Source organism: Nicotiana attenuata, unplaced genomic scaffold (assembly GCF_001879085.1).
Source record: "Nicotiana attenuata strain UT unplaced genomic scaffold, NIATTr2, whole genome shotgun sequence".
NCBI lineage: Eukaryota > Viridiplantae > Streptophyta > Magnoliopsida > Solanales > Solanaceae > Nicotiana > Nicotiana attenuata.
The window spans coordinates 508781-580869 of NW_017670359.1; the positions used below are offsets into that span (position 1 = coordinate 508781).

The following is a 72089-nucleotide window of genomic DNA, read 5'->3' on the forward strand; positions in this document are numbered from 1 at the left end:
CCCATATTTTTAAAAAAAAAAAATTGCCAGAGTTTCCTTTGTAATTTGGACATCCCTACCTGTCAAAGGGCCCCCGAAACACAATTCCAAGCACAATTACATAATTACAACCATCCCTACAACTATCATACAATTCCCTACCTCAACAATTGCACACATTAGATCACTTGTTATGGTTTGCTTATGAATCAGTCATTTCAATGAGTTTCACATAATTTAACCACTTCAACATACTACATGCATATAAGTAACTCATTACCAATCTACACTACCATTAGTTGTTTACTTATCACAAGAGTCTTTATAAAACTTTCATTTACCAAAGAGATGTTCACATGACTTAAGACGATCACAACACCTATAATTCTTGCACAACTAGAGGAACTTCACTAGCATTTATGAAGGAACCAATGCGGACACAATGATAGTTGTTTTATAGATAAAAGGTCTCACAATTTCTCCTAGACTAGATCAAACAGATGGGGATATTTCTCTTTCATTTATTTCTCCGCTTCCCATGTAGCTTCCTCAACTCGTTGACTTCGCCACAATACCTTAACTGAGGCAACCTCCTTATTTCTCAACTTAAGGACTTGCCTATAAAGAATGGCAACCGGAACTTCTTCATATGACAACTCTTCATTAACCTCGATAGTCTCGACTGGCACGATGGTGGATGGATATCCAACCACTTTCTTCAACATGGACACATGGAACACCGGGTGCAGTAATGACTTTTCGGGAGGCAATTCCAACCTATAGGCCACCTGCCCTATCCTTTGAACGATCCGATACGGCCCGACATACCTAGGACTCAACTTACCTTTCTTCCCAAAGCGGATGATTCCCTTCATAGGGGATACCCTCAAGAACACCCAATCATCAACTTGAAATTCCAATTCCCTTCGGCGAACGTCCGCATAAGACTTTTGGCGACTCTGAGCAGTTTTCATCCTTTCCTGAATGACTTTAACTTTCTCCATAGCCTGGTGCACAAGATCTGGCCCTATCATTTCTGCTTCACCCACTTCGAACCACCCAATCGGAGACCTACACCTTCTTTCGTACAATGCCGCAAATGGGGCCATCTGAATGCTGGCATGAAAGTTGTTATTGTAAGCGAACTCTATAAGTGGCAAGTGATCATCCCAATTACCTTTGAAATCCAAGACACAAGCCCGCAACATATCTTCAAGAGTTTGAATAGTCCGCTCGGACTGACCGTCAGTCTGCGGATGGAAAGCTGTGCTGAGATTCACCTGAGTACCCAAACCTTGCTGAAATTTCTTCCAAAAATTTGCCGTGAACTGGGGCCCCCGATCCGAGATAATAGAAAGTGGCGTGCCATGGAGCCTTACTATCTCCTTGATATACAACTTAGCATATTGTTCTGCAGTGTTGGTGGACTTGACTGGCAAGAAGTGAGCTGATTTGGTGAGTCGATCCACTATTACCCAAATTGAGTCGAATTTGTGCTAAGTGCGGGGTAACCCCACCACGAAATCCATGTTAATCATCTCCCATTTCCACATTGGTATTTCCATAAGCTGAGTCAACCCACCGGGCCGCTGATGCTCAACCTTCACCTGCTGACAATTTGGACACTTGGATACAAAGTCCACCATACCCCTCTTCATACCGTTCCACCAACAAACTTCCTTGAGATCATGATACATTTTCGTAGAACCTGGATGCACGGAATACCTGGAATTATGAGCCTCTGCCATTACCCTCTCCCGAAGCTTATCCACATCTGGAACACATAACCTACCTTAACACCGCAAAACACCATCTTCATTGTTGAGTGAAAATACCGAAGTCTTGTTATTCAAAATTGCTTCCTTTATCTGAGCCAATGCTGGGTCAATAAACTATTTTTCCTTGACTTCCGCTACAAGAGATGATTCTTCTCCATTATGCACCATAACATTCCCCCCGTCTGATGTCGAAATGCAAACCCCCAAACTGGCCATTTGATAAACCTCCCGAGCCAAGGGCCTTTGATCCACTCCCAAATGAGCCAAACTACCCATGGATTTCCGAATGAGAGCGTCAACCACCACGTTCGCCTTCTCTGGATGGTACAAAATGTTCATGTCATAATCCTTGAGAAATTCTAACCACCGCCCCTGCCTTAAATTCAATTCTTTCTGCTTGAACAAGTACTGGAGGCTCTTGTGATCTGAGAACACATCCACATGGACCCCAAAAAGATAATGCCGCCATATTATCAAAGCAAACACAACTGCAAGCTCCAAATCATGCGTCGGATAATTCTTCTTGTGGTTCTTGAGCTGCCTTGAAGCATATGTGATAACCTTCCCATGCTGCATCAGCACACACCCCAAACTGACCCTGGAGGCATCGCAATAAACCACAAATCCTTCCGTGCCTTTCGGCAAGGCCAATATTGGTGCCGAGGTCAACCTTGACTTCAATTCCTGAAAACTTTTCTCACAGGCGTCAGACCATTGGAACTTAACTGCTTTTTGCGTCAATTTGGTCAATGGGGAGGCGAGGGTAGAGAATCCCTCCACAAACCTCCGATAATACCCTGCTAAACCCAAGAAGCTTTGAATCTTCGTCGGGGACGTGGGTCTAGGCCAATCTTTTACTACTGCAATCTTCTGGGGGTCCACCTGAATCCCTTCACTTGAGACAACGTGGCCCAAAAAGGCAACGGACTCCAACCAAAACTCACATTTTGAAAATTTAGCATACAACTGGCGTTGATGAAGAGTCTGCAAAACTGCCCTGAGGTGATCGGCATGATCTTCCCGGCTCTGCGAATAAACAAGGATGTCGTCAATGAAAACAATCACGAAGGAGTCTGAAAATGGCTTGAAGACCCGATTCATAAGATCCATAAAAGTTGTCGGGGCGTTGGTTAGCCCAATAGACATGACCAAGAATTCAAAGTGACCATAGCGAGTTCTGAAAGCGGTCTTGGGAATATCCTGCTCCCTAATCTTCAATTGGTGATATCCTGACCGTAGATCAATTGGAGAAGAATCTTGCACCTTGCAATTGGTCGAACAAATCATCTATCCGAGGCAAAGGGTATTTATTTTTGATGGTGACTTTGTTGAGCTGGCGATAGTCAATACACATCCGGAGCGACCCATCCTTCTTCCTGACAAAAAGAACCGGAGCACCCCACGGCGATACACTCGGCCGTATGAACCCCTTTTCTAACAAGTCCTTTAGCTGCTCCTTTAACTCCCTTAACTCTGCTGGAGCCATTCTGTATGGTGGAATAGATATTGGCTGCGTATCAGGCAATACATCAATCCCAAAATCAACCTCCCTATCTGGCGGAATCCCTGGAAGCTCGTCCGGAAATACTTCAAGGAACTCATTCACGACTGGCACGGACTCGGGGGTAGGCACTTCTGAAGTGGTGTCCGCCACCCGGACCAAATGATAGATACACCCCTTTTTAATCATCTTTGAAGCTTTAAGGTAGGAAATAAACCTACCCTTCGGCACCACACCATTTCCCTTCCACTCAATAACTGGCTCATTAGGGAACTCGAGCCTCATGACTCTCGTTCGGCAGTCAAGTTTGGCAAAGCACGAATAAAGCCAGTCCATTCCCAAAATCATATCAAAATCCACCATCCCTAGCTCGATATGATCAGCCATGGTAATACGACCATACACCGTGACAACACAATTCTTATAAACTTGAGCGGCTATAATAGAATCACCAACCGGAGTCGATACAGAGAACGGCTCATGGAGCTGTTCAGGTTCTATCCCAAAGCTTGAAGCAATGAATGGGGTGACATAAGACAAAGAGAACCCCGGATCAATAAGAGCATAACAATCAATTGCCTGAACCGACAAGATACCTGTAACCACATCTGGAGAAGCCTCTACACTTTGACGACCACTCAAAGCATAGAACCGGCTGGGTCCACCTCTACCACGAGCTCCACCCCTAACTGTACCATGTCCTGCTGGGGCTGGGGGACGCACAGATGATGTGGCGACTGAAGAACCGGATGACTGAGCAGATCCCCTACCCATGCCCTGACTGGGCACACGACAGTCCCGCTGTATATGACCCCTCACCCCGCATCCGAAGCACACTGGGATATCCAAGTAGCAAGTCTCTGTATGAAATCTCCCACAATTGGGGCATGGAGCCCTCCCCTGCTGCTGTGATCTCCCTCCTGGACGACTGGACCGATGGGGTCTCCTACTGTCTGAACCTAGTCTCATGCGGCTGTTCTGCTGATAACTGTGTAGAGATGGTGGTGCGCTCGCTGAGGACTGAGCATATGACTGGGACGGCCCTCACGACCCTCTCCCCTGAGCTGATCTCCCTGAGTGACCCACTGATCGGGCCCTGTTACTGCTCTCCCTTTCCGCCCGAATCTTCAACTTCCTAGCCTCTGTGGCCTGAGCGAACCCCACAATCTTTCCATAATTCATATCCGAGTGTAAGGCTAATATAGCAGCCTCATTCACTACCAAGGGACTAAGGCCCTGAACTAATCGCCGAACTCGAGCGGCCATGGTCGACACTAACTGAGTAGCATACTTGGACAATCTCACGAACTCCATGTGATACTCCCAAACACTCATACTGCCCTACTTGAGGGCCTCAAACTCAGCGGCACGGGCTGCTATCGTCTCAGCAGGCATGAATTGGTCCATGAATCCATCTACAAACTCATCCCATCTGGCCGGAGGTCTTCCCTCTCCACGGGAGTCCTCCCACATCTCAAACCATGAATACGCTGCTCCCCTCAACCTGTATGATGCAACTCAACTCCCTCTGTCTCCGAAGCCTTCATCACTCGGAGGGTCTTATACATTTCATCAAGGAATTCCTGCGGACCGGCCTCTGGGTCCGTGCCTGAGAACTCTGGAGGGGCCAGCCGCAAAAACTGGTTGACTCTGGAACTGGCGGGATCTCCCTGTCCGCTAGAGGATGTAGGGGCATCCTGAGATCTTTGGGCCTGAGCGGCCACTAACTGGGTCAACATACGGATGGCTCCTCTAAGGTCCACATCAGAAGCCTCGGGACCAGGAGCTGGAACGGTATCAGAATAAGGAATATCGGCGGGAGGGATGGTGGCACCCTCTGCCGCTGCAGGAACTGGAACACTCTGGTCTCGGACAGACGGGCAAGGTAGGTTCAAGGCAGGGGAGTCACTCTCACCCACGGCATCAGGCACATGATTCATAGACTCACTCGGGGTGGCATTAGCCCCAAGGCCGAGTTTAGCTCTCTTCTTAGGTGTAATTACTGGAAAAAATATTCGGAACAAAGCACGAGTTAGACATAGATACTTTCACATTTCACTTCACCGCACGATACAGAATAACAAAGAAGTGGGAAATTTCCTAAATGTCCATGTAGCCCCCCACTTATAGATGTGGTCGAATTCACACCGATAAGTAGGGCTCTACTAGACACGGCTCCGAGACATCCTAGGACTCCTTTAAACCTTAGGCTCTGATACCATATTTGTCACGCCCCAAACCGAGGGACATGACCGGCACCCGACAGGGTAGCCCCAGTCAGCGGACCTGGGTGCCTTTCCTAACCCACGTGTTATCCCATGTTTTCATTACTCAATATTCCAAGAATTAGCCATATATATATATAATTAAGAACACCTTTTTACAAAAGCGTACATACGTACATAGTAACTAATGAAATTACCAATTCATTGCCCAACATGTGAAACATGGATTTATATAAGTTCATAACCCACATCTACTGTCTACAGAGCCTCTAAAGGTACAACAGGATAATACAGTATTAGCCGGTAACAAGGCTCCGGCTATACCTTACACAAAAACCAAAATAAAACTCCGGAAACAAAGCGGCCTTAGCCACGTAGGGCCTCGAGAGGGAAGGGGCTCACCAAAATAGCTGATGGAAGACTAAGGAGAGCTACGATCGGTGGACTGGAGTACCTGCTACGGATCCACCTACAATCATAACACGAATGTAGCGCCTCCGGCAAAAGGGACGTCAGTACATTTGAATTGTACTGCTGTGTATAAACAAACTTTTCCCTAAGTAACCTCAAACCATACACAAGTAACAAATAATAAAGGAATCAACAATTAAATATACACACGGAAACAATCAAGGCAAACAAGTTAACAATCTCTCCTTTTCCCCATCATCATTTCCACATCATTAATTTCACAATTTTCTCATATTTCATTTCAATAATGATATCGATCACTTTTCACCCTTATTACCTCAGCCACCCTTATTGCCTCGGCCACCCTTATCACCACAACCCACACCTCATTACTTCGTGTTGCAGCGTGCAACCTGATCCCACCGAGCAATCACAATTCACAAACAATAGCACAACAATAACAATTTACAAGGATAACAACAACAAGTCTCGAGACAACAACAACAAATCCCAATAACAACAGCAACAAATCTCAAGGAACAGCAGCACAATTCACAAAGGATTTCTATAACCATCAATGCTATTTCTTTCTTATTCAACAGGCCAATGTACAATTTAGGTCACAATGATAGTTTCCCACGACCAGCCATATATGATATTACCACATTTGTTTCAGTTGCATCGATCACGATTCCTTTCCATCATTGGTTCAACAGCTTTTACCGCATAACACATTCACAATCACAACTTGGTTTATTGCCATCTACTTGCACTATCTTATCGGAAGACTTAACCAACAACATTCAAGGCACATAAATCACATAAATTCACAAATAGTTTGCATAAGTAAACATATACTGCTCACCAGAGTTTAACTTCACAAATAATCCACGTAGATATCACATACCAAATATTGTACACCAAGCAAGGTGATTTTACAAAGGTCAAAGTTAGCCATACATACCTGGAGCCGAATTCCCTTTTTATTTCTACTTCCAACTTCACCAAAAGCCTAGCAATGCCAATCTAGTGTACAAATTACACAATCTTATTAGAATCAAAATTTACAAACACTACCCGAACACATCTAGGTTATCAATCTTTCCTTTGTACAATTCTTTACTTCTACCCAATTCCTCTCATCAGATTTTAGGTGCTAGAAGACATGCATGAGTGTCTAAACCCCTTATTATCAAGAATTAATGCATGTGACTTTCCCCCTCTTAAATAAACCTGAAAGTTAGTGAACATGGGGTAGGGATTTTACCTGCAAGAACGGGGATAAAGATAAGCTTTGAAATTTCCCGGCCCGGATAGTTTTGAAGAATCTAATTTGAAGAAGGTGACTTTCTCTCTCTTATTTTGTTCAGAAAGTCGTTAAAAATGAGGGGTTGGGGGTGTTTTACAAAAAGGGGTCGGGGGTAAATTTTTAGAAAAAAAAACTGGGGTCGAGTCAGGTCTGCGGTCGAATTCTGCGATCGCAGACACGAAATGCGGTCCACATAATGGACCGCAAAAAATGTCCCAAAACCTGATGCCACTGTTGGGGTATGCGGCTGAAATGCTGTCCGCATACAAGGTTTGCGGTCGCATAATGCACCGCATTTTTGACCTCAAATTTGACTGACCCATTGCCTTACTCTGCGGTGGAAATGCGGTCTGCATATCAGTTATGCGGTCGCATAATGGACCGCATCTTGACCTCAATTTTAACAAAACCACTGACTCACTATGCGGTAGGAATGCGGTCCGCATACTAGATCTGCGACCGCATTCTCGCCGCAAAGGATTCTACACATTCCTAACATATATTCGGAGTCGACACCACGAGTTACTAGGTTTTGAGCGGGGCCTCACAACAGTAGCTACTCAAAAGAACCCTATACTGGTAATATACCTCATGTCAAACAAAACCTCGTTCTAAAGCCTTTGTGTACTGCAGATGACGAAAGAAACACGCTAAAACTCATAACCATTCATTAGACAACAAGTCATGGAGCTCCCTCTCCTTCGACAAGAACTATAGCGAATTTCTAAGCTGATCAGCGACATTATCCTTTCAAATATACTGCAATCAAATCCGATAACACCCATTCTAGGTCCGACGACCTCATCTTATCAAATACAAGCTACTATACTGACATGCCTCACCAATACTACCCAGAGCCACAAACCGTGCAATCCGTGCACCGATACGCAACAATTCAAATGTATTCAAACATGAAAAATAACTCAGACGAGAGAACCGTCCCACAAGCTCAACAAGTACCACCACAACGCAATGCTAAAAGCCCATCACACATCGTAGAACCATAACACACGAATCTAACATAATGGATCATATCTAAACATAACTCTGCCGCAATGCGCAGCCCCATCCAAACACTGGCCCATATGAGATACCTCGAGCCACCATGCTAAAAATCAATAACCACGGGCAACTCGACATCAAGTACCCAATGTGTATGACCATAACCACGGAGAAGCAAATGATGGAATTCCACACAAACCTGAAAGAACATTATCAATGCGCAATCAATCATGCATCACCCAAATACCCATCTCACTCAATTTCTGCTATAAGGCCCCAATAGAACCACACCATGTGTGCATATAACCAATGAATCACAACCCCTCGTAGCATAGAAGGGTAAGTCATGGAACATATCAGAACACGAATATGCTCAACAGTAACCGAATGACACATCCCTTACAATGGCAGTACGAAGTCAACCAATCCGACCCGGTGTATAATACACATACTTATTGGGCCTATCAATTAACCCCAAATCAAATCTGGCCACCCACAAGAGATAAGTAGCCTCCGAAGGTCCACAATGACTAAATCATTACACTTACTATCATCTGGCTAGCTCTAGACACAACTTCATAGTCCACAACCATGAAACAATTTGTTTCTAAGAACTCCCAGCCTCCAAATCCATAAACACACGAATCACCTTATCTGATCCCAACTCCACCACTCGAATGACTAACACATCTCTCTTACACAATAATCCCACGAGGAATACTTCTATAATTCTTTTGTGCCATATAGCAAAATTTGAATATCAATAGTCAATCAACCAGGCGAGTACCGAAATACCAATGAAGCATCTGCAAGTCAAAACACAGAGCACCTTCTGAAATGCGCACCCTTCTCAAGCAATATCTACTAGTAATAGCATTTATCTAAACATCGGATGTCGTTCATGCTGCCTAAGAATTTATGTCCTTCCCTTCCAAACTGACCCGTGACCATGCACATGCAAATCTCAATCCCACACAACACACCACATCTATCATGCCATCCTGTGAAGAGTACAAGAATCTCATAATCAACTCTGAGTCACAAGCAGAATACATACCCGATCAGTCAGAAACCTTCCATTTGATCTCTTCCCGTAGGAAATCCCAATATGCAACATGTTCCTCAAGCCGGTAGGAAATATCCATCTCAAACCATGGTAGCAATCATCGAGAACTCTTTGGAATCCATTTGCACATAACCAAACTATGATAACCGAATCCCTCTAACTCAACCAAGCCACGCAGGTCACTAAAACCCAAGAGCATTACCACGAAATACCTTTAGAGACTCGCCACCTCATAATTACCCAAAGAACCAATCATACCCATTACTATGCTAATCCAACCTATTATCAAGCATTCCTATTTCTCCGAGCTCCTCTCAAATTACCCTCAAGTTGACACTTCTCCTTGCCAGAATACCATGATCCTTAACCGAAACTCACCCCATGAAATCTAGCAAAGAACCATACCGCCCTGAGGCCCATAAGCCGCTGAATTTCGTCTTAAGTACCCCAAAAGTACCACAACCGAGATACCCACTCTGAAGAGAACTTCTGCGAACCCAAAACCATTTCCTTCACCTTCCTGAATGATGAAATGTGGAATCCATAATGATATAGAAATGCCACAAGTCTCGACACCATCCAACTTAAATTTCAGATTCTAGCTATATCCAAATCCGCAAATCCACAAAATTCTCAATTGCTACATATAAATCTTTAATCCACTAGAACCATTCTTGAGAGTCATCCACTTTACTCAAATATCAATTGCACCGCCCAAACGGGCCAAACGACATGTGCCCCATTATCGCAACAACACCCAAAGAAGTAACGCCACCCCAACGCAACCAAGCAAATTCCTACTCAATGCACTACATCCTTCACGAATAATCAGTCGATCATTCCATGATTTCCATATACCCATAGAGTGTAATACAACCCGTATCAAGAAATTCCCTTACTCGAGTCATCCTCAATCTCAACATAACTGATTCATAAGTATATCTCAAAACGAAACCATTACAACACATAACCGTGCAATCAACTCATCGATGGCAGACTCCCCCACTTGGCTCAAAGCCATGGAATAAAACATCTGACAACATACAATAACCATACTCCATTATTTCCATAATACCGCAGTAAGATTCAACTAAATCGTTCATAAGCTCATGTAACACAAACCATATAATACCTAAATCATCTGCTAAACTCGCGTTCATCCTAGTGACAGTCAAGCCAACCTCCTCTAGTGATCAGAACTCAGGTTCTACACATATAACCCACCGGTAAGAGAAAACTCTCCACAGAAACAACATAGGGATCACACAACCTCAGGACACCCGGCAGGTGATAACCCACCTGCTTAGCCTCAAACTGACATCTCTCTACGCCCTTTCACAGCACAAATCCTACGCAATAACTGATTCTTCTTGAGTCTGAACTCATCAACAAGGGATGAGAACCTAATTCGTTCTAAAGTTAAACAACATGAAAGATCCTCCAATACACTCATAACTCGAGACTATACGTCATATCAAGACAGGAACCAAACACCCAATAGTCCTTTTTACATCTCAAGCAAACTCTTCTCGTCACATTCAATCCATCTAAACACATCCCCCAGTCACATCATACTCATTATATAGCCATCCAGCCACTCATCGAGTCACAAATTATACTCATAGGGATGCTACTGGACATATAAGTCCAAAAGCATGTGCTCACACAACCGAAATCCCCGTGCTCAAGCTACAGCCAAAACCCGACCTCAAGTCCTCCAGACTGGCCCATCATCGGCACACAAAAATCATATCTCGCACCTCATCCATGGAATCGCAAGTCGTCGATGCACAACTAATACCGAGCGCTCACATGCGCATACGAATGCGTGGAAGGAATTCAAAGAATTACGCTTCAAGATGAATCAATGCCACATGATAAAGAAAGAAAGATGGGAAGTATATCCCAAATGTCCTATAGCCTCTCGAAGAGAGGTATGGACATCATCATACCGATCCGCAAGACTGTACTAGACACTTGCTCTTGACTTGTAGAACCTATGAACCTAGAGCTGTGATACCAACTTGTCACGACCCAAAATCCAACTAGTCGGGATGGCACCTAACCCAACCTGCTAGGTAAGCCAATTAACAACTATCCAATTCCAATAATATTTAATAAGACAATTAAGTAAGAAATTATCTGAATCTTATACATATCCCAAGGACTTGTAGTACAAATTATGAGCTTCTAAGATTAGAATTTACAACGCTGGTGTGAAATAAAAATACATCATCAATCCGAATAATACATAAATTGATTTTTCATAAGTTTAGAGCTACCATGAACAAGTGGCAGCTATAACCGGAACGCAGGTACATCTTCAAATCTAGCTCCCGTCGATCACAACAATGTCAATAGGCAACATCTGAAGGCAAGGTGCAGAAGTGTAGTATGAGTACAACCCACCCCATGTACTCAACATGTAACAAACCTAACCTTAGGTTGAATGTACTGACGAGCTGGAACATAGGTCAGAGTCCAACACCAATAGCCAACAACAGTTTATAACAACATAATGAAAGTAATAAAAGAAGTAACTCAGAGATAAAATGCACAGGTCATTCACAGTTCCAGAAAAATAGGCATGCTTTTCAAGTATATCAGTGAAACCCAAATCCTCTACAGAAATCGCCAAAAATATAAGTTTGAAAATTGTAATTTTCCCCAAAAGCTTTGAACATGTAAATTTTTTATTTTCAAATGGCATGAGGAAAAATGCATCTCTATGCCTACATGTCAATATGCAGGTGAAATCCTGAATGTCACCAAAACCGGAGTAGTAGAAAGAAATGCCTCTATATGCATGTATCTCGAGTACGCATGTCAAATGTACTGTATCTTAGTGATGAACTCATGTACTCACAGTCACCGAGTACTCAATCTCACGGTCTCACACTTTCCACTAGTCATGCTCAATCACTCGACACACTCAGTCACTCAGTACTGGTCAGAGCAAATCCAGCCCAAACATAACAACTGCTAGCAACTGCGCTAACTAGGGGTGTACAGACTCCGAAGGGGCTCCTACAACCCAAGCGCTATAATTCGCATGGATAACGCACATGCAATAATATCAATATCTGGATCCGCACGGACAACTCACATGCTATAGTATCAATATCTTGATCCGCACGGACAATTCACGTGCTGCACGGATAACTCACGTGCCATAGTATCAATATCTGGATCCGCATGGACAACTCATGTGCCATAGTATTAATATCCTCACAGTCAGGCCCTCGGCCTCACTAAGTCATCAATCTCTCCAGTCTCTCGGGTCACAACACTCATGCTGAGCAGCCCAAATAAATGATATGAGATGTGATAATAAACTATAACAGAGACTGAGATGTGATATGTAATGATATGTAATGATGAATGCGACTGAGTACATAACTGAAATTAAGCAAATAACTCAATAGCAAAGAACGACCACTATGGGTCCCACTGGTACCAACATATAGCCTAAACATGATATCTAGCATCAATTACAGCTCAGGTGCTCTAACACATAGAGTACAGTAGAAATGTTCAGATAAGATGGCTACACAGTTTTATGAAATCGATTAAATCATAATTTACATGGTGCACTACCACACGGCCGTCACCTAGCATGTGCGTCACCTCAACATTAATCACATAACACTTAATTCAGGGTTTTATACCCTCGACACCATGTTTAGAAGTGTTACTTACCTTGAACAAGTTAAATTCAAGGCAGAATGGTCTAAATGGCACCTTTACTTGTGCCACTTTGTCATGCCGGTCCTCCTACTTCACTTTTTTTCATCCAGACACTTTAACTTGTTCAAAATCTGTATTTTAAACCCCTCTGACCATTGACCAAGCACATGTGGCAAAAAATGGTGATCGGCTGGACCAAGTCGGTGTAATTCACGCAGATAATGAGCGTAAATATGAACATTTTGAACCAAAAATAATTAAAATAAAAAGGAAAAACCATTAAAATAAGAATAAAAAATAAATAAGTAAAAAAAAAAAAGAAAAGCAAAAGAGATTCCGTTCTTCCCTTTTCGTACCCCCCCCCCCCCCCACCGCTTCTTCTTCTTCTTCCCCACCGCCCCCCCCCTCTACCCCCCTACGCTTCTTCTTCTTCTTTCCCACTGACTCCCCCCCCCCCCCCCACCAAAAACACCCCCCCTTTTCGTTCCCCCCTGTATNNATTTCATCAAGCAAGTTTTTGTGTGCTTGAGTTCTCCTACTTTTCTCCTCAGTGCTGATTGAAGATCTTGCACTTGTTCTTTCATCATCAAGACGAACTCCCTCGTCGGCCACACTTTAATTTTAGGGAAGAGAGATGAGATGGAGGCATTGATTTTCTTTTTCTCTTTTCTTTAAGAAAATAGTATATAATAAGTATTTTTAGTAGATAAAATATAAAAAATGATGTGGAATATGATGTGTCATCCACGTCAAGCAAGTGAGATACACACACGGTCAGAGGGGTTTAAAATATAGATTTTGAACAAGTTAAAGTGTCTGGATGAAAAAAGTAAAGTAGGAGGATGGACATGACAAAGTGGCACAAGTATAGGTGCCATTTAGGTCATTCTTCCTAAATTCAATAATGAGCAAGCCAAACGATGCTCCAAAAATGCCATCCCGCACGTACCAACCTCTGAACAGCTCGGAACTAGCCAAAATCAACTCAAATGCATCAAATAATGCCAAAGGAAACAAACCCAATTTGTAAAGGTTGTCAAAATCCCAAAATCGACCAAAAAGTCAAACCCAGGCCCGCACCTCGGAACCCGACAAATCTCATAAAATTTGATAACCTATTCAATTATGAGTCCAACCATACTAGTTTCACTCAGATACGACTCCGAACCGATGTTCAAAACTCAAAAATTCATTTTATGAAATTTTAGACAAAACACCCAAATTTTACTTTGAAATCATCAATCAAATGCCAAAAACGAAGATGGATTCATGAAATACAACCAATATCGAGTATAGAACACTCACCCCAATCAATATAGTGAAAATAGCCGCCTAAAATTGTCCAAATCTGTGCTCCCCAACTCAAAATATGACCAAATGAAAAAACTTTCGATATTAAGTATTTTTGCCCAGTTGTTCTGCGTCGTTTTGTGTGCCAAACAATCTCGAAACTCGCTGTTGATGCCTCCAATGGAATCCTTAAGAAACTTTAATCAAGTTCGGCTTTTGAATCACTCCATTTAACCTTATAATGAAGGAGGTATGTTGGCTTCAATATATGGAAATAGTGCAGATTTTTAAATACGAAGGCAGTGGCAATTTCGTAATTTATCTGAAAAATCTCGCAACTCAATTCTAAAATGACCATAAAATCCTCATATGATGTCCAAATTCGACGATTCTTTTTACTATGACCCTATAATTACGATACGGATCTAATGCTTCAATCAAAACAAAAATCGGAGCTCATTTGTTTAATGTTGTACTGTTTATGCTTGAAGAAACAGCGTCGAAACATAAGAAAAACGAGTGCAACACAACCCAAACCTATCCGAAACTCACCCGAGCCCCTCAGGACTCCGTACGAACTTACCAACAAGTCCCATAACACAACATGGACCTACTCGAGGCCTCAGATCACGCATAACAACACTAAAATGGCGAAACACACCTCAAATATAACTTAATGAACTTTCGAACTTTCGACTTCCAAAAACTTGCGTCGAAACATATCAAATCAACTCAGAATGAACTCAAATTTTGCACACAAATCCTAATCCATCATACGGAGCTATTCGTGCCCCCAAACTACCGAGCAAAGAGCAAATGCTCAAAACGATCGGTCGGGTCGTTACACGAACGCGTAGGTTCCAGTGCATGCTGCTTTGCAAATGTGTTCTCCACTACGCGAACGCGTAGAACAAAGCCTTGGGTCCCCGCTGCGATACTTCCTTTTTGCGAAGGCGATGTCCTTCACATGTTCGCGATGCAATACTGAACATACCTTCGCGAACACGGCCCCCTCTTTGCGAACGCGAAGAACATTCTCGTCCTGCCTCCAGCTCTTCTTAGAGAACGCGGGACTCCCCTCGCGAACGCGAAGAAGGAAACCAGTAACTGGAAATACCAGAAAATCTACAACTTCCACAAGTCCAATTTTTATTCGTTAACAACTCGGAATCCACCCGAGGGCCCCAGAACCTGAATCAAATATACCAACAAGTCCTAAAACATCATAAGGACTTAGTCGAGGCCTCAAATCACATCAAACAATGCTAAAATCACAAATCAGCCTCCAATTCAAACTTATTGAACTTTGAAATTTTAAACTTCTACAATCGATGCTGAAACCTATCAAATCATGTCCGATTGACCTTAAATTTTGTACACAAGTCATATTCGACATTACGGACTTGCTACAACTTTAGGAATCAGAATCCGACCCCGATATCAAAAAGTCCACTTCCGGTCAAACTTTCCAAAAATTCAACTTTCGCCATGTCAAGCCTAATTCAGCTAAAACATAATCCCAATACGCTCCTAAATCCAAAATCACCCAACGGAGATAACGGAATCGTCGAAACCCTATTATGGAGTCGTCTTCACACAATTCCAACTACGGTCAAAATCCTAGAACCTAAGCTTCCGTTTTAGGGACTAAGTGTCCCAAAACACTCCGAAACAAAAATTAGAACCTCGCGACAAGTCACATAAGAATAAAAAGATACGAGGAAAGCAGTAAATAGGGGATCAGGGCTATTACTCTCAAAATGACCGGCCGGGTCGTTATATCCTCCTCCTCTTAAAATAATCGTTCGTCCTCGAACGAGCGTAGAAACATACTTGAAGTGGTGAAAAGATGAGGATAACGGCCGCGCATATCATGCTCGGTCTCCTAAGTCGCCTCCTCGACTGGCTGACCCCTCCACTAAAGCAATATTCTTTTACCTACACTTTCGAACCTGTCTGTCCAAAATAGCCATCAGCTCCTCAACATAAGATAGATCCTTGTCCAACTGGACTGAGCTGAAATCCAACACATGAGACAGATCACCGTGATATTTCCGGAGCATAAAAACATGGAATACCGAATGAACTCCAGCAAGATTGAGAGGCAAGAAGCTCATAAGCAACCTCCCCAACTCGTCGCAACACCTTGAATAGATCGATATACATTGGGCTCAGCTTGCCCTTCTTCCTGAACCTCATAAAACCCTTTATGGGCGAAACCCGGAGCAAGACCCTCTCTCCAACCATGAATGCAACATCGTGAACCTTCCGATCCGCATAACTCTTATGTCTGGACAGGGCTGTGCGGAGTCGATCCTGAATCACTTTTACCTTCTCCAAAGAATCCTGAACCAAGTCTGTACCCAAAAGCCTAGCCTCGCCCGGCTCGAACCAACCCACTGGAGACCAGCACCATCTACCATACAAATCCTCATACGGTTCCATCTGAATGCTCGACTGATAACTGTTGTTGTATGCGAACTCCGCAAGTGGCAAAAACTGATCACAAGAACCTCCAAACTCCATCACGCATGCACTGAGCATATCCTCTAGTATCTGAATAGTGCGCTCGGATTGTCTGTCCGTTTGAGGGTGAAATGCTGCGCTCAACTCAACCCAAGTACCTAACTCATGTTGTACAGCCCTCCAGACCCGTGATGTAAACTGTGTATCTCGATAGAGATGTAGATACCAGCACGCCATGAACCCTGACAATTTCGCCGATATAAACAGGAGCCAGCTGCTCAGAAGAATAAGTAGTCATCACAAGAATGAAATGAGCTGACTTGGTCAGCCTGTCCACAATCACCCAAAATGCATTAAACTTCCGTTGATTCTGTGGAAGCCCAACAACAAAATCCATAGTGATCCGCTCCCATTTCCACTCCGGAATCTCTAACTTCTAAAGCAATCCACACGGCCGCTAATACTCATACTTCACCAACTGGCAATTTAGACACTGAGCTACATATTGCACTATGTCCTTCTTTGTCCTCCTCAAATACTGCCTCAAGTCCTGATACATCTTCGTGATGCCCGGATGAATGTAGTACCGCGAACTATGAGCCTCCTAAAGAATCAACTCACGAATCCATCTACATTGGGCACACATAGCCTGCCCTACATCCTCAATGCACCATCATCACAATAGTGACCTCCTTAGCATCACCGTGCTGAAGCGTGTCCTTCAGGGCAGCAGATGGGGGTCATCATACTGACACTCCCTGATACGATCACAAAGAGAAGACTGGGAGACCACACAAGCCAAAACTCGACTCGACTCAGAAATATTCAATCTAACAAACTGGTTGGCTAAGGCTTGAACATCCAATGCCAATGGCCTCTCTGCTGCTGGTAGATATGCTAAGCTCTCCAAACTCCCCGCCTTGCGACTCAATGCATCGCCCACCACATTGGCCTTCCCGGGATGGTATAGAATAGTGATATCATAATCCTTAAGCAGCTCTAACTACCTCCGCTTAAGCAAGTTAAGATCTTTCTGCTTGAACTGATGCTGCAAACTCCGGTGATCAGTGTAGATCTCACAAGGGACACCGTACAAATAGTGTCGCCAAATATTTAAGGTATGAATAATAGCTGCTAACTCCAGTTCGTGGACAGGATGGTTCTTTTCATGCACCTTCAGTTGTCTGGACGCGTAGGCAATCACCCTACGGTCCTGTATCAACACCGCGCCGAGACCGATCCGCAATGCATCACAATAAACAGTATTAGACCCCGAACTTGTAGGCAATACCAATACTGGGGCTGTAGTCTAAGCTGTTTTAAGCTTTTGAAAGCTCTCCTGACACTGCTTCGTCCACCTGATTGGAGCACCATTCTGGGTCAGCCTGGTTATAGGTGCTGCAATAGATGAGAATCCCTCAATAAATAAACGGTAATACCCCGCCAAACCAAGAAAACTCTGGATCTCCGTAGCTGAGGACGGCCTGGGCTAACTCTACACTACTTCCACCTTCTTCGAATCCACCTTGATCCCCTCACTCGACACTACGTGTCCCAAAAATGCCACTGAATCTAGCCAGAACTCACACTTTGAGAACTTTGCATATAGTTTCCTTTCTCTCAAGGTCTGAAGCACGGTCCTCAGGTGTTACTCATGATCCTCCCGACTCCGGGAGTACACCAGAATGTCATCAATAAACACAATGACGAACGAGTCAAGATAGGACCGAAATACATTGTGCATCAAATGCATAAATATTGTTGGGGCGTTGATCAGCCCAAATGACATCACAAGGAACTCATAGTGACCATACCGAGTCCTGAAAGTAGTCTTCGGTATATCTGGCTCCTGAATCTTCAACTAATGATAGCCTGAATGCAAGTCAATCTTGGAAAACACTCTGGCGCCCTAACTGATCAAATAGGTCATCAATACGAGGCAATAGATACTTGTTCTTCAATGTAACTTTGTTCAACTGGCGATAATCAATGCACATACGCATAGAACCATCATTTTTCTTCACAAACAAGACCGGAGCACCCCAAGGTGACACAATGGGCCGAATGAAGCCCTTTTCAAACAATTCCTATAACTGTTCTTTCAATTCCTTCAACTAAGGAGGAGCCATATGATATGGAGGAATAGAGATGGGCTGAGTCGATATCTTTATCGGGCGGCATGCCCGGAAGATCAGTAGGAAAAACATCGGGATAATCCCTCACTACTGGAACTGACTCAACCATAGGGGTATCAATACTGACATCTCTCACATAAGCTAGATACACGTCACACCCCTTCTTAACCATTCGTTGATCTTTATGAAATGAAATAACTCTGTTGGGAGTATAATCTAAGGTACCTCTCCACTCTAACCGCGGTAAGCCTGGCATAGTCAGCGTCACGGTCTTGGCGTGATAATCAAGAATAACATAATGGGGAGACACCTAGTCCATGCCCAAGATAATTTCAAATCCACCTTACTGAGCAATAATAAATCAGGTCTGGTCTCAAAACCACTAAGAACAACCAAACGCGATCGATATACACGGTCAACAACAATAGAATCTCCCATAGGTGTAGATACATAAATAGGAGAACTCATAGAATCACGGGATACGCCCAAATACAGAGCAAAATAAGATGACACATAGGAATAAGTGGATCCTGGATCAAATAAAATCGACGCATCTCTATGACAGACCGGAACAATACCTGTAATGACAGAGTCAGAAGCAACTACCTCTGTACGAGAAGGAAGAGCATAATATCTGGCCTGGCCTCCCCCTCTAGGGCGTCCTCTACCTTCCCGACCTCCACCTCGAGCCGGCTGAGCAGGTTGAGTGGTAGCTGGTGCTGTAATCATAGCCTGGGGACCCGGTGGAGCACGCGATGCCAAAGAAGTCTGTGGAGGTGCACCCCTTCTAAGTCTGGGGCAATCCCTCACCACATGGCGAGTGTCGCCACACTCAAAACAAGCTCTCGAAGGGCGTGGTTACTGTGGATGGCTCGGGCCAGGTTTGTTGGACTGACCACTAAAAGCACCCCGTGCATGAGGTACACTAGATACTAGTGGTGCATAATAAGGCTCCTGGGGCCTAGGAGTAGCCGGAATACCACTGGCGGCTGGAAGTGCTGAATGAACAGGGCGACTCACATAGCCCCTACCATGGTGAACTGCAGCTGGGGCACGAGTACCAGTATAAAAGCCAGGCTCTCGAGACCTCTTGGCCTCCCTCTCCTCTCTCTCCCGAGCAAGCATGCCCTCCACTCTCCTAGCAATACTCACAACCTGCTGGTACGAGATATACATCTCCAACTCCCGGCCCATGCTAATCCTAATTCGAGGACGTCCACGTGGTGCAGCCAACTCCTCTGTAGCAGCTCGTACGGGTACTTTGGCTGCACCACGTGGACGTCCTCGGCCTCTACCCCGACCAAGGCCTCTCACAGCTCTAGCAGGGGGCGCGGGGCCTGGTCATCCGATCCGGTTGTACGTGTCCTCACCATCTTTGAGCAAATAGAAGATAAAAGTTTAGAATTTTGAAGTCAACAAATTTCACACGACAAGGAAATCAAAGAAGTGAAATTTTCCTAACAATTCCATAGCCTCCCGAAGATAAGTATAGACGTCTCCGTACCGATCCGCGAGACTCTACTAAACCTGTTTGTGACTCACGACACATGTGAACCTAGAGCTCTGATACCAACTTGTCACGACCCAATTCTCCCTCCGTATGATGTGATAACGGCACCTAGTCTATACGACTAGGTAAGCCTAACATTTGCGGAATAACAAGAATGAAAGCAAAAATTTAACAACTAACTGTAACAGATAATTAAATAACTGATAAAGATGCCATTCGGCATGTACAATAACCAACACTCGAGTATACGTAGTACTCCCAAAACCCGAAAAATCATAAGTCACAAGCTACAGAAGAAAAATAGTATCTCTATACACCAGAGTCCAAGAAAAAAAAGTACGGAAAGGTAAATGACATAGGAGGGAATAGAGGGGGATTTCGAGGTCTGTGGACACGGCAGATATATCTTCAAGTCTCCAAACTTTCACTGCTCACTAATGACGTGGCTGATAAGAAGTACCTGGTTTTGCACATAAACATATGCAGAAGAGTAGCATGAGTATACCACAACAGTACCAAGTAAGTGCCAAGCCTAACCTCGGTCTAGTAGTGACGAGGTCAGGTCAGGGCCCTACTGGTAATATAAAATAAATAAGGCAGATAAATATTGCAGTGTAATAAGAGATTGCAATTAACAATGAGGAAACCACAATAATTAACAGTACGGCACACATAAAATAGCATGGGATCTCCCGAGATACCGTCTCGTAGTCCCAAAAGTACATATGCAAGGAGATCTCCCGAGGTACCGCCTCGTGTCTCAAAAGTAAATGTGCAGGGAGACCTCCCGAAGTACCGCCTTGTAGTCTCAAAAGTAAATGTACAGGGGAATCTCCCGAGGTACCGCCTCATAGTCCCAAAAGTAAACACACAGCTCAAACCAATAACTACAACAATTAACAGCAAGAATTCTACATTAAGACTGATACGGATCAAGGGAAAAATAGGAAATCAACTAGGCATGCTGCACAGAGTTCAAATAAGCAGTTAAAGCACGTAAACATGCGACATTAGACTAAACAGGATAACTACACATGCTGGTATAACTCAATTAAGATGAAAATAGGTTACTACTCAGTAAAACTCGGGTTTTACAACAAATAGCATGTGTACGCACTCGTCAACTCACGTACATGGCGCTTACATACCACAACAGTAGCAAATCCTAAGGGGATTTCCCCCACATAAGGTTAGGCAAGACACTTACCTCGAACCAAGCTCAATCAATGAGTAACAATGCCTTTTCCACGATTTTCCTACTCCGAATGGCCCAAATCCAATAGCTTCCTCTAAAAATCCCCTAAAATTTCATCCAAATCCGAGCTCTCTATCTCAAGTTTTGATAAAAATGGCTAAACATTCGTCTTTGAAATGTTATAGATTGCCAAGGTATTTTCTTCTTCGCGAATGCGGCCACACCCTCGTGTTCACGTTGAACAATTAATCACTGACCAAAAATCCCTCATTTGCGAACACGAGTGACCTCTCGCGAACGCGTAGCTTCTAGTGTTTGCTTCTTTGCAAACGCATTCTCCACTACGCGAACGCATAGAACAGAGCCTTGGGTCCCAACTACTCTACTTCCTCTACGCGAACGCGATGCCCTTCACACGTTCGCGATGCACTGCTGAGCATACCTTCCCGAACGCGGCCCCCACTTTGTGAACACGATGAACAATTCTCCTCCTGCCTCCAGCCCTTCTTCGCGAATGCTGGACTCCCCTAGCGAATGCGAAGAAGGACACCAGTAACTGGAAACACCAGAAAATCTGCAATTTTCACAAGTCCAATTTTTGTCTGTTAACTATGCGGAATCCACTCGAGGGCCCCGAGACCTCAACCAAATATACCAACAAGTCCTAAATCATCATACAAACTTAGTCGAGCCCTCAAATCACATCAAACAATGCTAAAATCACGAATCACCTTCCAATTCAAACTTAATGAACTTTGAAATTTCAAACTTCTACAACTGATGCCGAAGCCTATCAAATCACGTCCGATTGACCTGAAATTTTGTACACAAGTCATTAGACATTATAGACCTACTCCAACTTCCGAAATCAGAATCTGACCCCGATATCAAAAAGTCCACTTCCGGTCAAACTTCCCAAAAATTTAACTTTTGCCATTCAAGTCTAATTCAGCTACAAAACTCCAAAACATAATTCGGATGCGCTCCGAAATCCAAAATCACCCAACGGAGCTGACGGAACCGACAAAACCCTATTCCGGAGTCGTCTTCACATAGTTCCAACTACAGTCAAAATCCTAGAACTTAAGCTTCCATTTTAGGGACCATGTGTCCCATAACACTCCGAAACCAAAAACAGAACCTCCCGGCAAGTCACATAAGTGGTAAAGATACGGGAAAGCAGTAAATAGGGGATCAGGGCTATTACTCTCGAAACGACCGATCGGGTCGTTACAATATGAGTGACGGTACAAATTTCTTGTCCCATTTAAATATGATCAATGGATTAATCACACAGCTGGCAAACCTCGGAGAAACAATCACTGAAGTACATAAGGCTATCATGCTTCTAAACTCGTTGCCATCTTCCTATGATAAGTTGGCAACAACCATCCTGCATGGTAGAGATACCATCGATTTAAAGGAGGTCACATTAGCAATCATACTCAATGATAAGATGAGGAAGAAGCCCAAAAATCAGGGGTAGGCTCTTATCATGGAAAATAGAAGAAGAAGTTTTTATAGAGCATCGAGCCATGATAAATCAAAAGCTCGTGGAAAGTTTAGGAACCGATTAAAGGATAGAAATTGCTACAGCTGCAGTCAACCCGGCCACTTCAAAAGAGACTGCCGAAAGAAAGATCGCGGCGAGAGCAGTGACCAGAGGAATGATGATAACACAACTACTGCAGTGCACAACGATTATTCGGTAGTTCTCTTCATTCACGGGGAGGAGGAATGCATGAACTTAGCAAGCCAAGAGTCAGAATGGGTGGTTGACACAACAACATCCTACCATGCCATACTGGTAAGAGAATTTTTCTGTAGGTACAAAGCAAGAGATTTTAGAATGTCAAGCTGGTAAATACCAGTCACTCAAAGATTGTGGGAACTGGTGACATTTGTATCAAGACAAATATCGAACGCACATTAGTTTTAAAAGATGTGCGGCACGTACCAGATCTGCGAATGAATTTCATTTTAGGGATCGCTCTAGGTCGAGACGGGTACGAGAATCACTTCGCCAATAGGAAGTGAAGACTCACCAAGGGATCATTGGTGATTGCTAAAGGAGTTACTCCCTACAGATTATACAAGACAACCGCTAAGATATGTGAAGATGGATTACATGCGGTTGTAGATGATATGCCTGTAGATTTATGGCACCGGAGATTGGGCCTTATGAGTGGGAAGAGACAGCAGATCCTATCCAAAAAGTCACTCATCTCATTTGCGAAAGGTACAACTTTGAATTCTTGTGATTATTGTTTATTTTGAAAACAACACAGGGTATCGTTTCAAGCAACTCATGAAAGAAAATCGAATATACTTGATCTAGTATATTCTGATGTTTGTGGTCCAATGGATGTAGAATCAATGGGAAGTAATAAATATTTTCGCACATTTATTGATGATGCTTCACGAAAATTGTGGGTCTATTTCTTAAGAACCAAAGACTAGGTATTTCAAGTTTTTCAGAAATTTCATGCTCTGGTGGAAAGGGAGACAGGTCAAAACTTAAAGTGTCTCAGGAGAGACAATAGAGGAGAGTATACTTCAGAGGAGTTTGAATGCTACAGCTCAAGCCATGGAATCAAACATGAAAATACAGTTCTGAAACCCACAACACAATGGTGTAGCTAAAAGGATAAATCGCACCATTGTCGAAAAAGTGAGAAGTATGCTCAAAATGGCAAAACTACCTAAGTAATTTTGAGGTGAAGAAGCTCTCACTGCCTGTTACTTGATTAACAGAAGTCTATCAGTTCCATTAGAGTTTGACATTCTAGAGAAAGTCTGGACCAACAAAGAGGTGTCCTACTCCCATCTGAAAGTGTTTGGATGTAAAGCTTTTGCACATGTGCTGAAGGAGCAAAGAACGAAGCTGGATGACAAAGTTATTCTCTATATGTTCATCGGTTATGGAGATGAAGAGTTCGGCTACATATTGTGGAACCCAGAAAGAAAAAAGATCATCAGAGCAGAGATGTGATCTTCAGAGAAGATGTAGTCGGGATTGATAGTGATCAATCAACAAAGACCAAAAATGATAATGGTACAGTTACTAACTTTGTTACTACTCCTACTGTACCTATAGGTAATCCTTCCACAGGTGAAGAATAGCACAAGAAAGGCGTAGATGAAGAGGTTGCTGATTAGGGGGAGCACCCTAGTCCACAAGACAAAGAAGGAGAGCAACAACAAGAAGAAGAAAGACAACAACCTTTGAGAAGATCTAAAAGAGAGAAGGTAGAGTCCACATGGTATCCTTCTTTGGAGTATATCCTCATCACTGAAAAGGGGAGCCAGAGAATTTTAGGGAGATGCTATCTCATCCGGGACAAATCTAGTGGATAGAAGTCATGCAAGAAGAGATGAATTCTCTGTAGAAGAATGATACATACGAACTGGTTGAACTTCAAAAAGGCAAAAGACCGCTCAAGTGCAATTTGGTCTTTAAGCTCAAGAAAGATGGAAACAGCAAACTGGTCAAACACAAAGCTCGATTGGTGGTAAAAGGTTTCGAACAAAAGAAAGGTATTGATTTTACTGATATTTTCTCACCTATTGTCAAAATGACTTCTATTCAAACAATCTTGAGCTTGGCATCTAACCTAGATCTTGAAGTGGAGCAGTTGGACATGATAACTGCGTTTCTGCATGGAGATTTAGAAGAAGAGATCTATATGGAGTAGCCAGAAAGTTTTGAAGTAAAGGCGAAGAAACACATGGTGTGCAAGTTGAAAAAGAGTCTTTATGGGCTGAAACAAGCACTTTGGCAGTGGTACAAGAAGTTTGACTCATTCATGAGAAGTCAAACGTACACAAAGACCTTTTCAGATCCATATGTATACTAAAAGAAATTCTCTAACACTATCTTTATCATCTTGTTGTTATATGTGGATGGCATGCTTACTGTAGGACAAGACAAGAAGTTGATTGCCAAGTTGAAGGAAGATTTGTCCATGTCATTTGATATGAAAAACTTGGGTCCAGCACGACAAATTCTAGGAATGGAGATTGTCCGAGATAGGACAAAGAGTAAGTTGTTGCTGTCACAACATAAATATATTGAACGTATACTTAAACACTTCAACATGATGAGTGCTAAACCGGTTAGCATGCCTCTTGCTGGTCATATGAAGTTAAACAAGACAATGTGTCCTACAACAAAGGAAGATAAAGAAAGTATGGCTAAAGTTCCATATTCCTCTGTCGTCGGGAGCCTGATGTATGCAATGGTATGTACCAAACCTGATATTGCTTATGATGTCGGTATTGTTAGCAGGTTTCTTGATAATCCCAAAAAAAGAATATTAGGAAGTTGTGAAGTGGATACTTAGGTATTTAAAAGGTACCTCAGATGAATGGTTGTGTTTTGGGAGATCAGATCCAGTCTTGAAGGGTTATACCGATGCTGATATGGCTGATGATACTGATAATAGAAAATTCACTACTAATATCTATTTACTTTTTCAGGGGGAGCTATATCATGGCAGTCCAAATTGCAGAAGTGCGTTGCACTTTCAACAACTGAAGCAGAATACATTGCCGCTACAGAAGCTAGCTAGGAGATGGTATGGCTCAAGTGGTTTCTTCAAAAGCTGTTATTGCATAAAAATGAGTACGTCGTCTATTATGACAGTCAAAGTGCAATAGACTTGAGCAAGAACTCCATGTACCATGCAAGAACAAAGCATATCAATGTGAGATATTATTGGATTCGTGAGCAGGTGGAGAACGAATCTTTACAGGTCAAAAATATTCACAAGAGTGAAAATCCTGCTGATATGTTGACCAAGACGATGCCAAGATACAAGTTTGAGCGATGCAAAAAACTTGTCGAAATGAGCTCTATATGAAAAACTAGAGATACCTCCTTCAGGTGCATGGGACTGGAGGGAGAGATTTGTTGGGTCCATCCCATGTGAAAGGGAGACACCTTCCTTTGGATTTGAAATGTCAAGCCAACTAAAGGAGTAGTAAGGAAGATTTTATGGCAAATCATTCCTTGGTTTCACAATAAATATTTGACTTTTGCCATTAACATGGTATCATTGATGACATCAACGAAGCAGTCCTAAACACTATAAATAGGTGTCTTGCTCTCAATTGCTAAACACACCAAACAAAGAGAAAGAGAGTGATTTACAGAGTAAGAAACAAAATACTCAGTGAGAAAAAACATAAAGAGTTTGAGCGGTATAGTAGTGAGGTGCAAAAATCAAAAGAGGGTTATTTCTTTTGAGTGTTTAGTGGTCTTGGAGTATTTTACTCGATACCGCAAATTATAAAATCCTTGCTACAGTGAAATTAGTTGCTCCTCTCGGGACGTGGTTTTTTCCTTATTCAGAAGGGTTTTCCACATAAAAATCTAGTGTTCTTATTTCTCTTATTATTGTCGTTGGTTATTGTATTTTAGTAATCCGCATTTATTACAGTCGTATACCGTGAACATTATTTTTGTGAGAGTTAATTTCCCCAACATCAACTACAGTGAACAAATTGAACGAGTTTATTCAACATTCGTTTCTCTGTTGTGATGGAGCGGCCGTGCAAATGTAGTTTTCTGATGTAGAGTTTAAAGACCATATTATTATCAGGAACAGAAATCTATAATACTGAAACTTTCAAGATATCAATTATTTATGATTAAAATCTCAAATATCATGTTCACAAATACCAACGGTTGGTTTTTTAAAAGATGGGGCATCAAAAAGATTAAAAGTATTAGTCGAAAATATTTCTCCATAAATTTTATAAAGAAAGAGGGCTTTAAATAGCCACTTTAAAAACAGAATTTGCAGAAAATCTGGAGAATAAATATTCAAATTTAAAAACCTAAACTATCTCAACTAACTTATCCTATTAAATTTAATTTAAACAAAGACTCCTCCTTCAACTAAACTACTTATTATTATGGTAAATCAAATATCAGCAATAACAAATGCAAAATCCAACCCTCCTCCTTGCTTTTGTTGCTGCAATAAGTTGATCCTCCTCAATTTCTGCTTCGGCAATTTGTGCTTGTGCGTTCTTTCAAGTGATTTTGAACTTGCATCCATCTGCAATATGACTTGTTCTTTCTTTTTTTTTCTTTTTGGTTTTACGCATAAAAAACAATCTCAACAACTTTGTCTTGTCTGAAGGTTCTTCTAAAGGAGTTTTAATTTGGGTAATTATAAGATTTGCATGGAGTGGTTGTAAAGATCTTTCTTCTATTACAACATTCCATAAATCACAGGTGTGAAGATACGATTTTATTTTCACTGACCAAATCTAATAATTTTTGCCAGTGAAAGTTTGTGGGGTATTCAACGAGAGACTGCTGCTTTCCACGTTTGAAAATTGGTTTAAAAATTGATATTGGTTAAAAATAATTTGAAAATGGTTCTTTGGAAGAACTCACAGATCCCTTAAGAAAAATGAAACTTTGATACCACTGTTGGTCTTTTAAAAGATGGGGCAGCAAAAAGATGAAAAGTATTCATTGAAAATGTATCTCAAGGAAATTTTATAAACCAAGAAGGCTTTAAATAACCAATTTAAAAACAAAATCTGCAGAAAATCTGGAGAATAAATATTCAATTTCAAAAACCTAAACTATCTCAACTAACTTATCCTATTAAATTTAAATTTAAACAAAGATCCCTCCTTCGACTAACCAACTTATTATTCTGGTAAATTAAATATCAGCAGTAACAAATGCAAAATCCAACACCAACGATGCACAGGTGCCAAGTGAAACTCTAAATTTTTCTTAATGCAGTTCGAGCCATCAATGGAACGTGAAAAACAAATCCGTCTTATTCAAATCTCAAAAAGGGCATGGCCTCTTGTGTACATGACGGCCAAGAAAACAAAATCCAGCCGAAAGAAAGAAAAAAAGACCAAAAAAGAACAAAATAGTTCCAAGATTGCTTCCTACCTTTCATGCCAAAACTTGACTAGGCTAACTAGCTAGCTAGCATTTCAACTAAACTAATCAAAACCCATGATCATGTCATTGCCGAAGCTCTCTATCATCTTTTCAAACTTGACCATCTTCTTCCTCTCTGGCTCTGTTGCCTTGTCATGCGGAGAAGCCGGTGACGATGATGGCAAGATGACTTGTTCACTTTGAGCATTGGCAATCCTCTTAAGCCTTTTCTCACTTATACCAAATGCAGCTGCAAATTCTGGCCCCCTCAAGCTTTGCATCAATGAGTTTTTACCCACCAAGAATTGTTGATGGTTCCTCCTTGCTGATGTCGTGAAGCCAAAGAACTCAAACGGGCCATTTGTTGAAGCAATTTGGCAGAAGGGGAAGTACCTCGGCACCCAAAAAACATCCCCTTCTCGTACTCTAGCGTTCATGGCTAAAGTCCCATTTGGATACACAATTTGGATTCTGCCTGTCCCTTTCAACACTATTCCATATTCTATTGCTGTTGGATTAACATGAGGTGCCACCATGGATCCCTACATTAACCGACAAACTTAGATAAAAATAGGTAAGCTAGGGAAAAAACATACTATTACAATACATAGACCATGTCAACTAGATTTGCCTTCACAATAGGAGATTTGAGATTTTTTAATCAAAGGTCTCCACTTGCCTTATGCAAATTTACGATTTTTAAGTAAGTGAGTGAGTAGGATCACTGCATCACCATGCTTCCGTGACTATAAGTTCCAACTTGTTATAATACATAATTTTAAAATATTTGTATTTATAACTTTGTAACTCCAATTGAAGGTGAGCGGGGGTGTTCGAGGAATACAAATAACCTCTGGTATTTTTCAGATTTGGTGCACTTGCATTTGTCTTCAATATGCAACCACCGATGCATTTCGCCAGACATTTGCAAGATTTACGCTAAATAAGAACAAAATAAAGAAAAAACAAACAGATTTCATGTATGATCGATGACCTTGAATAAAGAGAGGGTAATTACCGGAGATAGATTGACAAGATAAACGTCATTTCCAGATATCTTTAGAGGAGAATAATTAGACTCATCCAACTTCTTGCTCCATCCATAGTCGTTCTTGAAATCGGCCTTCCTGTTGTAGAGATTATACGCTGATGGAGCTTTATGATTCACTCTCTCGACAACGTCTTCCCCGTTTAACAAAGTTAGTAGAAATTTCCGCAATGACCATGTTGATTCCTCTTCTTTTGGGATAGTTTCTTCTCCAAAATTTGCAATCCTCTTCAACTGAGCTAGTCACTTGTAGGGTTCTTGGGCCAAGAATTTTGACCAAGTGTGTGTGCGATGAGAACCAGATAAATGCATGATCGGTCCGGAAGATTGCCTTGTCAAGAACGTGCTTAATTCTGCTGTCGAGACCTGCAGTTATACAATATTAATCTTGATTCAGTTTTTTTTTTCCACTGACAAATGTAGCAAGAAAAGGTAAAATACTTAAATACTTACATTAAGAGCAGCTGATAATGTGGTATGGTCGAACCCAGCAAGAATGGATGTAGGATAATTTCCACCACCAATGAAGAAAGACTGCAAAATAGTTAGATGAGTTACAACAAAATTTTGGGGGGAAAAAAAGCTATAAACGTAAGACAAGAAATGGATTAAAAGATCAATTTTTGAGAAATTGGTTTAGGGTACCTGGAAAGCATGCCATCCCATGGATTCAGAGGTAACATCAATACTGCAAATAATGTGAAGTCTCTGGTTTTCAACTCTATTCTCCAAATAGAAAGCTGATCCAGCAGGAATTGTGTACACATCTCCGGGCTTCAAACCCCTTTCTGCTAATTCATCCCCGTAGATGTGTCCAACTCTTGCTTCCCCTGTATTCATTTCATAGAAAATGAACATTCTAGCTTACTAAGCAAAGGATACCTAAATTGACTGACATTATGTATATAAAAAATGATGTTATTTTAAAATATTGTAGCAGACTTATTTTTTGGGCACTTTTTTTTTTTAAAAAAAATACATGTAGTTATCTTTTATGTGATCTGATAGCGTAAAAAATCTAAAACACTGTCGAAGGTAAAATCAAAAAATTAAGTTTACCATGGTGAACAAAGAGGAGAAGATTGGAATCAAGGTACTGAGGGATGAAGAGGCTATTGGGTTCCATAGAGATGAAACCAATATGCATTGGAGTATGGAAAGATGTTCCTCTACGATATCCACCATTCACCAATTTCATCACCCCAGCATGAGTTTTCACTACATCATGTAAGTGACGCAGCAAAAACCATTTTTCTCCTTGAGTTCTTTGCTCACTTTCTTCCTCATCTCTTTCTCTCCAATGCCCGCCAACAGAGGCCACTAGTGCAGAGAAAAGTACCAGCACTAACAGCAGCAGACTCTTTCTCTTTCCCATAATTCAACTCGTCTCGTAATAAAAAGGCAAGTTTTCTTTAATCAGTTTTGCTTCACTGTTGACTGAGGTGCAGAGTCTGTAACTATTTATATAGAGGAAATGGTGAGATTTTAGGGGCGTTTCTGTCAACCATGCAGGATTTCCAGGCTTTTCTGCGATATTATACATTGAGATCCTGAAAGATATACGGTGAACCAATGAAAAGTTGTTTTACTCTAAGTTTGTAAACAGAAACCAATTGATGTAGCAGCAAAACTGCAAGTTGATGACCACTTCAAAGGACTACTCTAGCGCAATAAAAGAAAGGATTTATAAACACACTAATTTTAATAATTTAATAAACATACTAATTTTTCTTACACATTAATATTGGTAGAAACAAAGGATAAAGAGTTGACCTGAATCAACTCAGTTACTATTATTAATTTATTACTAAAAAAAGTTTAGTTGTTGATCAGACTAATAGGTGACGCCGGTGCCGTGTCCTACCTTAGATCATTCTAAACTCGGCAGCTGGTTTCTTATACTTTCTGTAAGCACAGTAAATGGATATGGCGCAAAATAGCAGCTGCAGGAAGAGACCTAATATACTTATCACCGGAGCTCCGGGCACAGGGAAGACGACTACAGCGTCTGCCTTGGCGGAGGTGACGCAACTCCATCACATCAACGTCGGCGACTTTGCAAATGAGAAAAACTTGACCAACGGCTGGGATGATACCTTCGATTGCTACTACATCAACGAAGACCTCGTAAGTCTTAAACATTCTTCTTCTCCCAAAAAGAACCAGAACTCGAAACTGATCTAGGGTGTGTTTGTTAGGAACGTGTCAATGTTCTCATATTTGGTTGATTTAAATATTTTGGAAACTATATTTTCGTGAACTCATTTTACTCCAATTGTTTTCAGAAGGGTAAACATTTTCCAAAACTTTTTTTCAACATTAATACCACCCTATTCCCCATATATCCCCACCAACCCACCTGCACCCCATCGCCACCAACCCCAACATGGAGACTTAGGGGAGGGATGAGGAGAGTATCATAAAAGTTATTTTCCTAAAATATATTTTCTACTCTTTAATCAAACACTTGAAAATATCCGGAAAAAGCTTTTCACTCACCAACCAAACAAGGGAAAATAAATGATGAAACCATTCATTTTCTACAAAAATATTTTCTAAGAAAATATTTTCCTTCGTACCAAACACACCCTAATTTTAGGTAAATTTCTTAGTTTGAAACTTTTGTCTATATTTTTCCTTAATATCAAAATTTAATACTGCACGGAGATTAATGAGCACAAACAGTTAAAGCTTGTGTTGTGGTATTAATTTGAATTTTATTTCAGTTGTGCTATTCAATTCACTAATGTTGAAGGTGTCACGTGAATGGAGTGACAACTGTAGCTTAGCTGTCATAACAGATTAGTTAGGATATATTAGTGATAATTAATTAGGATTAGTTAAGTTGGTTCTACAGTATATAAGATGATGTACAGTGTATTTTTTCAATAGAACAGTGAAATACATTTTCCTCTCCTTTCTTCTCCGTTACTTCTAAAACATGTGAAGCTTGCAGATGCTCCCATGGTGGAAAGCTAACATGGTATCAGAGCCTAACACGACAATCAAGATCTACTGATTTTCTTCTTAATTTCGTATGAACGAAGGTTCATCATCTTCTTCTCCTTCTTCTCCTACCTCACCTTCTCATAGAAACATCGAGTCAACAATTGCGACAGAAAAAATAGATCACACACATCCCTTGTTTGTGCATCCTTCAGATACTCCAAGCTCCGTATTAGTTCTGATTCAGCTCACATGCTTTGAGAACTACGGGATATGGCGGAGATCGATGAGAATCGCACTTTAAGCAAAACGCAAGTTAGGGTTCGTAACTGGTACCTACAACAAGGATCAATTTAGGCCTGAATTGCATGAAGATTGGGAAACATGTAACGCAATTGTGCTTTCATGGATCATGAACACAGTGTCGCCAGATCTACTTAGTGGAATCGTATATGCATCAAACGCTCACTTAGTTTGGGAAGATCTTAAGGAGAGATTTGACAAGGTGAATAGGATGAGGATTTTTCAGATACATCGAGAGATAGCCACGATTTCTTAAGGCACAGATTCAGTGTCCATGTATTTTACGAAATTGAAGGAACTCTGGGCTGAGTATGATGCGATGGTACCTTCGACAAATTTGAAGGAATACACAGATCACCTTCAGCGACAGAGGTTGTTGCAATTTTTAAGTGGACTAAACGACTCATATGCTCAAGCTAGGAGATAGATCCTGATGAAATCACTGATGAAATCAGTGGAACCTACCTTGAATCAAGCGTATGCTTTAGTTGTTGAAGATGAAAGCCAAAGGAACACATCACATACTGGACTTAATTCAGTAGCCGAGGGGAATGACATTACTGCTCTATGGAGTTCAACATCTAGAGGAAGCTCAATGCAAAAGAATAAAAGAAACTTCAATGCATTTTGTGATTTCTGCAAAATGAAGGGACATATGAAGGAAAACTGTTATCAGCTTGTTGGTTATCCAGCTGATTTCAAGGGAAGAAGGAAACCAGTAGTAGGGAACACAGGTGGCCATCAATATCAAAGAGCAAATGCTGCATATCATGGAGATTCCTCTAAGGCTAGAGGAAGTTATGATGCAGGAGAAACAGGACAAGCAGGTATGGCTGGTACTGGTTTTGGAACTTCTATTGCAGGAACAGCAAGTGGAAGCAACAGTCATATGCAGATGCAAGGGACTCAACCACAAGGATCTGGAGGGAGTGTTGCTATCACTTTTACTCCTGAGCAATACAAGCAGATCCTACAGTTGCTCAACAAAGAGAATGTCCCAGAGATATCAGCTAACATAGCAGGTACTATTTGCTCATTCCTGGCAAATTACAAATGGATAGTGGACATAGGGGCAACAGATCATATGGTGTCAACTCCTGATGCATCGTTTGATCTTCATGATTACCCTAAGCAAGGTACCTCAGTACACTTGCCAAATGGAAAACAATTGTCTATTAGTCATGTTGGTAAATGTAGGTTAGCAGAAGGGGAGATTAGTGATGTGATATGTGTGCCTGAGTTCAAATTTAACTTGTTATCAGTGGCAAAGTTAGAGAGCTGCAATGTTTCATGTCATTCTATCCTGACTTCTTCTTGATGCAGGACCTCCACACTGGGAAGGTGAAGGGGACTGGTAGAATGCAAAATGACCTATACTACTGGAGAAGCACATTACATAATAAAGCATCACACTCACTGACTTCCAGATTGACTCCATCAGCAGGCCTATGGCATAAAAGATTAGGGCATGTCCCTCATAGAGTATTACAACAAATGGATATATGTAAGGGTGTTGACATAGCTGCAGACAAAACTTGCTCAATTTGTCCACTAGCTAAACAAACTAGATTACATTTTCCTCAAAGTACTAGTAGAGCTAGTAGAATTTTTGAACTAATACATGGAGATGTCTGGGGTCCTTACAAGGTACCCACTCATGATGGCCATAGATTTTTTCTTACACTTGTTGATGATTGTAGTAGGATGGTTTGGATTTTCTTGTTAAGACTGAAGAGTGATGTTTCAGTGGTAATAAAGGACTTTCTGCAGTTGATAAAGAACCAATTCAATGGTTCAATCAAAGTCTTTAGGAGTGATAATGGTACAAAATTTTTTAATTCACACTGCAGGGATTTGTTTAGTAATGCAGGCATTGTGCATCAGAGTTCTTGTGACACTCCTCAACAGAATGGAGTGGTTGAGAGGAAGCATAGACAACTCCTTGAAGTAGCAAGGGCCATCAGATTCCAAGCATCTATTCCCTTGAAATTTTGGGGAATTTGTGTTCAGAATGCAGCATACTTAATAAATAGAATCCCCTCTACTGCCTTGGTAGGGCAGTCTCCATTTGAGGTCTTCTATGGCAGGGTCCCAAACTTACAGCATTTGAGAGTCTTAGGGTGCTTGTGCTATGCCACCAATGTTACTACCAAGAGTGACAAATTTGCCAGTAGAGCTATTCCAGCAGTGCACATGGGATACTCTAGCACCCAAAAGGGGTACAGGTTATATGACCTTGCTACAAGATCCTTTTTAGTGAGCAGGGATGTGTCTTTTAGGGAAGATGTTTTTCCATTCAAATCCTCTCACTACCAGTTGAAGCCCTCAGTTATTACTGATGATTTGGATATCTCTCTTGATCCTTTTGAACATGCAGCAGAAGATACCACATGTCCTTTGGAGTCTTCATCTGATCCTGCTCCTGTTCATTATTCAGTTGGAACTCCAAATAGTCCAACAGCCATTGTCAATGCTGATGATACCACTCACTCCCTAATGCCATGTCTGATGAGATCCTATTGCCAGACTCAAGACTTAGGGATGTTTCAGACCTTCACTGCCCTAATTTGCCCAATGCCACTAGAAAATCCTGCAGAACATCCAAACCTCCAGGGTGGCTCAATGATGACATACACACAGTATCTAAGTCTACTTCTCATGCAGCAACAATGGGATCACTTTACCCATTATCAGCCTATATGTCCTATGCTTCAATCTCCAGTCCCTATTATGCAGTTTTGTGCAACATGTCCACTATCAGAGAACCTGACAATTATGAAGAGGCTTTACTCAACCCTCACTAGGTTGAAGCCATGAAACTAGAGTTGCAGGCCCTACAGGATAACAATACTTGGTTGCTAGTTGACTTTCCTACTGACAAGAAGCCAATTGGGTGCAAATGGGTGTTCAAAGTCAAGTACAATGCCAAAGAAGAGGTGAAAAGGTACAAAGCTCGCCTAGTTGCCAAGGGCTATACACAGTATGAGGGATTGGATTACCAGGAGACCTTTTCCCCAGTGGTCAAGATGGTCACTGTGAGGTCTGTTTTCTCATTGGCAGCTATGTTTGGTTGGAAATTACATCAAATGGATGTATTTAATGCATTCCTCCAAGGTGATCTTGTAGAAGATTTTTACATGGTGCCCCCACCTGGTCTTTCAGGACAGGGGGAGTGCAGCAAAGTTTGCAAACTCCAGAAGTCTCTATATGGCTTAAAGCAGGCTTCTCGTCAGTGGAACCTGAAGCTTTGTGAAGCTCTTATATCGTCAGGTTTCCTCCAGAGTCATTATGACTATTCCCTTTTCATTAAAAGGTCAGGCTCTCATATGGTTATTATTCTAGTGTATGTGGACGACCTCCTTATTACAGGTTCTTCAGTTTCTCTTATTCAAGAGGCCAAGCTCATGCTTCATCATCATTTCAAGATCAAGGACCTGGGGGGAGATGAGATACTTCCTTGGTCTTGAAATTGCTCGAAGTCAGGATGGGATTCTAGTCTGTCAGAGGAAGTTTGCATTAGATCTCATTGCTGACCTTGGGCTGAGTGGCTCTAAGAAAAATGCCACTCCAATGGAAGCGAATCAAAGGTTTACCAGCATTGAGTATGACAAAGGCTGTGAGACTACAGATGTTGTTGATGAATTGTTGTCTGATCCTGCTGGATATCAGAGGCTAGTGGGAAAGCTACTCTATCTAACTATGACTCGACCAGACATTAGTTACACAGTGAAGAACTTGAGTCAATTCATGCACAGACCAAAGAAGACACATATGGAAGGGGCTCTGAGGGTGGTGAGATATCTGAAGAATGCACCTGGATTGGGGATACTATTGAAGTCCAAACCATCATCAGAGCTTACAGTCTACTGTGATGCAGACTGGGCGACTTGTCCCATGACAAGAAGATCAGTAAGTGGTTTTGTAGTCAAGATAGGGGACTCTTTGATTTCTTGGAAATCGAAGAAATAGAACATAATATCTCGAAGCTCTGCTGAGGCTGAATACAGGAGTATGGCAAATGCAATTGCAGAAGTGGTGTGGCTTGCTGGACTCTATGGAGAGCTGGGAATGAAGTTGAAGCTGCCAGTAAAGCTGTTTTGTGATAGTAAAGCAGCACTCCAAATTGCTGCGAATCCTATATACCATGAGCGAACGAAACACATAGAGATTGATTGTCATTTCATTAGGGAAAGGATTCAAGAAGGCATGGTTTGTATAGAACATGTACCCACAAACTTGCAACTGTCTGATATCCTAACTAAAGGACTGCGGAAGGCACAGCATGAATTTTTGTTATCCAAGCTGGGAATGTTCAACCTGTTTACATTACACAGCTTGAGGGGGAGTGTTAAAGGTGTCACGTGAATGGAGTGATAGCTGTAGCTTAGCTATCATAACAGATTAGTTAGGATATATTAGTGATAATTAATTAGGATTAGTTAAGTTGGTTCTACAGTATATAAGCTGATGTACAGTGTATTGTTTCAATAGAACAGTGAAATACATTTTCCTCTCCTTTCTTCTCCGTTACTTCTAAAACATGTGAAGCTTGCAGATGCTCCCATGGTGGAAAGCTAACAACTAACATATTCAGTATCAGAATAAAATGGACCTGAGTTGAGCCTAATGGATATAGTGTATTCATATAGCCAATATCAACTAATTTGGAATTGAAGTTTAGTTGATTGATTAATTGATTTGTACTCTTCAAACTGAAAAAATTCGTTATTAATCAAAATATGAGTTAAGCAAAATAACATCTGCTTTCCTGCCGATGGCTATTTTAAGTTATATTAGGACTTGTTTATGCAATCTTGTTCGGCTTTATGGACATGATTTTCTTGTCATATAATCATGCAATTCCAACAAAATTGTACCAAACATTCTTTTCCCTTGCATCTCAAATTTGTAGTCATCCATCGTTAAGATGTGTACTCAGCAATTGCTTTTCTTGATTTTATCCAGGTATGTGATAAGCTTGGAAACTTGATGGAAGAAGGTGGAATTATCGTTGATCATCATGGATGTGACTTCTTTCCTGAACGTTGTTTTGATCGCGTAGTGGTGCTTCAAACTGACAATTCTGTCTTGTATGGTCGGTTCACTAAGAGGTACTCTATCTGTAACAACCTCCAAATATGTACACTCACAATAACCGAAGAAAGATGATTGTTCAATTAATAACCAAAATACATAAGGAAAATTACAGAAGGATAGAAGAACAGTAACCCAGAAGAAGGGGATGAGAACGCAGAGGACACAGAATAGGGGATGAGAGGACTTTGACATTTTACTCAACAATAATCGGCTCCTATTTTTAGCCTAAGGTAATGCTATTTATTAATTCCTCATACCTCACATGTTCCTAACCCGGAACCCACAAATAAGTTTTTAAGTTTCCATCCATGCCCTCCCAAATATTAACTACGTTCAGAACAATACCCCCAACCTCAATAAGAACCTTGTCCTCAAGGTTCGAGATAGGAAATTCTATTGAGAGAACATAAGCATTTGTGTTGGATTGCACCATTGAAAAGGATTCCCATATGTAATCTTTCGTTGCCGTCAGTGTAGTATCATATATTGAGTCAAATGCAGTGGCACAATCATTGTCCAAAACTATCCAACCATGAGAAAGTTGAACATTCAATAGAGAAAAAGCCATCCCAACAGCCACACTACTTAGGCACGTCACTTTAGTTGTACGTGAATGCAAAGTAAGGAACTCATCACAATGCCATATTGAAGCTTGACCATCCGTAGAATATCCAGAAGGAAGAGCTTGCTGGGCACTACCAATTGCATTACATTGTAGCTGTGTTGCTTTATGTTCATCACTGTCCTGAAAGAGGGAGCATTTCGTTTCTTGGTGAACTCCACCTGGATCACAAGCTTGCTGCCAGGTCGCAATGTCCGAGTCACCGAAATAAAAGCAAACTGCCACTATGTCGTCACAGCTTTCTGCTTTATCATATAAAACAAAGCGATTACTCGATCGATGCAACTTTAAAGCTTCACCAGTATCTAATGCATACCCAAGAATGGCAAAGGAGCTTCCCCTGCCAAAGTCAATAAAACTAACTCCTTGTACCTGAGCAGAGCTAATGAATCGCTATTCTTGTGGCGAATTGAGCTTCTGCAATGCCGCATGAGACTCACACTTGAGAGAATACCACTCATGAACATGAATCTGATGATATGAGTCAAAAGCGGTTGGGTGATGCTTAAATCTAGTTGCAAATGCGGCAAGCAAGTCACACATTAGAGCACCACCCGTTGCTAGTCCATTCACAATCCCCCCATGATCATGCTACATAATTATCGCGTTCAAATTATCTTTAGTTGTTGGAAATAATTGTCCCGTAACAACATTGTTCAATTTGTCAATCTCCGAATACATAGAACAGCACATCGTGCTTGTCCGCAGTTCAACAGAGTGCAGGAAGGCGGAGAAAGGTGGTTTCTGGAGTCGTAGAGGCCAAGGCTGAATGTTGCTAGAACCTTCCTCCATATTATTTCTCTCTCTCATGTAGATAAATTCACCGGGATCAAAATGAGGGAATATATTCTTATGCAATCGGATTCCAGCCAAAATGAAGATGTCACTACTATCCCAGAATAAGTCTGTGATGACCCAAAAAGTCACCACTTATGTTAGAAACAAATTCAGTGTTTTGAGGTCTAAAAACCTCCTTTTTACCTCACCTCGATTTGCGTGTGCAGTTCGGGTGCATAGCCGAAAAGCCATTATATGAAAATCTGTGAAAAATAATGAATTTTGCCTTTAAAATGAATTTAAGTTAACTTCGGTCAACATTTTGAGTAAACGGACCCGGATCCGTGTTCCGACAATCCCGAGAGGTCCGTAAGAAAATGTGGGAGAAATGAATTTTTAAAGAAAATTGTTTTCTGAAAAATACATGAGTTTTTGAAAATGAAATGTGTTTGAAATTTGATGGTATCGAGCCCGTATCTTGGTTCCGGAACCCGGTACAGGTCTTATATGTGATTTAAGTGGAATCTGTGAAGTTTGGTAAGAAACGGACTTGAAATGGCGTGAATCGGACCTTATTTGAGAAAATTGGAAAATTTGATGTTCTTAAGTGATTTCATGATTTTAATGTTAAATTCATAGTTGTAGATGTTATTTTGGTAATTTGAATGCACGAGCGAGTTCGTATGATATTTTTGGGTTAGTGTGCATGTTTGGTTTGGAGCCCCGAGGGCTCGGGTGAGTTTTGGATAGGCCACGGAGCGAAATTGGACTTAGGAAAATTGCTGGTGTGTTGCAGGTGTGTAGCAGGCCCCTGATCTCGCATTTGTGAGATCAGGCATCGCAATTGCGATGCAAGCAGGGTTCGTAAATGCGAGATATTCGTCGCAAATGCGAAGAACCCCGGTCCAGCATTATCTCGCATTTGCGAGATACACTTCGCAAATGCGAAGTGTTCAGTTTATGCCTGAAGCCACAAATGCGACATAAGTATCGCAAATGCGGTATTCGCAAATGCGACAGCCCTATCGCAAATGCGAAGAAGGCCGGATAATTGACTTGGTCGCAAATGCGACATTTTGTTCGCAAATGCGAAAGTCCTAGTATTCTGAAGGGTTCGCAATTGCGAACCCTGGTCACAATTGCGACATCACAGACCTGTAAATCCACACTTAGACGCATTTTCAACCATTTTTCAATCATTTAGCATTTTTTTATGTAATTAAGTAACTTATGGCTAAATACGAGCGAATTGGTGGTGGAATCAAGAGGTAAAGCTATAAGTGAGGCTTGAACTGTGTTCGTAGCATCGAGGTAAGTGTTTGGTCTAACCTTAGCTTGAGGGATTAGGAGTTGTGTCCTATTTGCTATGCGTTATTTGCTGAGTACGACGTATAGGCATGGTGACGAGTATCTATACGTTGGTGTCAAGCATGCCCGTGAGTCTTATGTTATGATTAATGTGAATCCGTTTGTATTGTTCATGTTTAATGTGGTGGTTGCTATTGTTGAGCAAGGTTTGTGGAAAGAATATTGATATTTGTACATTGAAGAGCATTGGCTCAAGTTGTAAAGTGATTTGTGGAACTATAATTGGCAATTGAACCTTATAGAGCATTGGGTCAAATTGTGAATCAAGTTGGGAAGTAAATGTGAAAATGAGAAGAGGATTATGGTATTGATCCCTTTCCGGGACGTTGTTGCTTTTAATGTTGTTCCCTTGCCGGGATGTTGTTGTTTTGATATTGTTCCCTTGTCAGGATTTTATTATGATTCATTTATTCCTTGCCCTTATTATTTGTGTTTGTTGTTTGGGTGAGGAAGAGTGTAAAGCACGAAGGGTGATGCCGTGCATTATTTTGGTGAGAGAGTGTAAAGCACGAGGGTGATACCGTGTATGATTTTGTGAGGCAGAGTGTAAAGCACGAAGGGTGATGCCGTGCCGCACGATGTACCATTTCGTGCCTTTATATGAGTGATTATGTGAGGTAAAAGCACGAAGGGTGATGTCGTGCAAATTATACTGATTTTCATGGTGAGGAGGAGAGTAAAAGCACGAAGGGTGATGTCGTGCACTTGTCCTTGATTTTCCTGATTTTACTGGTAATTAAGTTATGGTGTTCTTTACGCTTACATACAGATTTCCTGTTCTTACTTGATTTTATTGTGTTGTTATTGATTCCCTTGCCCAAATTGCTTTGTGATTGTTGCTTGGGTGAGGAAGAGCGTAAAGCACGAAGGGTGATGCCGTGCATTGTTTTGGTGAGAGAGTGTTAAAGCACGAAGGGTCATGTCGTGCATTGTTTTGGTGAGAGAGTGTTAAAGCACGAAGGGTGATGCCGTGCACTTGTCTTTGATTTCCTGATTTTTATTGATAACTGAGTTATGGTTTGTCTACATTTAATTGTTGGATTTCTGTTGATACTTGTACCCCGCAGCATGATCCCCCTTCATATCTTCAATTGAACTTTGGCGATCTTTATATTTATTCATTGTTCTTCTGTTATTATTCGATGTCCCCGCAGCATATTTCCCCCTCCCATCCTTAGTTGTACATTTCTGCTTGTATTGTTCCGCTGTATATGATTTAACTGCATAGGTTTATTTTGGTAGTCTGGTCCTAGCCTCGTCACTACTTCGCCGAGGTTAGTCTAGGCACTTACCAGCACATGGGGTCAGTTGCGCTGATACTACACTTTGCACTCTTTTGTGCAGATCCAAGTGCTGTAGATTTCGGACCGCAGTGAGATTGCTGCTTATTGTTCATCAAGCGACCCAAGGTAGTCCTGCAGGCATCCGCAGGCCTAGGCGTCTCCTTCTATTTACTATTCCTGTTTCTTTCATGTATTTCTAGAGACAGTGTTGTATTTATTTCTTTCAGGCCTTTATTTGTAGTACTCCTAGACAGTCTGTGATGTTGTGACACCAGTCTTGGGTAGTTTTGTTATGGAATGGTGTTAGCAGTATTATTAAACTTGAAATTGAATCTTCCGCTTGATTAAATTTTGTTGTATATAGATTGTTATTTCTAAATAGTTAACGAATTTGAAAAAGGAAACAAGGCAAATAATTCAGTAGATTGGCTTGCCTAGCTTTCACTAGTAGGCGCCATCACGACTCCCGAGGGTGGAAAATCCGGGTTGTGACAAGTTGGTATTAGAGCTCTAGGTTACATAGGTCTCACAACTCACAGACAAGCTTAGTAGAGTCTGAGGGATCGGTACGGAGATGTCTGTATTTATCCCCCAGAGGCTACAGAGTTAGGAAAAACTTCACATCTATTCTTTCCTATCATGCGACTTGACTTCTCAGTGTTAGTTGAACTTCCACTCCTGTTCCTTCGGGAATGGAGAGGTCACGTACAGCTTCTTCAGCGAGAAGCAGCACAGACCGGTGATAGAGCAGCTATGTCTTCGGAGACTTGGTAGAGAGATTATCATTTGGCTAGACCAGTTGGGTCACCAGCTTTGACTTGGGATCAGATCTCTCAGCTGCTTTTGGAGAAGTTTCTTCCCACTGAGAGAGAGAGAGTTAGGAGGTTCATTGAGGGACTCATTCAGTCCGTCAGGGTCAGCAGTCTCAACAGCCGAGGGCTTGTTATACTTGTGGTGAAATGGGTCACATTGCTAGATTTTGCCCTCGGGCATCGAGCAGCTCTCAGTATCAGGGTTCCCATGTCATGGTTCAGGCACCGAGTGTTCCACAACCCGCTCAGCCAGCTAGAGGTGGAGGTAGAGGTATTAGAGGTGGAGGTCAGGCCGCTGGAGGCCAGCCAGCAGTAGGTCGTCCCATAGATCTAGTTCAGAGTGGTGGGGCCCAGCCCCGATGTTATGGTCTTCTAGCCAGGCCTGATACTGAGGCTTCCGATGCAGTTATCACAGGTACTGTTCTGGTTTGTAGTAGAGATGCTTCAGTGCTATTTGATCCAGGGTCTACACACTCTTATGTGTCATCTCATTTTGCGTCGTATCTAGGCATGCCTAGTGATTCTTTGAGTGCTCCTGTTTATGTGTCTACACCGGTGGGTGATGCTATTGTGGTAGATCGTGTTCATCGTTCTGCGTAGTTATGATTGGGGTCTCGAGACCCGAGTAGATTTGTTACTGTTGGAAAGACCCAAGTAGATTTGTTACTGTTGGACATGGTTGATTTTGATGTCATATTGGGGATGGACTGGTTATCACCTTACCACGCTATCTTGGATTGTCATGTTAAGACTATGACCTTTGCCTTACTGGGTCTACCTCGTCTTGAGTGGAGAGGGACTCCTAGTCATTCTACCCGTAGTGTTATCTCATATATGAAGGCTCGGCGTATGGTCGAGAAGGGGTTTTTGGCTTATTTGGCATATGTTCATGATTCTAGTGCGGAGGTTCCTTCTATGGATTATGTGCCTACTGTTCGTGAGTTTCCTCAGGTTTTCCCTTCAGACCTGCTGGGTATGCCACCCGACAAGGATATTGACTTTTGCATTGATTTGGCTCTAGGCACTCAGCCCATTTCTATTCCTCCATATCGTATGGCCTCGCCGGAGTTGAAAGAGTTGAAGGAGCAGTTGCAAGACTTGCTTGATAAGGGCTTCATTAGGCCCAGTGTCTCGCCATGGGGTGCGCCGGTGTTGTTTGTCAAGAAGAAGGACGAATCGATGAGAATGTGTATAGTTTACCGGCAATTGAACAACGTCACAATCAAGAATAAGTATCCATTGCCGAGGATTGATGATTTGTTCGGCCAGCTTCAGGGTGCCCAAGTGTTTTCTAAGATCGACTTGCGATCTGGATACCATCAGTGAGGATTAGGGCATCCGATGCCCTAAGACAGCTTTCCTCACTCGGTACGGGCATTATGAGTTCTTGGTGATGTCATTCGGATTGACAAATGCCCCAGCAGCTTTCATGGATTTGATGAACCGAGTGTTCAGGCCTTACTTGGATTCGTTCATGATAGTCTTCATTGATGATATTTTCATTTATTCCCGCAGCCGGGAGGAGCATGAGCAGCATCTGAGAGTGGTTCTTCAGACATTGAGAGATGGTCTGTTGTATGCTACGTTATCGAAGTTTGAGTTCTGGTTGAGTTCGGTTGCTTTCTTGGGTCATGTTGCTTCAACAGAGGGTATTCAGGTGGATCCAAAGAAGATAGAGGCAGTCAAGAACTGGCCTCGACCCATATCAGCTACAGAGATCCGGAGTTTCTTCGGGTTGGCAGGCTATTATCGTCGGTTTGTGGAGGGGTTTTCATCCATTGCAGCCCCAATGACCAGGTTGACCCAGAACAGTGCTTAGTTTAGATGGTCGGACGAGTACAAGGCGAGCTTTTAGAAGCTCAAGTCAGCTTTGACTACGGCGCCAGTGTTGGTTTTGCCCACAGGTTCAGGCCCATCTACAATTTATTGTGATGCATCTCGTGTTGGGCTTGGTGCGGTGTTGATGCAGAGTGGTAAGGTCATTTCTTATGCTTCGCGTTAGTTGAAGATTCATGAGAAAAACTATCCAGTCCATGATTTGGAGTTAGCAGCCATTGTTCACGGACTGAAGATTTGGAGGCATTATCTGTATGGCGTGGCATGTGAGGTGTTCACGGACCACAAGAGTTTGCAATACTTGTTCAAGAAGAAGGAGCTAAATTTGAGGTAGAGAAGGTGGTTGGAGCTGTTAAAAGACTATGATGTCACCATCTTATATCATCCAGGAAAGGCCAATGTGGTGGCCAATGCTTTGAGTAGGAAGTCAGCCAGTATGGGCAGTCTTGCATATATTCCGGTCGGTGAGAGATCGCTTGCTTTGGATGTTGAGGCTTTGGCCAATCAGTTTGTGAGGTTGAATATTTCTGAGCCCAGCCGGGTATTAGCTTGCACAGTTGCTCGCTCTTCTTTATTGGAGCGTATCCAAGATCGGCAGTATGATGATCCTCATTTGTGTGTCCTTAAAGACACGGTGCAGCACCGAGGTGCCAAGCAGGTTACATTAGGAGATGATGGAGCTTTGAGGCTGCAGGGTCGAGTTTGTGTGCAAAATGTGGATGGGCTCCGGGAGTTGATTTTAGAGAAGGCCCATAGTTCCCGGTACTCTATTCATCCGGGCGCCAAGATGTATCAGGATTTGCGGCCGCATTATTGGTGGAGGAGAATGAAGAAGGACATTGTTGCGTATGTGGCTCGGTGTTTGAATTGTCAGCAGGTTAAGTACGAGCATCAGAGACTTGGTGGTTTGTTCTAGAAGATTGAGATTCCTGAGTGGAAGTGGGAGCGTATCACTATGTACTTCGTTGTTGGACTCTCACGGACTCAGAGTGTTGGCCCAAGTTCAGGTGAAGTTTCGAAGAATGACACATGAACTTAGTCATGGACCAGGTCCATCATGTGAGATACACGTGAAGGAGAGTGAGATACATGTGAAGGAGATAAGTCTCAAGGATAAAGCAGGCAATATCTCCTGAACTGATCAAAAAGGTTGCATATTGGATGAGGAAAGAAAGTATCCTCATGGGAAGAGGACACAATCCGGATAAAGGATAGGGTTGGAGTTTTTATTGTTCTAGGACTCAAATTCGACAAAGGATCAGCAATTGAGTCTCAACAAAACTCTAATTACTAACTCATTAAATAATTGTGATTGTTCTCTTTTACAGGGATTGCACAAATGCAGAAGTGAAACTAAATTGAGAGCAAGAGAGCGAGGCAATTTTGCAAACAATTTATGTGAGATTCAAGTGTGTGTTCCTGAAGCTACTTGGACAAGATAGAAGAACCAATTCCATTGTGTTTATTCTTATTCTAGTTCAATTGTAGTAGGTGGTTTAAAGTTGTACCTTTCCAGCTTTCATAGAAGCAATTGTATTAGGTACTTTGAGTATTCAAGTTACATTTAACTTGAAAGTGTCGCAACAGTTAAGGCTGTGTGCCACACTGGGATTAGAGTTTAATCCTTAGGTTTACAAGAGTTTGTAAATGCTATTTTGGCTCAGTGATTTTAGTGGAAGTTTGGGAAAATCCTACTGAGTAGTAGGTCGTGGTTTTTTCACCTTTTGAGCCAAGTGTTTTCCACGTAAAAATCTCTGTGTTCTTTATTTTATGCACTCTTAATTCCGCAAACAGTAGTAGTAAGTACACCTAGAAGAACCAGGTTCTTTGTTACAACCCATATTCACATACGTTAGTTCATGCCATAAGGTCGTCGACGTAAATCCATGAAGAGATTATCTTTGAGATGATAAGAGATTAATCCTATTGGTCTTAAATGATACAAAGGTGTATAAGGGTGGTTAACAAGTATTAGAAGTTAAACGAATCAAGGATGTTGTCAGTCGTATTTTTGGGTAAATCTAGGGGTACTTAATACTCTCAAGAGGTCGTATTTTAAGGTATATGAATCATAAAATATCCGTATCATAGTCTTGAAGTCAAACGAGTTATGAAACAAAAGTCGACAAGAGTTGTTGCAACTTAAGTTCATAGTTTTACTTAAACTTTAGGTCAAATGTTATTAAGCTTTTCTCCCAATATACTTGGAATTACGAGATGATCTACCCACCAAATTGAAGATCTATGAGTCTAGTTTCCAATGCATTAAACCTTTTATCAATACGATATTGGAGTAGAGAGATATAGACATTTTTGTGAGACTGTACAAGCTGCTAGGTGACAAGTAGGTCGGTCACCTACTTGGTTAAATGATAGCCCAAAAAGAGGCAATTTCGGGTCAGACAAAGAGCCCATTAAAAGGCTTATGTTCTGAAATATATCCCTCATTATATTTCACAAATAACCAGACCTAAACCCCTGCAAACTTCCTCCCAAAAATTATCCACAAACCCTAATTGATTTTCCCTCTCTTTCAAGTTCAAATTGGGGGTAAACCCTAGAGTTTGAAGAACCAAGATAAGGGCTGAGTTATCCAACAAGTAAGGTGAGTTTACTGCTATCTTTCATACATTTATTCTGCTGTGAATTCATGGTAATTCGTTCTATACATGTAAGAACTCACGGGACGGTGATCGGAAGCCGTGAGTTCGAGTTATTCATTTGTAGCGGACTGTTTTGTGGACTGTTTTGTGTTGCTATTGGGCTACGTGTTTTACTACTGTTTTGTGGAGTTTTGGAGGAGGAAGGGTGTGGAGAAACACCATATAGACGTAGGGTTGTGGGCTGGTAGTTCTTCGTAACATTTCCGGGTCGTTTGACACGACTACGGCGGCCGTCGTATGTATGAAGTGATTTGGTTGTGCGTGGACTGTTTTGGGAGGCTCAATATGATTATTATTGATGTTGTTTGGGCTGTTTGGTGATTGTTTGGAATTGTGTGAAGTCATATATATAGGGGAGGTGCTGTCCGTTTCATCGTAAAATAGGTTGTGGTCGATACATAATAGTTATGACGCTTGAATGGTAACTATAGTATCGTTTCTCTTATTGTAGACTAAGGAGTCGTGAAAATTGCATAGCTTGAGATTGGGGCAGTATATACAAGGTATGTGAGGCTATCCCTTTCCTTCTTTTGCACGACTCCGATTGTACATAATGTAATGAACGAGCTTCCAAAGATACTCTACTCTTAGAAGCTAGCAGTACTTACATTGTTTCCCCTCTTATGGAACGATTGATGTTGATGTTGCTTCTCTTATTCTTATGTTATCAATGTTATTGGTACTTCCTGATTCTTATAAGGTTCATGGTGAAGAGTTAGTCCTAATAACGTGTACAGAGGATACCGACCTTACGTCACTCCGAAAGGTTTAGAACGTGAGTCCATGAGTCGAGCATGCATTATATATATGTATCTATTTTACTCTACCGAACCGCGCTATTGTCGGTCGGGTACGGCACCTATTGTGCAACCACTGATCAGTTGGGTTTTACCGAGCTCCACGTGGCCAGGTACATTTTTACCGAGCCTATTACGGCCGGGTACGATGTGATGATGATGATGCCCACAGAGGCGTATGTTTTAAAAGTGTATGTATATATACATATATATCGCGCATTTCATGTTAGTAGCCCTTAGAGGTACCCAGATATTACAGGTTGTTTATTCTCTATCCCTGCTTGCATTACTGTTCGTACTTATGGTTCCCTGCCTTACATACTCAGTACTTTATTCGTACTGACGTCTTTTTATTTGTGGACGCTACATGTCGTGCTGCAGGTCCTGATAGACAGGCAGGCGTAGCTCCCCCACCATAGTAGGCTGTCCAGTTCAGCGGTGATTGGCGAGATCCCTTCTTCGGACTTGCCGTNAAAAAAAGAGAGAAGATTGATTGGCGAGATCCCTTCTTCGGACTTGCCTATGGTTCTTGGTATGCATTTTGTTATAGATATTATGGATTTATGGGTATGTCGGGCCCTGTTCCGGCTATGTTGCAACACTTATGTTCTTTAGAGGCTCATAGACAGGTGTCGACTTCATGTATAGTTTGGTAGGCCTTGTCGGCTGGTTTTGTTGTATAGTCTCTCATAGGTGTTGTGGTAGCTCGTACCTTAATATATAGTTTCTTGATTGTCTAGTCATCCCATGTTATGTATGTTCATTGCATCAATAATTTATTTGTTGGTTGTCCATGACGCCATGTCTACCATTTATATTGATTTCGTCAAGCTCCTAAAAGATAAATAAGAAGGTTAGATAAATGTATGTTGGTACTCGGTAAGTATGGCCGGGTGCTAGTCATGGCCCTCCCGTTTGGGTCGTGACAAACTTGGTATCAGAGCAAGTCTGTCCTAGGGATTGTCTATGACCGTGTCTAGTAGAGTCTTGATTATGGATGTGTAGCGCGCCCACATTTAATAATCAGGGAGGCTGCAATGACATCTAGGGTTGTTACCCTTCTTCCTGAATCTAGATCATGCGTAGAATTGAGTTGTAAGTGTTCATCTTTAATATTCACCTTGTTTTCCTTCAGCGATGCTTCGACTAGGAAGCAAACAATTAGTAGACGGCTTGATACAGCTGCGGGAGAGGGTACCAGTCAGGTGCCCCAACCAGAGCGGGCCAAAGTGAGGCCTGCAGAGTGAGATGCCGTCTCATACCTCATCTACTCCGTCTCCTCCAGAGGATATTAGGAGGAACCCAGCACCTCCAGTTCCTCCGTCTGGCACTACAGACCAGGATATGCGGAGTGCTTTGCAGTTATTGACTAGCTTGGTAGCTGCTCAGGCTCAGAGGCAGAATAAGGTGCTGCTGATAAACCAGTTAGTACGAGAGTTCGTGATTTTATTAATTTAGACCCTGCCTGTGTTTACCGGATCAGATCTGAAGGAGGACCGCAGACTTTTATTGATCAGGTTCATCGTACACTGCGGGTTATGCATACTAGTGATACAGAGGCAAGTAGAGGTTGGCTTCTTATCGCTACGGGGATTTAGCGGTTCTCTGGTATGATAGTTGGGAGAGATCCAGGGGTCCGAACGCTCCTCAGCTGTGTGGAAGGAATTTTCTGAGGCTTTCTTTTCGTCACTACTTGCCAGTTGAGATACGACGAGCTAGAGCTGATAAGTTCTTGAACCTTAGACAAGGTAATATGAGTGTGCGAGAGTATAGTATGCAGTTTGATTCTTTAGCAGGTATGCTCCCCATATAGTAGCAGAGATGAGTGATAGGGTGCATCTGTTCGTGAACGGGTTGGGACCACATCTGATAAATTGAGTGCACGACAGCGTCCTTGGTGGAGGGCATGGATATTTCCCGTATTCAGGCTTATGCCCAGACCCTAGAGGATCGTAAGCGCCAGCAAAGGGCAGATAGGGAGCAGGATAGGGCCAGCATAAGCGGGCAGGATTTGGTAAGGTATTCTGATGACTTCAGAGGCAATGTCAGGCCCCCGTCTTCGAGGAGTTCGCGCCATCTGTAGCTAGTGCTCCTCCACAATTCCAGAAGGCCCGATATGATCGATTTACCTATTCAGGTCCAGGTCAGAGTTCGCGGGCATCAGGCTCGCAATAATCACAGAGATACTAATCAGACGAGACCCCTAACACCACGTTGTGATCAGTGCGGTAAGCCACTTTGGACTGTGCCGTCGAGGTTCTGATGCGTGCTATTCTTGCGGACAACCTGGCCATATGATACGGGATTGTCCTAACAGAGGAGTTGGTGGTATGGTCAGCCGACTGGATCTGTGTCTGGTTCTTCCTCATCAATTCGACCTCCAGCACGGGGTTTTCAGCAGTCGACAGGTCCGAGGTAAGAGGTAGAGGTGCAGTGCAGAGTTCGAGTGGTGCTCAAAATCGAAACCTATTCTCTAGTAGTCGACAGGATCTCGAGTCATCTCCAGATGTTTTACAGGTATATTATCTGTGTTTTCTTATGAATTATATGCGCTGATTGATCCGGGATCTACATTATCATATGTTACACCCTTTGTGGTTTGTCACGACCCAAACGGAGGGCCATGACTAGCACCTCGGCCATACTTACCGAGTACCAAACATACATTTTTATCTAACCTTCTTTATTATCTTTTAGGGCTGACGAAATCAATATAAATGGTAGACATGGGTCATGGACAACTAACATAAAATATGATGCATGAACATACATAACATGGGATGACTAGACAATCAAGAAACTATATATAAGGTACGAGCTACCACAACTAACCATGAGAGACTATACAACAAAAACCAGCCGACAAGGCCTACCAAACTATACATGAGTCGACACCTGTCATGAGCCTCTAAAGGAACATAAGTGTTGCAAATAGCCGGAACAGGGCCCCGACATACCCATAAGATCTATAACAAAAATGCATACCAAGACCAAGGGCAAGTCCGAAGAAGGGATCTCGCCAATCACCGCTGAACTGGACAACCCACTATGGTGGGGGAGCTGCGCCTGCCTGTTATCAGGACCTGCAGCACGACATGCAGCGTCCACAAATAAAAGGACGTCAGTACGAATTAAAGTACTGAGTTATGTAAGGCAGGGAACCATAAGTACGAACAGTAATGTAAGCAGGGATAGAGAATAACACCTGTAACATCTGGGTACCTCTAAGGCTACTGACATGAAATGCGTAATACATATGTATATATACATAAACTTTTAAAAACATACGCCTCTGTGGGCATCATCATCATGCATATCGTACCCGGCCGTAATATGGCTCGGTAAAAAACGTACCCGGCCACGTGGAGCTCGGTAAAACCCAACTGATCAGTGGTTGCACAATAGGTGCCATACCCGGGCCGACCTATAGCGCGGCTCGGTAGAGTAAAATAGATACATATACTATAATGCATGCTCGACTCATGAACTCACGTTCTAAACCTTTCGAGTGACGTAAGGTCGGTATCCTCTGTACACGTTATTAGGACTAACTCTTCACCATGAACCTTATAAGAATCAGGAAGTACCAATAACATTGACAACATAAGAATAAGAGAAGCAAACATCAACATCAATCGTTCCATAAAGAGGGGAAACAATGTAAGTACTGCTAGCTTCTAAGAGTAGAGTATCTTTGGAAGCTCGTTCATGTACATTATGTACAATCGGAGTCGTGCAAAGAAGGAAAGGGGGATAGCCTCACATACCTTGTATATACTGCCCCCAAGTCTCAAGCTATGCAATTTTCAACGACTCCTTAGTCTACAATAAGAAGAAAACGGTACTATATGTAACCATTCAAGCGTCAAACTATTTATGTATCGACCACAACCTATTTTATGTAAAACGGACAGCACCTCCCCTAATATATATGATTCACAATTCAAAACAAATCAGCCAAATCAGCCCAAACAAACATCAATAATAATCATATTGAGCATCCAAACAGTCCACCAACCGATAACATTACTACCAGCTTTCGATATTATATTTCACAAGTTCTAGCTTCAATGACTTAGCCGTAACTTGGATAATCTTAAATACATATAGATTAAGAGGTTCCTTACCTTTATAACAGAAAGAAACAACTCCAATTTGACCTTAATTCTTCGACGAAATATCCCTCCAATTCTGTCACAACAACAAGGAAGCGAAACTAGCAATCATTAGTGTTTCTTTTTTGGCACTAGAATCACTTTAGAAGGCTTGAAATCACCTAGGGTTGATATTAAGAACTTGAGGGAGTATTTACAGAAACATAAACCCTTTAAAACAACCTCCCACACGAGCTGGAACAACACAAAAATGAGCAACAACAAGAAGAACAAGAGACTTACTAGCGCCACGGGATTCCCGACACTTGATTTTGTGTGTTTTGCCCTTTGTTTGGGTCTTGAATCTTGAGAGAACTTGAGAGGGTGTTCCTAGGGTTCTAAGGTCTGAAAATAGTGAAAAAATATGACTTAAAACCGGGTTGGAGGCGTCCTATATAAGATCCAAATGTCTTAAACCGCCTAAGTGGGTCCCATAGAGAGGTCTTGCGCAGTCTCGCGAAAACGCAAATACTCTCTACTCCAATGTCGTAATTGAATAAAAGGTTTAATGCGTTGGAAACTAGACTCATAGATCTTTCAATTTGGTGGGTAGATCACCCGCGTAATTCCAAGTTATTGGGAGAAAAGCTTAATAATATTTGACCTAAAGTTTAAGTAAAAACTATGAACTTAAGTTGCAACAACCTTGTCGACTTTTGTTTCATAACTCGTTTGACTTCAAGACTATGATACGGATATTTTATGATTCATATACCTAAAATACGACCTCTTGAGAGTATTAAAGCACCCTAGGTTTTACCCAAAAATACGGCTGACAACATCCTTGATTCGTTTAAACTTCTAATACTTGTTAACCACCCTTATACACCTTTGTATCATTTAAGACCAATAAGATTAATCTCTTATCATCTCAAAGATAATCTCTTCATGGATTTACGTCGACGACCCTATGGCATGAAACTAACGTATGTAAATAATGGGTTATAACACCCTCCCCCCCTTAGGAACATTCGTCCTCGAATGTAAGGGTTTTATGGGGAGTCCAAATCATCGTGGATTACAACGGAAATTCCCCGGTCATTTTCCCCTATAAAATGGTTACTAGCAAAACTTGCAAGCAGTTTAGCCCAAACGTATGCCTCACAAGGGCTACACAAATCATTATGGACATGTACATTATCTACATATCACCATTTTGTAAGGAAGAGTATTCTCAACTTACCTCATAGAGCCGTTTCACTTGTAATGTATCCTGTGTTCACCAGGATCTTGTTATCTTCAATTCTGGAATAGGTAAGGATATTTAGAACTCATCTCCTCTTCCGCTTCCCATGTCATTTTCTTCCTTATTCTTGTTTCTCTTCCAACATACTTGACAGAAGCTACATCTTTTGTTCCAGCTTGCCGGACTTGTCGATCTAATATAGGCCACTGGCACTTATCATATGATAGATCCTCTGTAACTTGTAACATCTTTGATAGGGACAACTCGAGAAGGGTCTCCAATTCATTTCCTCAACATAGATAGCATGGAATACTGGATGGACATAATTCCAATTCGGATGGTAATTCTAACATCATAAGCAACCTGTCCAATTCGTCGAAGAATTTTGTACGGACCGGATATACCGTGGACTCAACTTACCTCTTTTTCCCAAAACGCATAACACCCTTCATCGGCGAGATCCTCAGGAAAACCCAATCACAACCTCAAACTCCAGATCACGACGTCGGACATCAGAATAAGACTTTTGCCTGCTTTGTGCCGTCCTCAATCGCTCGTGATCTGGAGTTTGAGGTTGGTGATTGGGTTTTCCTGAGGATCTCGCCGATGAAGGGTGTTATGCGTTTTGGGAAAAAGGGTAAGTTGAGTCCACGGTATATCGGTCCGTACAAAATTCTTCGAGAATTGGACAGGTTGCTTATGAGTTAGAATTACCATCCGATTGGAATTTGTCCATCCAGTATTCCATGATATCTATGTTGAGGAAATGTATTGGAGACCTTCTCGAGTTGTCCTATCAAAGATGTACAAGTTACAGAGGATCTATCATATGATGAAGTGCCAGTGGCTATATTAGATCGACAAGTCCGCAAGCTGAGAACAAAAGATGTAGCTTCTGTCAAAGTATTGTGGAGAACAAGAATAAGGAAGAAAATGACATGGGAAGCGGAAGAGGAGATGAGTTCTAAATATCCTTACCTATTCCAGAATGAAGATAACAAGGATGCTGGTGGAACACAGGATACATTACAAGTGAAACGGCTCTATGAGGTAAGCAATAACTTGAGAATACTCTTCCCTTACAAAATGGTGATATGTAGATAATTACATGTCCCATAATGATTTGTGTAGCCTTGGAGGCCATACTTTGGGCTAAACTGCTTGCAAGTTTTGCTAGTAACCATTTTATAGGGGAAAACTGACCGGGAATTTTCCGTTGGAATCCACGATGATTTGGACTCCCCATAAACCCTTACATTCGAGGACGAATGTTCCTAAGGGGGGGAGGTGTTACAACCCATATTTACATACGTTAGTTCGATGCCGATAGGGGTCGTCGACGTAAATCCATGAAAGAGATTTATCTTTGAGATGATAAGAGATTAATCTTTATTGGTCTTAAAATGATACAAAGGTGTATAAGGGTGGTTAACAAGTATTTAGAAGTTAAACGAATCAAGGATGTTGTCAGCCGTGTTTTTGGGTAAACCTAGGGTGCTTAATACTCTCAAGAGGTCGTATTTTAAGGTATATAAATCATAAAAATATCCGTATCATAGTCTTGAAGTCAAACGAGTTATGAACAAAAGTCGACAAGAGTTGTTGCAACTTAAGTTCATAGTTTTTACTTAAACTTTAGGTCAAATATTATTAAGCTTTTCTCCAATATACTTGGAATTACGGGGTGATCTACCCACCAAATTGAAGATCTATGAGTCTAGTTTCCAACGCATTAAACTTTTATCAATACGGCATTGGAGTAGAGAGATATTTGCGTTTTCGCGAGACTGCGTCAAGCACCTCTCTATGGGACCCACTTAGGCGGTTTAAGACATTTGGATCTATATAGGACGCCTCCAACCCGTTTTAAGTCATTTATTTTCACTATTTTCAGACCTTAGAACCCTAGGAACACCCTCTCAAGGTTCTCTCAAGATTCAAGACCCAAACAAAGGGCAAACAACACAAATCAAGTGTCGGGAATTCCCGTGGCGCTAGTAAGTCTCTTGTTCTTCTTGTTGTTTGCTCATTTTGTGTTGTTCCAGCACTCGTGTGGGAGGTTGTTTTAAAGGGTTTATGTTCTGTAAATACTCCTCAAGTTCTTAATGATCAACCCTAGGTGATTTCAAGCCTTCTAAAGTGATTCCTAGTGCCAAAAAGAAACACTAATTGATTGCTAGTTTCGCTTCCTTGTTGTTGTGGCAGAATTGGAGGGATATTTCGTGGAGAATTAAGGTCAAATTGGAGTTGTTCTTTCTGTATAAAGACTAAGGAGTCGTGAAAATTGCATAGCTTGAGATTGGTGCAGTATATACAAGGTATGTGAGGCTATCCCTTTCCTTCTTTTGCACGACTCTGATTGTACATAATGTAATGAACGAGCTTCCAAAAGATACTCTACTCTTAGAAGCTAGCAGTACTTACATTGTTCCCCTCTTATGGAACGATTGATGTTGATGTTGCTTTCTCTTATTCTTATGTTGTCATGTTATTGGTACTTCCTGATTCTTATAAGGTTCATGGTGAAGAGTTAGTCCTAAATAACGTGTACAGAGGATACCGACCTTACGTCACTCGAAAGGTTTAGAACGTGAGTTCATGAGTCGAGCATGCATTATATATATGTATCTATTTTCTTACCGAGCCGCGCTATAGTCGGCCGGGTATGGCACCTATTGTGCAACCACTGATCAGTTGGGTTTTTACCGAGCTCCACGTGGCCGGGTACGTTTTTACCGAGCCTATTACGGCCGGGTACGATATGATGATGATGATGCCCACAGAGGCGTATGTTTTAAAAGTTTATGTATATATACATATGTATTAACGCATTTCATGTCAGTAGCCTTAGAGGTACCAAGATGTTACAGGTTGTTTTATTCTCTATCCCTGCTTACATTACTGTTCGTACTTATGGTTCCCTGCCATTACATACTCAGTACTTTATTCGTACTGACGTCCTTTTATTTGTGGACGCTGCATGTCGTGCTGCAGGTCCTGATAGACAGGCAGGCGCAGCTCCCACCATAGTAGGCTGTCCAGTTCAGGCGGTGATTGGCGAGATCCCTTCTTCGGACTTGCCTTGGTCTTGGTAATGCATTTTTTGTTATAGATATTATGGGGTATGTCGGGGCCCTGTTCCGGCTATGTTGCAACACTTATGTTCCTTTAAAGTAAGCTCATAGACAGGTGTCGACTCAATGTATAGTTTGGTAGGCCTTGTCGGCTGGTTTTTGTTGTATAGTCTCTCATGGTAGTGTGGTAGCTCGTACCTTATATATAGTTTCTTGATTGTCTAGTCATCCCATGTTATGTATGTTCATGCCATCATATTTTATTGTTGGTTGTCCATGACCCATGTCTACCATTTATATTGATTTCGTCAGCCTTAATAAAGAAGGTTAGATAAAATGTATGTTGGTACTCGGTAAGTATGGCCGGGTGCTAGTCATGGCCCTCCGTTTGGGTCGTGACAATCATCAAACTTGAAGGGTACATCTTTCTCGAGCAACCTGCACAAGGGAGAGGAAATTTTCGAAAAATCTTTAATGAAACACCGATAAAAACCTGCATGGCCCAAGAAACTGCGAATGCCTTTGACAGACGTTGGTGGGGGCAATTTTTCAATCGCTTCCACCTTTGCCTTGTCCACCTGCAAACCATTTTTAGACACCTTGTGCCCCAAAACTATACCTTCACTACCATGAAATGGCACTTTTCCCAGTTTAGTACTAAGTTAGTTTCTTCACCCTAGCAAGCACTTTTATCAAGATTCATCAAGCATTATCAAAAGAACATCCAAACACAGAAAAATCATCTATGAACACTTCCACAAACCTCTCAACCATGTCAGTAAAAATGGCCATCATACACCTTTGAAAAGTCGCAGGTGCATTACAAAGACCAAAGGGCATTTTCTTGAACGCATACGTGCCATAGGGGCACGTAAATGTGGTCTTCTCTTGGTAACCATCTAAGAAGAAGTAGTACTCCTGGCCAGCTAATCTATCAAGCATTTGGTCAATAAAGGGGAGGGGGAAGTGGTCCTTCCGGGTGGCATTGTTCAATTTTCTATAATCGATGCAAATCCTCCACCCAGTGACAGTTCTTGTGGGGATCAAATCATTATTTTCATTAACCACTACAGTCATCCCCCCTTTCTTGGGTAGACATTGAACGGGGCTTACCCATTTGCTGTCTGAGATAGGAAATAAATACCTGCATCAAGCCACTTAATCACCTCTTTTCTTACCACCTCTTTCATGATTGGATTTAGTCGGCGTTGATGCTCTACACTGGGCTTGTGTCCATCCTCCATGAGGATTTTATGCATGCAAAAAGCTGGACTAATGCCTTTGATGTTAGACATTGTCCACCCAAGTGCTCGCTTGTGCTCACGTAGCACTCTCAACAGCTTCTCTTCCTGCAATTTAGACAAGTCAGAAGAAACAATAACAGGTAAACTATTAGAGTCACCCAAATAAGCATATTGAAGGTGAGGTGGGAGAGGTTTAAGCTCCAGTTTTGGGGCTTCCTCAATGAACGGCTTTGGAGGAGGTCCTTCTGGCCTATTCAAAGGCTCAAAGGGGTGTATCCCTTGCATGTACGCACAAGATGTATCTAAGATGTGCATCATCTTCTCAACCTCATCATCACTCCCCAGGCTATCAAACAACATAAGTTCTTTCTCTAGAGAATCGTCTAGATATACACTCGGATCATGAATTTGCTCAACAGCCTCAACAACAGATATGATTGAGAGCTCCTCATAGTGGCGGGGAAGTTGGATTGCTTTGTAGACATTGAAAACTGCTTCCTCGTCATCTACCCTCAAGACCATTTTTCCCTCTCTCACTTTGATAATTGCATCACCAGCAGCCAAGAGAGGTCGCCCCAATATGATTGGAACCAGTTCATCAGCTTCATAATCCAGGATAATGAAGTCAGCTAGGAAGATAAATTTTCCAATTTGCAGCAACACATCTTCAATCACACCCTCGGGGTGTGCTATTGATCTATCAGCCAGCTGCAACATCACAGTAGTTGGCCTTGGAGATCCCAGGCCCAATTGCTTGAACAAAGATAAAGGCATCAGATTTATACTTGCCCCCAAATCGCAAAGAGTACGGCCCACATCAATATTACCAATGCATACCGGAATGGTGAAACTGCCAGGATCCTTAAACTTTTGAGGAAGCTTGTTCTGGACCCTTGAGGTGCACTCCTCAGTAAGTGCCACTGTCTCAAATTCATTCAATCTTCTCTTGTGAGCCACTATATCCTTTATGTACTTAGCATACTTTGGAATTTCACGCAGCACATCAACAAGTGGGATATTCAATTGAACCTGGCTCAACATAGAGAGAAATTTGCTGAACATGCCATCATCATTCTTTTTCTGCAATCTCTGGCGGAAAGGGGGTGGTGGCCTTGGGGCCTCCACTGGCTCTGGAATTTCAGCAGCATTCTTTGGCTCGTGTGTCACTTTAGGGATCAACTCCCCCTCAGGTATGGGCTTATCTTTTCTCTTCTTTGGCACTTCCTCTAGCTCCCCCCCGTTTCTAAGTGTAACTGCATTCACTTGAGGGTTCTTCTCTGTGTCACTTGGGAGAGCGCCTACAGGTCAAGTGATTTGATTTATTGCTAACTGCCCCATTTGCCTCTCAAGATTTCTGAAATCGGTCCTGAGCTGCTGATTGTCAATCAACAACTTCTTTAGCAAATCATTGGTACTCTCTTCCATTTGTTGGGGTGGCTTTTGAGGCTGATTGAAACCCCCTTGGGGTCTATGCTGATTCTGATTCTGCTCATTTCCACCCCATGAGAAGTTGGGATGATTCCTCCAATTTGGATTGTAAGAATTTCCGTATTGTGCATGCTGGTTCGGTGGACCTCTGTTCTGTTGCCCCACATAATAGATGGATTCAGGATTCGTAGGGCAAATGTCACTCATATGATTGTCACCACATAATTCGCAGCAAATAGCCATTTGTTGTACGTGTTGCATTGGTTGCGGTTGCTGCATTGTCATCCTAGTCATCTGATTAGCCAACTTTGCAATATCGGCTCTCATGGCTGTCAAGTCGTGGAGCTCAAGTACTCCAGCTGATTTCTGCTTGATTGCCTTTCGCGAATCACCCTCACCTTACCAATTATGATCATTAGCAGTGAAGTTATTTAGCAAGATTTGGATTTCACTGTACGGTTTGGCCATGCAACTACCCCCACAAGCTGAATCAAGATTCATCTTTGAGGCATCATCTAACCCATCCACGAAAGTGCGACCCAATACCTCGCCAGTTTGGCAATGATGTGGACAGTCTTTGAGCATCTTCTTGTACCTTTCCCATGCTTGACGAAGTGTCTCGCCATCTCTTTGTTCGAACCCAAGAATTTGACTCCTCAATACCTTTGTTTTCTTAGTGGGGAAAAACTTGATTAAGAATTTCAGTGCCAGATCATCCCAAGTGCGGATTGAATTCGCTGGCTCCTTATTCAACCACTCCTTAGCTTCCTCGATCAGTGAAAATGGGAAAAGTGTCAGCCTGACATAGTCCTTGGAAACGTTCAAATAATTGTAAGTGCCCGTAATTTCCAAAAAATTCTGAATGTGCCTCTGCGGGTCTTCATGCGGTAAACCCACAAATTGCCCTGTGGACTGGATCAACTGCACCATGTATTGTTTGAGTTCAAAGTGCCTAGTGATATCAGGCTTCACAATAGCCTCAGTCATGCTAGCTAGACTGGGCCTTGCGGCTTCAATAATCGCGCGTTCCTCATTCCCTGCCATCTCTATTGGCTGTGGTTGGACTGCTATGTCCAACTCTCTGTCAATTCTGGTTCTTGTGTCTACTTCCCTCCTCACTCTGTGAAGTGTTCTTTCAATTTCAGGATCAAGGGGAAGTAGATTGTTTGCGCTTCGGCTCCTCCGCATTCAGAAGAAAAGCCTGTGTTCACACAAACCAGGTAAACGAAAAATTAAAGCTTGAACAAATAATCAATAAAAGCTTAACTCAGTCAAGTAGCTAATTTCTAAGTCCCCGGCAACGGCGCCAAAAACTTGTTGCGATCAAAACACTCACGCAAGTGCACGTGATCGTCAAGTAATAAAGTAGTGAGTAGAGTATCGTTCCCACGAAGACTTGTGATTAACTATTGACTGATTTAAACTCAATTAACTTATCGATCCAAGAGATTTTTCACAAAAGATATTCGTCTTTAATTTACTACCTAAAATATCAGTTAATAAACTAACTAAAATAATCAACCAAACAAATAGCAATTTCAAATGAAAATCAGTAGAGGAGAATATTCCAGGGTCACGGGCTAGTTAACAATCATGTTATGTTCTTGGCTTAAAATAACTAATTGATTTATCTGGGTTGTTGATTGACAGGGTTAATATTGCTCATAAGAATCTGTCGAATTCTTACTCGCCTATTCAAGTTAACCTAACGCCTATATGTCTATGGAGTTAGAATCAACAAGAATGCTTTCATAAATCCTGTATAAACAAGCAAGGCAATTAGGTATATGTCTATCCTAATTGCGAATCAGTTCCCCGATGCCCGGGTTCAAGAACTTGCTCTATTTAATTCTATATGCAATCCAAAGTTCCCACTTTCGAGTTCAACCATAGATTCGTAGATAGTATTCTACTGTTAGCTACTCAGCAAAATAATTAAGAACAGAATTAAATAAAGAACCCAATATGATTAAACCAACTTTGTTAAATTAAACTTCAAACAACAACATTCATGTTTCACCCATGACCCTAGAACAATGGGTTTTAGCCATTCATACTAGTGTTCATCACAATAAGGTTTAATTTCATTCAAAACGTAAAAACAAGAAGAAGAAAAGAAGAACTTGATGTTGGATTTTCCTCCTTGCCTCTTGCCTCTATGTTTCTTGCACTAAACTATGAAAACCTTGATATTTTACTCCTTGGGCGAGCTTGACTTTATATAGGTTAAGTGAAAATTCCTCCAGATTTTCGATTTTGCCCCTAACAGACCCTTTCTGGAACTGGGACTAGCGCGAACGCGCTAATGTTCTCGCTAAAGTTCGCGCTAATTCCCTGACATTCTGCCTCCCGCTTCTGGACTAGCGCGAACGCGCTAGACCTCGCGCTAGTTCAGGCCATTTTTTCTTCACTTCGTTTTCTCGTCTTTGCGTGCACTCAGCTCCGAGGGGTCTTTCTTGCTCCAATGCAACTCCAATCACAACTTTAAGGCATCATATAGGCTTACCATCCTGCAATGTATAAAATTCACAATTAGAGCCCATTTTTCATCATTTAACCATATTATGACATTGAAACATAATCAAGCGGGAGCATAAACAATCGCCAAATCACCTAGACTTAGCCTATTATCAATTTGCATGAAGAGGTATGATTTCACGTGAACTTATGCTTCCGTCCATCGATTGTATATACCACTGTAATTATCTTATGGTCTAATACTTAAATATATTTTGGCGAATTCATGCACAAGACACCACTTTGGGTCATTGGTGGCCGTGTGCCCCTTGGTTATGTAGGGTAGCGGTTTCTTATTCCTTTTCGTTCTTTTCATTTTGGGTTCCACTTTGTGGTTCTTTTTTATTGTTCTCTTTATTTTCTTTTACGTTTATTCTTTTTTCCTTTTTCTTTTCTTTTTGGTTCACTCTGACTCTTGAGTTTTAAAATTCCTAAAAAATCAAAATTCAAATCTCCTCCTTACTTATGTTTCTGTCTCAACATTTAAACGAACAACGATCACCCAAAAACCAATTTCTTTATCATTTCTCTTTTTCTATTTTCTTTCAATTTTTTCTTTAATTCGTTAAGTGAGTTTTCATCAAATAACAATGCTATTATTCATCACTTTTAAAGTATAAATTTTTTTAAGAAAAATTATATGCCGAAATGTTTTCTTGATAATAGTATTAATCATGGTTTGCTTGATAAGTTGCTGTCATGAGAAAATTTTGTTTCGAATCAAACCAAACAATAGTATAGTACATCCATACTCTTAAAATTCTGAATACGCCTATGACCATAGAGGAAACAAGGTTCACCATTTTAACTTTTTAAAATAAAAGACAAGAAAGACAATCCTTACATAATTATAACCAAGCACAAATCAGAATAACTATTGTGCAAAAGTAAAACAAATTAAGCATATAGTAAATTAAGACGAACTATATCATTTGGCATAGAAGGTGAAAAGTATCTTTCACATTGGTCATTGAAGATGGGATGTTCTTCAGATAGACCCCAATACTCTCAACGCCAAACCAATTCTGGGTGCCATGAAAACCATCGAAAAAACGATGATTTCCTATCTGAAAGTTGAAGTCCGGGTACACCCAAATGGTCCATAGGAACCCTTGTTGGTGTTAAATTTTATAGCATTCAAAACAGTAGAGCACCCGCTATATCCATAGGAACCACTTATCGAAGTAAGAAACTCTGATGGATAATCAAAGATAACTGCAACAAAATTTTCGCGTTTATCACCACCATGTATATTTAACTTATATGTGAGTGCATATAACTTCAATTCATTTATATATGAGTCTATATTCTATACACACTAACAACATAAATTTTGTTTACACTATCAGGTAATTAAAGTTTATCTACAATAACATATAGTTCTTTATATCAAGCCTGATATGATAACCTAACAAATAAAGTAATTAATAACTTGCCATAACTAATCAAATTGCAATGATGGTACAAAATAATGTACATGTATAACTTAAACTCATCATTTACCGACCAAAATCAAGATCCCGATTGGTATTACATACTTACATTTGCAAATCGTAGTTACATCACGGTTGTATACGCACAAAGTTTCTTTCATCTTTAGATGGAAAAAACTCTACTACAATATTAGAGATTTTTTCTTTCAACTCTTTTTTTTATAGTTTACACAAATTTGGCTATTTTAGAAATTTAAAAATGAAACAGAATATTATGTTAAGATTTGAAATTACACATAAATTAAGTAGGTTAGTCGACATAGAATTAGATGTTGTTGGTTCCAAAATGTATACTGGCGTGTGCGGCCAAATACACACGCAAGTATACGCGGTCGTCAAGTAATAAAGTGACTAAAAAAGTCGGATGTCGAACCCACGAGGACTTGTGATTAACTATTAACTAAATTAGACTATCCTTATTATCTAAACAAGAATTAAACCTAAAAGTATTTGATTCTGAACTAATTAAAATAAAGAAAAAACACATAATGAACTTTGAATAGAGGAAGAGCAGATTTTTATGTTATCAATGTCATGAAAACGATCTAGGGTTATGGGCTATCTAACATTCATATTGTATTCTTCAATTAAATTGACTAACTAATTTATCTAGTTTATTGGTTAACAGGGTTAGTATTGCTCATAAGAATCTGTCGAGTTCTTACTCGTATATTCAAGCTAACCTAATGCCTATATGCCTATGGAATTACAACTAGCAAGAACGCATTTACAACTCCTGTAAAACAATCAAGCAAGGCAATTAGGTATATGTCTATCCTAACTGCGAATTCATTCCCCGTTGCCCGGGTTCAAGAACTTGTTCTACTAATCCTATATGCAATCTAGAATTCCCACTTTCGAGTTCAATTCTAGATTCGTAGATAGTATTCAATTGGTGATCAAGCAAACAAAATAATTTAGCGCAGGATTGAATAAATAAACTAATACGATAAATCAAGAAATCAAAATCAATATCCGAATAACAATAGTCACGAAAGAACCACTACCCTAGAACGTGAAGTTTAGCTCCACATAGACATGGTAGCCAAACAACAAATCATAAAAAGAAACATAAAAATTACTAAGTTTGGTGGAAGAAAAAATGAAACCCGGCCTCCACGGCGGCTCTGTGCTCTCCCTAGGTCAAAAGTTTGTCCTCTCAATAACATTTTCCCCTCCAAAATAGGTTTAGGACCCCTTTTATACAAGTTGAGAATGTGTATACGTAGGACCGAAATAATTAAGTCCCGGACGAAATAGGACAAGTCCCCTTTTGGAGCGTCCAGGGTAGCGCCTAGCGCTAGCCCTGGCGCAGAAAGCAGAAACGTTTTTTTGCAATTTCAATTCTTTGATTTGCATTTGAATTGGATTTCATCCTTTACTTGTCTTATATTTTGGGGGACAAACACCAAAGGGTGTCCCCCCTTTATCTCCTAATTTTTTTTTATTCTTTTTCTTCCGTATTTTATTCAATTTTGTTCCAATTGTCTTTATCTTCACACCGCTTTATTCCTACATAGTTAAAATATAATATTAAACATAAAATAATATAATAAATACTTAGAAGATGATTAAAAGTATTAGAATGAGAGGCAACAATGATTAAGTATATGCATATTTGGCCGAACATCAATACCCCGCACTTAAACGTTGCTCGTCCTCGAGTCAACCAACAATTTACTCTATCTTTGAGCACTTAACATATACGAAGCACACTACATCAATGACTATGTTTGATAGCAAACTTTAAGCTTAGCATATGCATTCAACACACACTTCCCTTGAACTTATGCCATTCTTCAGAATATTCACAACAAAGACAACATGCTCAAAACAATCCTAGCTTCAAAAATCGACTCAATGTCACAATGCACCCATGGCTTGAACACTCAACATCGTAGAGAAATCTAATAACATTATGTTGGCCAAAGTAAAGGTTAGTTTTGAAGACTGACAAAGGAACTCAGACATGAACCATGTCCATCCTAGTGGAGCAGAGATACGGATATACTTAAGCATGTGAGATGCACGTGAAGGAGATAAACCTAACTTGAAAGAAGTAATACCTCTTGATCCTGATAAAAAAGGTTGCATATTGGATAAGGAGAAAGATTCCTTACTCAAAGAGAACACGGTTTAAGAAAGGGAAGGAGTTAAAGGTTGAGATCTACTAGAACTCTTCCACCAAGGAAGAGTAGCATCCGAATTCTAGTCAATTTCTATTTACTAACTCTATAAATATCAGTGTTGTTCTCTTTTACAGGATACGCACATAAGCAGAAATTAAACGTGAATTGAGAGCAAAATAGCAAGGAAATTTTGCAAGCATTTCGTGTGTGATTCAAGTGTGCAAACCTGAAGCCACTTGAACCAGATAGAAGAACCAGTTCCAACTGTCTGTCTTTTGTTCTAGTTCAACTGTAGTAGGTGTTTTTATATTGTACCTTTTAGCTTTATCTAGAAGCAATTGTATTAGGTACTCAGAGTTTTCAAGTTAGAGTTAACTTGAAGTTGTCGCAACAGTTGAGGTTGTGTGCTACAATGGCATTAAAGTTAGTCCTAGGTTTACAAAAGAGTTTTTGTAAATGCAGTTTTTGGCTCAAAGATTTTAGTGGAGAGTTTGGGAAAATCCTACTGGAAAGTAGGTCGTGGTTTTTTCACCTTTTGAGCCAGGTATTTTCCACGTAAAATACTTGTGTTCTTTACTTTCCGCATTTACTATTTCGGCAATAGTAGGTTAAGGAACACTTAAAAGAACCAAGTCCTTCCATAATCAGTTTAAGCGAAAAATTGGTCACCACACAAATCATCCCCCCTCTTGTGTGGTATTGAAGTATAAAACATCAATTGGTATCGGAGAAGGTTATCCTTGAAGAGGCTAACACCTTAGGAATAGATCAAGATGAGCGCACCACCTGGAAACTAGGAAGGACAATCCACTGCTAGGCCTCCACTCTTTAATGACCAGTACTACTCCTGGTGGAAAAACAGGATGAGAGATTGATCGAGGCCAACCCTGCACTACTATTGACTAGCGAGAGAGGTCGAAGCAGCTTTTACCCGATTTAGAGTCGGGATCGATTTTCACAATGAGCTAGATATTGGAGTTGGGTGTCTATCTAAAGTGGAGTTGTGTATTTGCTCCAAATTGCACTTCTACACATTTTTTGTTTTAATTATGATTCTAATTTTGTAAACTACAATGCTCAATTAAACTACTATAAGCTAGGGTTAAACTATTGCGAGTTGTTCAAATGATTAAAAGGCACTTGGGTAGTGACTTTCGCCTAGGTGGTCAACTGACGGATTCTTGAGTCTAAAGCTAGATTGACACATTTAGGGAGTATGATATAACCATTGCTCGATTCCACTCACTCTATACCTCTCGATAGTTCGAGTGATTTTGTCCGAATTGGCTTTCTCAAGACCAATTGGGTATGCAAATTTGCACAAGCAATTAAGGTTCAAGTCGGGTATTACGATCTCTCGGTTTAACCCTTTAATTGGTGCTATCAATTCTCTTGAGTACACCCTAATTCCTTGTTGGACTAATTTTAGAGACTTAGGCTCTCTTTATCAAGAAGAGCAAAAGTAAACTAAACACGAACTAGTGTTTGCAACCACTAATTTAGCTATAAAACATGAAATTAGCCCACATATCAAATACCCATAGTCAATCAAGCCCTAAAATATAAGACCCATCAATTACCCACACTAGGGTTGAGCCACAACCCTAGCTGATGGGTCTAGCTACTCATAATTAGAGACAAAAATAAAGAAATAGATGAAGAAGAACTCATATTAATTAATTGCTATAAACTTGAAGATTCAATGTTGAAATGAAGCTAAAATTACTCAAAATAGCTAAAATATTCGAACCCATGAATGCAACTTCCAGTACTAAGTATCTGCCTAACCTAAAAATGGAAAAGAAGCTATTTATATTAAGCTGACAAAATGAGACCCACCCCTTAAGAGAAAATCCAAGAAAATTCAGCTATCATAAAGTGATCTCATCTAGCATCAACTGGGACTAACAATTGCCCTCAATACAAATGAATCATTAACAACATTTACTCTTTTAAACACCATGGATCAAGTGCGACACAAGAGCATCAAGAGTTGACTCAACACATTGAAGAACTCTTTCTATTACTTTAGTCATTTTGGAACCCAAACTCACACATCCTCAGCTTTCCCTAAGCAAACCTCACCTTTAGAATAGTGGCACTCATAACGAGGTTAATGGGAATTCACTCATCTCTCGAAAAGAAAAGTCACAAGTCTGGCTCTAAGTACCATATGCTTGCCCCTTATGTGAGTCGCCGCTAATGTAAGCTTCATTCAACTAGAGATCATATAGGACTTTTGTGGAGACATAGTGAAGGCTTTTGGTTTCGGGTAGGCAATGTTTGGTAAGTAGGTTCCATCTTCCCTTAAGCACTTCTTTTGTTTCATTTTTGGCAAAAATTCACTTGACTTTTTGAGTCTTTTCACTTCTTTCAAGGGGTTAGAGAGACACACTGTCACTCTTTCTTAGATATTTCAACTCTTTTCTCCTTTCTCACTTTTCCACACCTTTCATTCTTTGCTTTTCTTGATTTCCTTTTATTCATTTCCACATTGAGTATTCTTTTTGTCTTTTTGCTTTTCTTTCTTTTTCATTGCTTTTCTTTTTCTTCATTTTTTGTACATTTTTACCACTTTGTTGCAATCCTTGTCTCTCCCCCCAAACTTATACTTTTGCCATGTGCTAAGAAAAGATCGGGTGCCAAGAGAGGGTATCTTTTAGAACGGGTAAAGGCTTGTATCATGGTTCTTGAAAGAAAAAGGTTTAAGGCTCAAAAGGGTTGACTAGGGATTTTATCTTTGGTAGGCTATGGAAATGTTCAAGCTATCATTTGGATCAAGGAGATCCTATAATCATGTCTCAAGTCAAAATTCACTTAGGATTTCGCCTCAACAAACATTCAGGGCAAGTTCTAGACCAATGGCTCGGGACTTGGACTTGCAATGCAATTTCTCACCACACACGCTATGGGATTGCTAAAGACACATAGTCGGGGGCCCACAACGTTCTTAGATAAGATTTGAGCACACAATGATCCCGAAAAACCACTTGATGATTATCGGTCAACACAAGAGTCTCAGGGTCACGACTTTCACCATCCTAAACACAATAATTTGTTTTTGACCATGAGATCAAAGGCAAATGTGATAGGCCCAAGTGAAGCTTTGCTTGAGGCACCCTTAGCCACTAACTACTAAAAGCAAAAAGGAAAACGGACTCAAACCCTTAAGAAGGTTGTCACGCCATCTATCATTGGGAAGAGTCACCTGGTTCACACAAATTCCACCTTTGGAAAGTACCGTGGCATTAAGAAAACCAAAGGCTTATTGCAAACGTTCAAAACAAGAAGCTACGAACATAACTAAGAAGCTACGGAAAAGAAAAATGCGAAAAGTAGAATGAATATGTACAAGAGGGGGTTTTTAATCGAATATACAATACGGGGATGAATATATACAATGTTACATAACTTTTATATACAGACCCAAAGTGAAAAGTACGAAAAATGTAATGAAGTACCAAAATTATATACACACCAAAGATGAAAAATAAAGAAAGCATAAAATATGTTAAATGTATACAGTCATCCATACCAAATCAAAGTAAGGCCTACCCCCTCAAATGAAAGCTGGCATTGTCCTCATTGCCAACTAAGCAAAATAAGCACCAAAAATAGAGGAAAAAGGATATAGAGACTTCCTATGGCCCGCCTGTCTGCATGAGATCCTAAGTGGTCCCTGGGTCCTCAATATGCTTGGGAACCTCAGACTGGTCCCTATGACCTGCTGCTCTACTGCTGGGACCTGTCCTGGACAGGCTCCTGGGCTGCATCCTGTGGCTGACTAGAGGGAGCCTCCGGTGGGTCCTCCGACTGAATGACTGCATCGTCAGCACGGGGGATCACCCTTTGCCTCTTTGGCAGGCCTCTCTGACGGCACTAGCTGGGGATGGGCTGCTGGCACAGGGTCCTGGAATAGTAAATCCAAAGGCAGATGATCTGCCTTCAATCTGTCAACCTCAACCCTCAACTCCTTCACGGACTCCTTGGAAGCCCGAGTCCTTCTCATCTTCTTGGCCTCCTTCGCATGGTCCATGAGAGCTTTCCCATGAGCATCCACAGCTTCCGTAAGCTTCTTCTGAGTATCAAGGATTTTCTGCTGATTTTCTAGAATCTCCTTGAGGGCATCCTCAATAGACTGTGGGACCTGCGGAGGTGGAGGTGCCGACTGAGCTGCTACTGTAGTGGAGAGGACAGACAACTTGGATGAAGTTGTCTGCATCCAGTTATTGATATTGAGAAGAGCCTAGCTGAGTCGGTGAGCAGTCACTGGGTAGGCTCGGGAAGAGGGTATCTCTGGCTCTGCTGAAGTGGATGGACCAGGTGGAATGTCCGCAGAGGTGGAGGCAGTCTGAGTAGGAGCCACTACCACAACTGGCTCTTCAGACTGGCCAGATGGAGCAGTGGTTGTTCCCTTGTAGGTCTTGCTATTCGGGTTGTCATCACCCTGCATTCTAAAGAAGGAGAACGGGGCCTTTGCCTTTACCTTGATATCAAATGGCCTCTTATCAACCTTGAGGTCCCAGAGGTACATGGTCAAGAAGCTGGGGAAGGGGTAGTTTCTATCACCTTCAGCTACCACCTGTGTAATCACCCGCGACATCACATTCCCGACGTTAATCGGGTACCCTGCCATGATCGATGCCACCAAAACTGCCCGGTGAAGAGGGAGAGAGTTGTCATGAGTAGTAGGGTCCAATCTGCTGCACACAAATGTTTCCCACCCCTTGACCTCAAAGTTCAAACTTCTTCGCAAAATCCATACTCCCGCATTCAGCCAATCGGGGGTGGTACCTGGGATTGCCAGATACTGTACCAACCAAGGACGGACCTCTTCACCTAATTCCATCTTCGCCAAGTATAGCGACCCATCCTCCTCATCAAAACCCAAGTAGTCATTAATTGACTTTCCATCAAACAACACCTTCAAATTTCGCACCTTGGTCACTTTGGTGCCCTTTTTGATGTGGGCAACATTGGTATAGAATTCCTTGACCAAGTGCTCGTTCGCATCCACACAGTCCCCCAAGAAGTATGTCCAGCCTATTCTCTCCCTAAATTGCCTTCTCACATTGGGGTTGTGAGGCAATAGGTCTCTATCAACAAAGCTCCTCTCCGGGATCAATTTCCTCACAGGCCACCATTCCCTGAATTTATGGTAAGCCACCTCACTCACGAACCGGTCTTGCCACACCTCCAGTTTTCTAGTTCTAGCAACACCCCCGACCTGAGGTTCACCCCCTTCTCCTACTACCTCTTCTCCCCTTACTTCCTCATCTCCTCCTACTACACCCTCTCCAAATAATGAAGCTGTGGGAGAGGTGGAGTACTCATCCTTACTGCCTTCGGCTGAGCCCTCAGACGACCCAGAAGATACATGCACTGAAGCCTGAGCAGTGGGGGATGCTGGAGGAGTGGGTTCATCTGTCAGCCTGAATCTGTCCGTGAAATCATCCATAAACTCCGGAGCAAAATCAGAGTCAGTGAGCTCCTTGGAAGGTACATACTCACTTCCCGAGGAATGGGAAGTAGCTCTATCAGCGGCCCGAATCGCTTTCCTTATTGCTTTAATTGCCTCTCGAACTTTGGGGATTAATTTTATCTTTCCACGTCCCCTCCCCCGAGAGGACTCTCCTCTGCCTTAGCACCCTGGCCTTTTGATTTTACCATTGTCTGTAAACAAATTCAGTCATGCTTTGTTAGTATCAGTAGAAGCTGTTAAGTTCACAGTTGCAGGATAGAAAAAAGTTGCAGACAGTTGCAGGTTTTACACAGTGCGGACCGCAAAAAATGGAGCGTGGCCGCACAGAGGTCAATGCGGACCACACTAAATGGCAATGCGGTCCGCACAGAGGTGGGGTTCATACTACCCACTCTCTATATCCAGGCAATGCGGACTGCACTAAATGTAGTGCGGCCGTATTGGGACCAATGCGGACCGCACAAAATGTAGTGCGGCCGCACTCCCCAAACTTTAGAAAACAGACACTCAGCAATGCGGTCCACACAAAATGTCATTGCAGACCACACTAAAGCACTGTGGACCGCATGATTTCCACCGCAATCTGCACTGAGCATCAGAAAACAGCACCAACCTAGGGTTTAGGATATTTTGATTTTAAGTCCAATTTTACACCTAATAAAGGTCCCTAAGTGTTTGCCCAATGATTTTAACTTCCTAAATCTAACTTTTAACAAGAAATTAACTACCCTAAGCTACTAAATCAAAAGAAAATACGAGAAGAACAGAAGAAAAGCTAAAATCTAATGAAATTAATAAAATTAACAATGAAAAAGGGATGAAATTATACGCCCATAGAGCATCATCCAACTTCTTAGACCAATCGGTCCTATTTGCATTGACCGTTTTGGACAGAATATTCTTGATTTCCCCGTTTGAAACTTCAACTTGGCCACTCGCCTGAGGATGATAAGGAGTAGACACTTTGTGGTTGACACCATACTTTGCAAGGAAGGTGTCAAAAGCTTTATTGCAAAAATGCGACCACCCATCACTTATGGTTGCACGAGGAGTGCCAAACCTTGTAAAAATGCTCTTTTTGAGAAATGCAACCACGCTCCTAGCTTCATTGTTGGGCAAAGCCACGGCCTCGACCCATTTTGAAACATAGTCAACCGCCACTAGAATGTACGTGTTCCCACACGAGCTAACGAATGGACCCATAAAATCAATGCCCCATACATCAAAGATATCAACCTCAAGAATGGTATTGAGAGGCATCTCATCTTCTTCGAAATTCCACCCGTTCTTTGACATTCGTCACACCTCTTCACAAGATCATTTGCATCTTTGTACAAAGTTGGCCAATAAAACCCAT

At 41.5% G+C, this 72089-nt stretch overlaps 1 protein-coding gene and 1 pseudogene across 1 annotated transcript; one reads left to right on the top strand and one right to left on the bottom strand.

The window, feature by feature from the left end:
- Positions 1-28535: 28535 nt before the first annotated feature.
- LOC109238325 lies at positions 28536-30896 on the bottom strand (annotated as a pseudogene).
- Positions 30897-31413: 517 nt separating this feature from the next.
- LOC109238326 (adenylate kinase isoenzyme 6 homolog) lies at positions 31414-37939 on the top strand. Its single transcript, XM_019404759.1, has 2 exons — positions 31414-31648; positions 37736-37939. The coding sequence occupies exons 1-2, from the start codon at positions 31442-31444 to the stop codon at positions 37937-37939; spliced, it is 411 nt and encodes a 136-aa protein (XP_019260304.1). The 5' UTR covers positions 31414-31441.
- Positions 37940-72089: the final 34150 nt, after the last annotated feature.

Excerpts from the sequence above, each read along its gene's own strand:
- LOC109238326 (XM_019404759.1), top strand. The coding sequence starts at position 31,442 with ATGGATATGGCGCAAAATAGCAGCTGCAGGAAGAGACCTAATATACTT. Across the intron at positions 31,649-37,735 it reads ACTACATCAACGAAGACCTC|GTATGTGATAAGCTTGGAAA; the intron begins GTAAGTCTTAAA and ends GATTTTATCCAG.